General features: G+C 39.7%; 2 protein-coding genes and 1 non-coding gene across 3 annotated transcripts; all 3 read right to left on the bottom strand.

Annotated features, from left to right (window-relative positions):
- Positions 1 to 30718: 30718 nt before the first annotated feature.
- Positions 30719 to 33482, bottom strand: LOC149006075 (U11/U12 small nuclear ribonucleoprotein 25 kDa protein-like). Its single transcript, XM_089136037.1, has 4 exons — positions 33263 to 33482; positions 33061 to 33166; positions 30949 to 31048; positions 30719 to 30829 (listed from the first exon to the last, which is right to left on the bottom strand). The coding sequence occupies exons 1-4, from the start codon at positions 33480 to 33482 to the stop codon at positions 30719 to 30721; spliced, it is 537 nt and encodes a 178-aa protein (XP_088992163.1).
- A 2162-nt stretch (positions 33483 to 35644) lies between these two features.
- Positions 35645 to 35716, bottom strand: TRNAW-CCA (transfer RNA tryptophan (anticodon CCA)). Its single transcript has one exon. It is a non-coding gene; the product is annotated as a tRNA-Trp (tRNA).
- Positions 35717 to 42285: 6569 nt separating this feature from the next.
- LOC149006073 (polygalacturonase QRT3-like) lies at positions 42286 to 44514 on the bottom strand. Its single transcript, XM_089168800.1, has 3 exons — positions 44281 to 44514; positions 43781 to 44017; positions 42286 to 43603 (listed from the first exon to the last, which is right to left on the bottom strand). Exons 1-3 carry the CDS (start codon positions 44503 to 44505, stop codon positions 42524 to 42526), a joined length of 1542 nt encoding a protein of 513 aa, XP_089024926.1. The 5' UTR covers positions 44506 to 44514; the 3' UTR covers positions 42286 to 42523.
- Between the last annotated feature and the right edge of the window lie 27575 nt (positions 44515 to 72089).

Below are 72089 nucleotides of genomic sequence, written 5' to 3'. Positions count from 1 at the left end.
CATATATCCCGAGGCCCCCCCCCCCGCTGGACGAACGTACACCCCCACTCGGGATAGAGAAGTCTTCTTAAGGAAAGTCCTCTTAGGAGAATTCTGAGAATCCCTTCTGGAGAAAACGCATACCCACTCGGGACTTGTGTCTTCTGCATGCTCGGGAGGAATAGTGTTCTCCCTTGAGAAGCACAGAAAACCCCCTCGGGACATGATTATTCTGAAGACTTGGGAGGAATAGTGTTCTCCCTTGAGAAGCACAGAAAACCCCCTTAGGCAGGCTCATCTCTTCGTTGGAGAAGGGTCCCGAGTGCCTCACTCGGGAAGAATATATATCCAACTCAAGCATTTCTCAGAAGACTCTCTTGACCAAGTCAAGAAGAGTTAGTTACGCATAAACACTCAGCATATCTATTCCAAAAATTGGGGAGGTGAGTCAGCATAACGGCACTATCAGATGCGACAAAGAAGGAGCCGTTATTCCACTACTCCACTCACTCCTCAACTATCGATCTGAAACTTAAGGAATCGCCGCCTCCAGGTAACCTCTATATAAACCCACCTCCTACATGGAGAAAGGTACGAGAACTTTCATCTGAGTAATTACTCATTACGTTCTTGAGAACTCTTTCAAGAACTCTTATTGTTGCCTAGGCTGACTTGAGCGTCGGAGGCGGTTCCCCGGCCAAAACTAGGCCGGACCGTTCTTGCTTTCTTTGTGTGTGTAGGCATCCCAGTTATTCCAACTTGGCTGGAGAGCTCTTAAGGTGGTCATCTCTATATCCGGCTCTCGAAGAAGTTCTAGACGCAACAAATTGGCGCCGTCTCTGGGAAACGTCACAGAAAGTCATGACAAGACGTACCACACCTCAAGTGACAAGTTCTCAAATTCTCACTCGAGCGAGAGAAAGGGAGATAGAAAACGGACGTGTTGAAGAACAAACTCTCCCTTCTCTAGATCGACAAATTCTTGTTCCAGAGGAAGGTCAAGAAGGAGTTCCAGAAATTCCTCCATTAACTATTCCAACTCCATTTGGAGAGGGAGGTTCAAGTCAATCTCCTATTCCAGCAACAATAGCCAATTTGCAGAATATGCAAAGAGAAGTCCAACAACAAATGTTGGAACTCCAAGGAGTAGTTCGTGGCTTAGTCCATCAAGTCGGGGTACCATCCGGACCCCCCAGAAATTCCCAAGAAGGACGAAGGCGTGAAGCCGTCCGACAGACTCGGGATAGGCAACGTTCGGTGAATGAAGAAAGGAGAAATCCCAGAATACCAAGGCGACCAGCCGAACGAGTTGGAGAAAGATCTCAAGGAGTGCATATTGAAGAGCCACGTCCCCGAGAGGATCGGTCGAGGGGAAGTGTGTTCCACCGTTTGGCTGGGCTTAGGCAAACTCAAGATTTACCGAGAAAAGGGCGCAGAAATGAAGGAGTTCGGGAACAAGAAGGCGAAAGCCACAGAAGAGGCTATTCTAGATCTAATGACCCGAGAGGGTCGGTTAGTCAGTATGGATCTTCTCATAGACCAACTTCCCAATATTCTGATCTCAGAAGTGTTCGGTCTCCGCAAGAACGTCAAGAGGCACATGGTCTCGGGAGAAGATTAGATGCCATGGAGAGACGGCTTGATGATCAGGACCTTGATGACGACTATGACGTGGTTGACAGAGAACCCTTCTCAGAAGAAGTCATGAGAGCCCCTCTTCCACCGAACTTTATCATGCCGACATTTACTCCCTATGAAGGTAAGTCCAATCCTCGAGAACATATTAGTTATTTTAAATCTGTCATGGCTGTTATTGGCCGAGAAGATGAGTTATTATGCCGAACTTTCCCGGCATCTCTCAAAGGCCCGGCGATAAAATGGTTTTCTAGCCTACCGCCAAGATCCATCCAAAACTTTCGAGAACTCGGGAGAAAATTTATTGCCCAATTCTGAAGTTGCATCGGGAGTAAGAAGACAGCAGATAGCCTTTTTGCCATTAGGCAGAAACCGAATGAGTCCGTTCGGGACTATCTTCTCAGATTCGATAAAGTGGCTATTAAGGTAGAAGAGTTGGATGACACAGTAGCGTACAATGCGCTATGGAGTGGAATAACCCAAAGACGTTTGCTCGAGGTATTGCTCCAAGATAAGCCGAGGACTTATGGAGCACTTCTTAAGAAATGCCAAAAGCAAGCAATGGTCGCAGAAGTTATTGAAGCTCAAGAAGAGTCCACAAGAGGCGTAAAGGACAAGAAGAATTATGGAGAAAGATGTCAGAATTCAAATGCTCGGGCAAAAGATGATAAAAAAGGAGGTTGGAAAGAAAGACTCGCCAATGGGGACTTTACACCTCTTAATACTAAGAGGTCAGAAATTCTATTACAGATCAGGGATAAAGAAAACTTGAAATGGCTGGGTAAGATAAGAGCCCGACCCGAAGATAGGAATATGACGAAATATTGTTGTTTCCACAAGGACTACGGCCACCATACGGATGAGTGCAGAAATCTCAAGGTCGAGATCGAGAAGCTCATCCAAGAAGGGCATCTTGAAAAATATCTTCAGAAGAGCCGACAAGACCGAGAGAAGTCCCCACCTAGATCAACAAAAGACTCAGATCCAAAAGTCCCGAGAGGGCAGATAAGAATCCCGAGAAGAAACCCGACACTCGGGAATTTTCCCCCATTTACATTGTTTTGGGAAATCCGATGGAAGAATCCATTAAGAAGGCAAAGCAAAAGGCACGGTTCGTTGGATCGATGCAGTTGCCAAGAAAACGAAGAAATGACTTATGCCCAGATCTAATAACCTTCACCGACGAAGATCTCAAGGGCGTCACTTCTCCTCATGACGATGCTATAGTCATCAAAGTGAAATTGGCAAATCGAGAAGTTCACCGAGTTCTTGTGGACACGGGATCTTCTGCCGACTTACTATCTTATGAAGCATTTAAGAAATTGAAGTTTGAAGACGAGATGATGACTCCATGCGGGACTCACTTATATGGGTTCGCCGGGTCGTCCGCTATATCCGAAGGGACCATCCAATTGGATCTAAGGATCGGGACCTCCCCTCGGGATGCAGTCGTCCAAGCAACATTCATGGTGGTTCGGGACCTTTCAGCTTACAACGTCTTACTCGGGAGGCCAACTCTTAACGCCTTAGGGACGGTGGTTTCTCCAACACATATGAAGTTGAAGTTTTCAACCACAGCAAGAGTCAGGGAGTGCTTTTCTGATCAGCGACTCTCCAAACAATGTTATGTGAATTATCTTAAGAAAGTCAGAAGAACCGAGAGATCAGGCAATACAATAAGTATTGAAATTCGGGATGACCGGGATGAAGAAGCTATGCAGAGAGCCGAACCTGTTGAAAAACTCGAGCGAATTCATCTTCATCAGAATCTTCCCGAGAGAGGGACTATGATCGGTTCAGAACAACCTACAAAATTCAAGGAAGAATTGACCGAGTTTCTCCAGAACAACCTAGATGTATTCGCATGGTCGGCCGAAGACATGCCCGGAATAGATCGAAGAGTTGCAGAACACAACTTATGGATCAGGGATGATGCAATTCCAATGATCCAAAAAAGAAGGAATTTTTCGCTCGAGAAACATGCTGCCATCAGAACCGAAGTGGAGAAGCTAGAGCAATCAGAGTTTATTAAACCCATAGAATGCCCAACTTGGTTGGCGAATGTAGTCATGGTGAAGAAAGCCAACGGCAAATGGAGAATGTGTACGGATTACACAGATTTGAATAAGGCATGCCCTAAGGATTGCTATTCATTTCCTCAGATCGACCTCTTGATCAACGCTACAGCAGGACATGAAGTATTGAGCTTCATGAAAGCGTTCGAGAAGTTGAAGGAGAAGCTCGGGACTCCACCTCTCTTAGCCCGACCTTCAACGGGAGAACAATTATTCACATACCTAGCCATTTCTCCAAAGCGCGGTCTTAGTAAAAGAAGAAGGTACTTCACAAAATCCTATCTATTTCATAAGTCATGTTTTAGTAGATGTCGAGACACGATATCCGGATGTGGACAAACAAGCCTTAGTACTTGTAATCGCATCTCAGAAACTTAGACCATACTTCCAAGCTCATCCAATTGTAGTCTTGACCAACTTCCCATTGAAGAAGATACTACAGAAACCAGACTTAGCCGGAAGAATGGTCACATGGGCTATTGAGTTAAGCGAATATCAAATTGAGTACAGAACTCGTCCAGCCATAAAGGGACAAGTTCTGGCCGACTTTATTCTTGAGAATAGCATGCCTAGTTCGGGAGTAGAAAATTCACCCAGTCCAGAGTTATGGACTTTGCATGTTGACGGCTCGAGCAACTCTTCGGGGAGTGGAGCAAGGCTAATGCTAATCAGCCCGGATGGATTCACTATTCATTATGCTTAAGATTCAACTTCAAAGCCTCTAATAATGAGGCCGAGTATGAAGCCCTACTAGCAGGACCAAGACTTGCCCAAGCCTTAAGAGTCCGAGAATTGGAAGTCCGAAGTGACTCTCAATTGATCGTGAATCAAGTTCGTGGCGTGTACGAGGCGAAGGAAACAAGAATGGAAAATTACTTAGCCAAAATTGATGATTGTCGCCATTATTTCGATCATCTTGAGATAAAGCAAATTTCGAGAAAGGAAAATGAAGTAGCAGATGAGTTATCCAAGTTGGCTTTATCCAAATATTCGACCTTAGGCTCAGCCATTTATATTGAACAGTTAGAAATTCCTAGCATTCGGGAGGCCGAGGCAATGGATGTTGAAGAAGAGCCTAGTTGGATGAGCCCGATTATATCATATTTGAAGAATGATATCCTCCCAGAAGACGTCAAGGAGGCTAAGGCAGTTAAAAATAAAGCAGCGAAGTTCACCATTATTGAAGAACAGCTTTATAAAAGATCACTCACACAGCCTCTTCTAAAGTGTGTTGGCCCTTCTCAAGCCCAATATGCCTTAGCCGAGGTACACGAAGGAATATGTGGAGCACATATGGGAGGTCGGGCTTTGGCCCATAAAATAATACGCCAAGGCCTTTATTGGCCGAATATTCAAAAAGATGCCGTGGACTATGTCAGAAAATGCAAGCAATGTCAACTTCATGCATCTGTTCCGAAGACTCCGGCTGTCCCTCTTACATCTATCTCCAGTCCGATTCCCTTCGCCATGTGGGGAATGGATCTGGTGGGAAAGCTCCCTAAGGCCGCCAACAATAGAGAATATTTGGTCGTGGCAATCGACTATTTCACTAAGTGGGTGGAAGCCGAACCTCTCTCATCCATTACTGAGAAACAAATGGAGAAGTTCTTTCAAGAAAGGATCATCTACAGGTTTGGAATCCCAAAGATCCTTATGACTGACAATGGAAAGCAATTTGTCGGAGCTGGCTTCAAGAATTTTTGTGAAAGATATCACATCGAACATAGGACTTCATCCGTGGCGTATCCACAGAGCAATGGGCAAGTTGAGATAACCAATCGGACACTTTTGGATGGAATAAAGAAGCGTCTGGAGACAAGTCGGGCCAAATGGGTCGAAGAAATACCAAGCGTCCTTTGGTCATATTGCACCATGGCCAGAACTCCTACCGGAGAAACACCTTTTCGGCTAGCCTACGGTATAGAAGCACTTGTCCCGGTGGAGGTATTGGCAGAATCAAGGAGATATATAGACTTCAATGAAGAAGCAAACGAAGAAGGCTTGAAGAGCAATCTTGATCTAATTGACGAAGTGCGGAGCATGTCAGAATACCAAAATCACAGATATCAGAACCCAGTAGCTAGATACTTCAATGCTCGGGTAAAAAATAGAAGACATCGTGCAGGTGACTTAGTGCTCCGCAAAGTTGCGGCATCAGACCCTAGAAACCAAGGCAAGCTCTCACCCATATGGGAAGGGCCATATCTCGTCGAACAAGAAACAAACCCAGGGACCTACAAGCTAAAAAGCTTGGCCACGGGCGAGACAATTGATCGAACTTGGAATTCCATGAATCTTCGAAAATTCTATCAGTAGAGTTAGTCCAGATATGTAGCATTTGCAACCAAGTCAAAAGACCATTTGATTCTCAATAAAGTCTATGTCTCCATTTTTGACATCCTTTTTCTTGAAAAGAAAGTTATAGCGAAGAAGACGCGAGCATTTCTTCACGAGAACCCAAAAGCGTTCTTACGAAGAGCCCAGGAGAATTCTTGATAAGCTTAAGAACCCATGAGCGCTCTTCAAGTCAACGAAGAACCCAAGATAGTTCAAAGGCGTTACACTCGGGACCTCACTCAGGTAGCCATCCGGGAGTATTTCCCCACCTTTTATGAAAGTCCAATGCAGACTCTCATAAGATGGAATTTTTCTAAGGCGTTACACTCGGGACCTCACTCGGGTAGCCATTCCGGAGAATTTCCTCACCTCTTGTGAAAGTCCAATGCAGACTCTCATGAGATGGAATTTTTTCTAAGGCGTTACACTCGGGACCTCACTCGGGTAGCCATTCGGGAGAATTTCCCCACCTCTTGTGAAAGTCCAATGCAGACTCTCATGAGATGGAATTTTTTCTAAGGCGTTACACTCGGGACCTCACTCGGGTAGCCATTCGGGAGTATTTCCCCCCTCTTATGAAAGTCCAATGCAGACTCTCATGAGATGGAATTTTTTCTAAGGCGTTACACTCGGGACCTCACTCGGGTAGCCATTCGGGAGTATTTCCCCACCTCTTATGAAAGTCCAAAGCAAACTCTCATACGATGGAATTATTCAAAGGCGTTACACTCGGGACCTCACTCGGGTAGCCATTCGGGAGAATTTCTGTGACATCCAGCCCAAACCTAGCCCGGGATACCCTATTTGTTTTGGGATAAAGAAAGACTTGTTTAATGTTAGACCTTGAAGTTGGACCTTGATTTCAATGTTGTTATCCTTGAAAGCCTTAGGAGGCCATATCCGGCCTTATCCTTACCCTGACCCGGCCCGGAATTTGTATTGTTTGTTGATCCAATGACCCGAAGTGGTGGGAAAAGTCCTTGTATACCCTTTTTGTTGATGATTTGGTGTCGGAGCCCAAGCCCATGGACATTGACGATGATGCCCCTCACTTGAGAGCGTTGTCAGTGTTAGTTTTGAATCTGCGCACTGAAGAGGGGTGAATTAGTTGGTAGACCTAATGAACACCTGTGCACAATCCAAAAGTATTTCCCGAAACTAGACTTCTTGATGGACTTGTAGGAGAAAACCCCACCCAATTTGACCCCATATAGCCTTCCAAATCCTTGTCCGAAGTTGCTGAACTATGTCTGGAAAATCCTGCTTGCGCATCGAAGAAGGTGAGCTTATTTGGTAGACCTAATGAACTCCCATGCTTGATCCAAAGGTATTTCTGGAAACTAGACTTCTTTATTGACTTGTAGGAGAAAACCTCACTCAATTTGACCTTGTATAGCCTTCCGAATCCCTATTCGAAGTTGCTGAACTATTCCTGAGAATTCTGTTGAAACTGCTGTTGGTCGATACTATTGGTCGATACTATCAACCAAAGGTATCGACCAAAACAAGCCCAGAATCGTGAAAAATATGCTGTTTGGATATTCCTTTGTCCTTTTAAGTGAAACCTCGAACCTAAATCATTATTTCACTCATTTCAACATCTGAGAACGTGGGAAAGCTCCTCTAAGCCTCCTCCTTGGCTTGGGTGATGATCTTCTACAAGAATCATTGTTTCTCTTCTCTAATCTCTTCTCCAAGGTATGTAATCTTTCACTCTCTCTCTAATCTACTTCTACCTCATCTTGTTCTTGCTACTGAGTTCGTGGAGAAGGTGCTGCAACCTTGCAACCACCTCTTCTACAAGCTCTCTTGGGTTGATTAAACCTCTCTTCATTCTTTCCATGCTATGATTCTCATACATGATGTTCTTGCTTTCTTATTTTGATTTTCCTCTTCTTTACAACATGAATTCATCTCTTAATCTGTTTTTCTCTTTCAATTAGGTCTGATTATATGTTAGTAATTGTCTATATTCTACTGCTCATCATTCTATTGATTAAATTCCTAAGTTCTCTTGCAATTGTAATGGTTTTCATTGAAGAACATGGGTCTTGCAAGTTTGAACCTAGGACCTCAAATTGGGGGTTTTCAATCCGACCATTGGATCATGTTAATTCTTTCCACGTAGTCTCCTGCTACTGTTCTTAAGCATCCCTCCAAGTTTCATATCGATCCGAGACCCGGAAGACCCATTTTGAGCCAAAACCCAAAAATCCCATTTTTTCGTCCAAGACTCTGTTGGTCGATACTATTGGTCGATACCATCAACCCAATGTATCAACCAACAAGGTTGTTGTCGAGAAACTTTTGCCCGATTTTGATCCGTTCGATCTCCGATTGTTTTGATTTCTTCTCTAATCCTTCATATATGTTTGTTTAGGGTTTTAAGACTATAATTGGACCATTCTCTTGTGACTTCGGATCATCTTCTTCACAATTTGAGGTAAGGATGGTTATTGCCATATAACATAGACTGTATGACTTTTACACTGTTGTTGGTAACTTAGTAGACTTAACTTATTAATTGATTTTAGACATCATATGACTACTGTAGTTACCTTATGACAGTAACACCATGCTTAATTCCTTGATTTATCATGTTTACTTATTCTTGTCATTTATTTATATACTGTATTATGAGATGTTATGACATGTTTTCAATATGATAATGTATTGTTGATATGTAATGGATGGAAATAAGCATGTGATTGCTTAGGTATGATTTGGGATTGGGGAGTGCCCTCACTGGTACTTCTGTCCTTGGACATCGGAGGGAATAGTATGGGATGTTCTCCGAAGATGCCCATCGACGCTTTCCTGGATCATTGGATGACATACATAGGACTTGTCTAGATGTATGGCTAGGATGCCCCTGTCATATCAGACCGGAATCGGAAGGGCATTGAGACCGAACGACCCGTGGTAGTAGTGTGGATTTGTGGGCGCTCAAGACCGGTAACCACTCCGTGAGAGGACATAAATTGCATTGCGGATACCCGGAAGGGGCCATTTATTGGTAGGGTTGCAAATGGCTAGACTTGGGCTCACGGGCACTCAAGACCGGTGAAATGATCCGTGAGGGGACGTGAGAGCTTCCCGTTTACCATTTGTGGATGACCAATAGGGTTGATGAGTCCGGTGAGTAATATCCGTGACTCTAGTGTGAAGGATACCGGAAAGGATCCCGAGAGGGGAGGAATGGACGTATCTGGAACTGACATGATATGACTAAGTAGATGACTTGCATTGGACTAGGCTTTACTTTGACATGCGCCAATACTTAGACCAAATGGTGATGTGAGAGAGTGGTGACCGAAACCCCCAACCATGGATTTGTCCGAGAGGGATGCAGGACCCAACTTCCCCGGTGATGAGTGATCGAGACTACCTAAAGAAGTATGGTGCTATGACTTAAAGCTTGTCTACCATAGAGACCAACATACTTAGAGTTAGAATCATATTTGCATCTTATGTCTCATATCATCTGCATCAGTTCATGATTGATATCATATGGCTTATGTATTATGGAATAACTTTCCTTGCTGAGTTCTTTTGAACTCACTCCTTTTTGCAACATATTTTGTTAGACTTTTCTGCAGGTACTCCTACTGTTGGACCGTGACGGTCAACACTTTGAGGACTAAGTTGGTGACTCATACCACTTTGGCTACGGTGACTACATCGGTGAAGGCTATCAGTTCAAGACTCATATTTGTCAGGAGTAGATCCGGCCTGGCTTATTTTCTTATGATTATGTTATTGAGGAGACATTGTATAAGTTAGAAGAAACTGTAACTTAGTTGCTTACCTTTTTATTTTCCTTCTTTGGAGATTTGGTTGTAACCTTTATCTTATTTCGATCTACCTTCCGCACAGTTGTCTTTTGATTTGGTACTTGTTATTCCGCACTCTGATGTTCGTTGTGATCCTTCTGTGATCGTTTCTTAACTTTTATTATTAGATTACTTGAATACCATAAATTGTTCTTGCTTTTGATTATATTATTGTGATAAGTGGATATGATCGTTCCTAAACTGGATCTGTTGGGCTGTGGATCACTCCCGAGTAACCCAGATAGGGTACCCCCTGGGTGGATTTAGGGCGGGATGTGACAATTTCCCCACCTCTTGTGAAAGTCCAATGCAGACTCTCATGAGATGGAATTTTTTCTAAGGCGTTACACTCGGGTAGCCATTCGGGAGTATTTCCCCACCTCTTATGAAAGTCCAATGCAGACTCTCATAAGATGGAATTATTCAAAGGCGTTACACTCGGGACCTCGCTCGGGTAGCCACTCGAGAGTATTTTCCCACCTCTTATGAAAGTCCAATGCAGACTCTCATAAGATGGAATTATTCAAAGGCGTTACACTCGGGACCTCACTTGGGTAGCCATTTGGGAGTATTTCCCCACCTCTTATGAAAGTCCAATGCAGACTCTCATGAGATGGAAATATTCAATGGCGTTACACTCGGGACTTCACTCGGGTAGCCACTCGAGAGAATTTCTCCATCACTTATGAATTTCTCCGACACATGAGATACATTTCTCTCCAAGACCTTCATTCGGGACCATATTCGGGACCATCTGGAATAAAGGCTCGGGAGAAATCAAAACATCATCAACCCTAAGGCATTACGCTAGGGGAGTGACTCGGGAAGACACTCGGGTAGCCATTTGGGAGAATTTCCCCACCTCTTATGAGAACTCAAGAAAGGCTCTCATGAGATGGAATTTCTCAAAGGCGTCACACTCGGGACCTCACTCGGGTAGCCACTCGGGACAATTTCTCCACTTCACATGAAAGTCTAAGAAAGGCTCTCATAAGATGGAATTTCTCCAAGGCGTCACACTCGGGACCTCACTCGGGTAGCCACTCGGGAGAATTTCTCCACTTCACATGAAAGTCGAAAAGCTCTCATAAGATGGAATTTCTCAAAGGCGTCACACTCGGGACCTCACTCGGGTAGTCACTCGGGAGAATTTCTCCACTTCACATGAAAGTCTAAGAAAGGCTCTCATAAGATGGAATTTCTCAAAGGCATCACACTCGTGACCTCACTCGGGTATCACCCTTAATAGAGGCAATGGCATCTCTCGGAGAACCCGGCTGGGGGCTTCTCGACTCAACGAGACTTTAGAGAAATAATGGTGATCATTTAAGACAACGCATTGGAATTTCTTCAAAAGAAAAAATCTTCAAAGAGGTGTGAGAAAAGCATTCCATACACTCGGGAGACCGATCGCACGGAATGGGGGGCTCTGTTGTGGAGAACATATATCCCGAGGACCCCCCCTCTGGACGAACGTACACCCCCACTCGGCATAGAGAAGTCTTCTTAAGGAAAGTCCTCTTAGGAGAATTCTGAGAATCCCTTCTGGAGAAAATGCATACCCACTCGGGACTTGTGTCTTCTGCATGCTCGGGAGGAATAGTGTTCTCCCTTGAGAAGCACAGAAAACCCCCTCGGGACATGATTATTCTGAAGACTCAGGAGGAATAGTGTTCTCCCTTGAGAAGCACAGAAAACCCCCTTAGGCAGGCTCATCTCTTAGTTGGAGAAGGGTTCCGAGTGCCTCACTCGAGAAGAATATATATCCAACTCAAGCATTTCTCAGAAGACTCTCTTGACCAAGTCAAGAAGAGTTAGTTATGCATAAACACTCAGCATATCTATTCCGAGAATTGGGGAGGTGAGTCAGCATAACGGCACTATCAGGTGCGACAAAGAAGGAGCCGCTATTCCACTACTCCACTCACTCCTCAACTATCGATCTGAAACTTAAGGAATCGCCGCCTCCAGGTAACCTCTATATAAACCCACCTCCTACATGGAGAAAGGTACGAGAACTTTCATCTGAGTAATTACTCATTACGTTCTTGAGAACTCTCTCAAGAACTCTTATTGTTGCCTAGGCTGACTTGAGTGTCGGAGGCGGTTCCCCGGCCAAAACTAGGCCGGACCGTTCTTGCTTTCTTTGTGTGTGCAGGCATCCCAGTTATTCCAACTTGGCTGGAGAGCTCTTAAGATGGTCATCTCTATATCCGGCTCTCGAAGAAGTTCTAGACGCAACAGCTATATTTGAAAGATTACTTTTATAGGGGAAAGTGCCTTTTTGCTGTCCACATTAGATGATACAATGAGTTGGGTTGTGTCTGTTTGTGGTTATTTAGTTGACATTGTGGATTCGTTAATTGCTGCATAAATACAATTGTTTTATATTCATACAATTGTATGCTATATGTGAAAGATTACTTTTATAGGGGAAAGTGCCTTTTTGCTGTCCACATTAGATGATACCATGAGTTGGGTTGTGCCTGTTTGTGGTTATTTAGTTGAAATTGTGGATTTGTTAACTGCTGCATACATACAATTGTTTTATATTCATATAATTGTATGCTATATTTGAAAGATTACTTTTATAGGGGAAAGTGCCTTTTTGCTGTCCACATTAGATGATACAATGAGTTGGGTTGTGCCTATTTGTGGTTATTTAGTTGACATTGTGGATTCGTTAACTGCTGCATACATACAATTGTTTTATATTCATACAATTGTATGCTATATTTAAAAGATTACTTTTATAGAGGAAAGTGCCTTTTTGCTTTCCACATTAGATGATACAATGAGTTGGGTTGTGCCTGTTTGTGGTTATTTAGTTGACATTGTGGATTCGTTAACTGCCGCATACATACAAGATCAGTATGGTCATATCGAGAAGACTATAGGTGGTCAATGTGTTTGTTTTCTATATTCTCTGGACCTTTTACATCTACTTGTATGGGATATCTCGATAATCATTGTGCTCAGTTCCTAGCTATAATGTTATATGTTATTTCTCAGAAATAACTTAATCGCGGTCTTAAAAGCTTTGGCTATATTCTTGGCCATCTTCAGTTCATTATTGTGGTGTTGTTTAGTTTTAACCTTCTGTCCTTCATCTTTAATTTTCTATTCCCAACAAAAAAATATCAAAATTGGTTGTCTTTTGAAATCTTAGTTTCTTAAACTAATGGGTAGCTTACTATTGCTTATGAATGAGATACTAATTCCTATGTCTTTTGGTTCTATGAATTTGGTCAAGAAGCTCAAGTGCTTTTCTATCTATAATTCGGTTACGAAGTTCAAATACATTTCATGTACACAGGAGGCTAGAGCATTGTTAGGAAAGGTCGAGTATAAAAAAGGAAACATACAAGCTGCTCTTTAATTTTCCATGCCCTTTTTTTGATATGCTTGTTAGGCTGATACTTTAATTTTTCTGATCTGCTTTTTTGAACATATCTTGTAAAATTTTCCATACCTTTTTTCTAGTATTTTCTGTCTTTACACATGAATGTTTGTAGTTATTGTTGTAAATGACTTCTTTTTATAGAATGCATCTTTTATTTATCCATCTGGTGCATCTGATGGATCATCATATAATAGTTTTTTTATCTAATATGGATGGATTATAGCTTTATCTGGTTTAGCTATAATGGATTCAAGCGTTATGGAGTTTTAGCTAAAGCTTGCCATATATATGCAGTGAAGACACTATATATTAGCAAGGGCTTAGATACAGGGGATGCTTGTTCATAGACTTCATTTCATTAAGTCAGTAATTTTGACAAATACTGATGCTTGACTGATGTTTTCCTTTGCAACATAGTCTTAAGAACCTTCTTTTTCCTTTAATTTTACATTTATTTCTTGAAACCATCTATGGATAATCCCCCTATCAATCGTCATCTCAACTGATCCATCTTTTATACTTATGTGTTTCTAAAATAGATATTGGAAGACACAAATAAATGTAAGATTAGAACCTAAATAGGTCTAATCCCAGTCAGCATGAAATAAACATCTCCAGGAACAAGAAAGCGGTTGGTGTGATCTCAAAAATGGTAACCTTTGAAATTCACATGGTTTATATATATATATAAAGAAAGAAAGCACATGGCTTTGTTCTTGAGTTAAACTTCAACTATAGTGGAGTGAATGTATGAAGATGGTGTATGGTTTTATGTGTTTTAATCTGATGAGCTTTGTTCTTGAGTTAAACTTCAACTATAGTGGAGTGAATGTATGAAGATGGTGTACGGTTTTATGTGTTTTAATCCTGTGAAACCCGGCCCTAACCTTAACCCGGATACTCTTTGATTGTAGGTCCGAAGACCCGAAGTAGAAGTGAAAGTCAACTATGGGCCATATTGGTAGATGATATAGTGTTCGACTCCGAACCTATGGAGATTGAAGATGATGCCCCATACTTGAAGTCAGTGTTGGATATAGAGAAGAGACTGCACCTTGATGAAGAGAAGATTAGTTGATGACCTTAGAGTTTGGTGGGATATGATTTAAAGCCATTTTTCCATGCTAGGTATGTTATAGAATATGTGTTTAAAGTTTCGTTTGATTCCGAGTAGTGGAAGACCCTCAAATCCCTATTTTTGGCTTTCTTGGTCGGCTGGGTCGAGTGCTTGGGTCGAGTGCTCAATGCTACCCAGCCAATCGACCCAGTGTTGCTGAACTCGAATAGAATCTTCTGTTTTGAGAATCTTGCTATATATACCCCATGACTTCGTGATTTTAGTATCCCTAGCCTCCATAACACCTAGAAAACGAAGGGAAACCATCTCCAAGCCTCCAAGAGTGAAGAAGAAGACCTAATCTTGCAATCTTGCAAACTCTCTCTCTCTCTTGTTTTTCAATTAAAGGTTAGTAATCTATCTTTTATGTTAATGATTTATTCTTTCTATGATCACTCTCATCTCTGAACTGAGATTATGATGAAGATGCTGCAACCATGTAGTCATATCTTTACAATCTCTTTTCATTCTCTTGTACTATGATCATCTCATTCATTCTTAACATGATTCTTATGATTTCTTCTTAAACTATGATAATAATTCCTATTTTGATTCATTCTAGCATTATAGATGCTTCTCTATGATTATTCATACCTCTGATCTACTGTGTTCTTGTACTAGAATGAGATCTAATCATCTCTAGTTCATCTCTTTCATTCATAGCATGTTTCCAATGAAAACTATGATTTTTACCAAAATAGAAACTATGGTTCTAAATTAGGAAGTAATGTTTTAATGGTGGTTCGATGTCTAAATTATGCTTTCTAGGCTTAGACTACTGTGTTAGACAATCCCTCCAAGTCTCATCGCATTCCGGTTTGTGTAGCATAGGTTTCGGATCAAGATTCCCTTATTATTTTCGGATTTGCCCTTGGGCAGACTGCCTGGGTCGACTGGCCAATGCTACCCAGCCAATCAACCCGCAACAACAGAATCTGTTTTCTTCGTCCGATTTGATTCGAATCATGCTTATTCTTTTAGGACTACTTCCTAATGATTGTGTGATGCTATTTTAGGGTTTATTTGCTAACTTTGGATTCATCCTCTTGTTCGTCCGGAATATTCTCGGATCTATTTAAGGTAAGGAAAGTTGTTACCATATTAACATAGATTTGCATAGATTTAGTTTCTAATTTGGGAACAACTTAGATTTGCTACTGTTATGTTAGTTTCTATTATGATATGAATGCTGCAAGTACATTAGGATCTTATTTCTTTATTTACTTTATGTACTTGATTATGTATGAATACTTACTCATGTATGTTTCCTTATTTATTTAATCTTGTCTTATTATACTCTTTCATATGATGTGATATTTGTCGTGGATGATATGACTGAATTATGATTGTGATTGCTTAGGTATGATTTGGGATTGGGGAATGTCCTTTTGACATTTCTGTCCTTGGACCTCATTGGGAGTAGTATGGGATATTTCCAATGTTGCCCTTTGACGCTTTCCCGGATTATTGGTTGTCATACCTAGGACTTGTCTAGCAGTGTTTGGCTAGGTTATACCCCTGTTATATCAGACCCGAATCGGAAGGGTATTGAGACCGAACGACCCGTGGTAGCAATGGGGATTTATGGGCGCTCAAGACCGGTAACCAACCCGTGAGGGGACATAAATCACATTGTGGGGGCCATTTATGGGTAGAGTTGCATATGGATAGACTTGGGCTCATGGGCGTTAAAAACCGGTAACCAACCCATGAGAAGACATGAGAGCTTCCCGTTTACTATATGTGGATGACCTATAGGGTTGATGAGTCCGTAGTCTGGGACTATGCTGACTCTAGTGTGAAGGATACCGGAAAGGATCGTTGGGGGCGAGGAATGGACGTATCTGGATCTGAGTTGATATGACCAAGTAGAAGACTTGCATTGGGCTAGGCTTTACCCTGACATGCGCCAATACTTAGACCAATGGTAATGTGAGAGAGTGGTGACCTAAACCCCAGCCATGGAATGTCCTGAGGGATGCCTTAACCAACTACCACTGGCAGAGCCCAAGATGCCTAGATAGCTGAGGGAGAGTGAATGACCTTCCCAAAGAAGTATGGTGCTATGACTTAAAGCATGTCTGCCTATAGAGACCAGCATACATAGAGTTAGACTCATACATACATTGTTGCCTCATATCATATCACTTATGCTTTGTTTGTATACTATGTTATTTATGCTATTATGGAATAACTTGCCTTGCTGAGTTTCTTTGAAACTCACTCCTTTTTGTACAAAGGATATATCCTTTGTTAGACTATTCTACAGGTTTTGATGGCTATGAAGCGCAATATGAGGAAGCGCAAGATGAAGAAGCGTACCATACGCAAAGTGCTGGCGACTACGAAGATTATTGGGAGGATCCCTCGCGTGGTCTCTCTTGTTACCAGGATTAGCCCTACTATGGAGTGGGAGCGTTTGAGCATCATCGATGAAGTCTATGTCTATGAGGACATCCTTTATAAAGTAGAAAAGACTCTAGTTTAGATTATATCTTTCTTTCTTGTCTTTAGAATCAGTTGTAATCCCATTTGATTTTCGAACTACATTCCGCTGTTCTCGTGGAGTGAGATTCCGCCTCACTCTACTTTTGATTTATATATCTATTGGTATCTTTTCCGCACTCTATTGAATATCTCGTTACTTTACCTTGATTTATTTGAATAATATTGTTAACATTGATTTAGTCTTGTTCTTGATTATATTGTTGTGAATGTGGGAGGTTGATTTCTCTAACTATTGGATCTTGTGGACTATGGATCACACACTCGGGTATGCCAGATAGGGTACCGGTTGGATGGATGTGACAAATCCGCATCGTATTCTTCTTTATAATTGTAAACTATCAATTAATATTCAATAAGGATTGATTTAGGATTCCTTTTAAGTTTATTAATGTCTTTAAATTTTAGTTTGTGCATGAATATCGACTATACTTCACATGAATTTTTCAGACATTACCTATTGAGCTGTTGGTCTGTTTGAAGAATGTGGTTTACCCAGAAAGGAGGAAAAGTGAAATTTTGACGTGATGAAGTCTCTGGTGAGACAAAATCAATTGAAGCAAACGTTCCAACAATTGGGTCAGTGAAGTCATCAACAAACTCAAACCAAAGTCCATAATCTTCAAAGGTGAATTGTGGATTTCATTCAGGAACAGTCATTTATCAGGCTTCAAGTCATGGTGAATAATATTGTGCTGGTGTAGTGGACTTAAGCCATCAGCAATTTGCTGAACCACAGCTTCTATATATGATGCTCTAGACATCCAATTATTCAATTTGTCATATCAACCTTTCATATGACAAATACAGTCTGATGAAACAAATAATTGAAACATGACATTCATATTGAAACATTTTTTATTCCCTTAAAATTTGTATAAAACAATGATAGACCATACACATTATTGTAATTCTTCATTTGAAAATTTCAGTGTGCATAACAGTGATTGGTTGGTCAATTATGGGATAGTATTTTTATTTTTATTTGGGGTTTCCAATACAAAAATACTTCACATAAAGAGTTGGTATGTACAATTGTTATTCTAATTTACCAAAAAATTATGAAGATATGAAGGTTTTGTATGTATGAATGCGATAATGTTTATGCAAACTTGGTAAAATTGAATGGTTCCGTTTCGAACCTATTTTAAACGGAATGATTCCTTTTCATCAGACTGATCAGATAGTTGAAACGGAATGGTTCCGTTATGAAGGTACTTGAAACGGAATGATTCTGTTTCATCAAACTGACTAGTTTCGACTATCAAGTATATTGCTACTTCTATTGTCTGTTTCTCAAGTCTGGTGTGTCTTACTAGAAGTTGGTGGATTTCAAGTTGCCACAATACATTCAGTACTTTACCAAATCATTTTATAGCTGTGTAGTAGAGGAAATTTGTCTCAGTAAACAAACGTTGGTATGATTTATTTATTCTTTTTGAAACACGTATTTGCTTTTGAAATTATTTATTTTGAGTAGGTTGGATCTTGTTTCTTTTATTTTTGGAAGTTTAATTAGGTTGACGGGATGGAGCTCTAAGACAGATGCTGCTTGATCTCGTAGAAGATTTGGACAAAATACGGGATATGTGTATAATGGGAATAACCGGGATGACCATATTTTAGTGACAGCATGAGCCCACAAGCCTGTTGATCAGGTTGAACTTGTATGAGAGTCTGGTCAGTAGGTTTGAATCTTTCCTTCACATGACTTCAAAATATTCTATATTTTGTACCGTTTGTGAAAATTCCCATTCGTCAGTACTTTAGGTCATCAGTATCGTTCAATTCATATAAACTTCGGAAATATTAATCAATAGAAATTGGATTGAATTCAATCAGAACCGTTCATTCTGTACTTTTGACTGTAAAAGTTTCAACTGCTTTCATGCGCTTAATCTTAGTCATCAAGTTTTACTTCCCACGTGGAAAAATTTTTATCCTTCAACCTTTCGTATTATTTCCAAAAATCATGCATTTTTGAAAATTGTATTGTAATTCGGATTCCCAGGTTGTCATCAATTTAGACGCTGATCTCAATATGTTTTAAAACAACAAACAAACCATAATGCCTCTTGTGGTCAGCCGCCCAAATGTTTCGTAATTATCAAATTCTGGAGGTCAGCCGCCCGAAATCAAATCACCTCATTAATGCACCTATCCAGCTTCCTTGACGTTATCTTCTTCTCCGTCGTTTGATCAATAAATATTATTTGCTTCCCATCGCAAGATTGTAATGCAATCCTTAATCGTTTTTATCTGATCCACGTGTCTTGTCACAATGTTTTCAAATCCACCGATAAACCCCAAGCATCGATTATCGAACAGTTATAGCCGTCGATCTAAAGCATCGTATATTTCCCTCCACTTTTCAAGAGTCTTTTCATTATGTCACATCATCTTCGTATTTATTTACTCCCTGTCATCCACTTTCGTGCCATACCCTACTTATTTTTTCTTCATACTCAAACTGCATTCCTCTGCAACTCCTTTTATCATCATTCATGTGTTTTGTTTTCATTTCCTGAACCTTTGTTGCTGCTCTTTCTTCTTCATGGATCCCTCTATCAATTCTTCAAGACCGAGCACCTCCGAACAAGTGAATGCTGATAGCCCTGCTCCATATGCTGTGGAAGAAGAAATAACTCCTTATGTTCCGTTGGACACCACCAAAGAAAAGTTGGACCCCAGACATGCTGGACCAGAATGGTATCCAACTACGGTCAAAGAATCTCACCTGTCGTCTTACCGTCAAGATTTCCATTTTCCTTCTAATGCCAAGTTATGGGTTCTTGAACATTTTGTGCGTCCATATAATGCTAGCCCCGGCGTTATTGCCATTTACCTCCATCACCTTGATTCTGGATTTAGAGTTCCTCTGATTCCAATTGTCCAGTCTTTACTTGACTACTACCGCGTCTGCCCTTCTCAACTTACTCCCAACAGTTGGAAGTTGGTTTACTGTTTCTTTGCCTTCATCCGTCAAATGGGCCGCACCCCTTCTATCAAACTTTTTAGAAATTTTCACAGTCTCAAAGTTTCCCGTGAGCGTGGTTATCTCCATTTTGCTCAAAGAAATTGTATTGCTGATGAGTTGGGTAAGAAAACCAAAATACTCACCGACCACTCTATTCCTCATGACAACAAGAAATGGAGAGAAAGGTATTTTTTTTTGTGTTATCCCCATTCCCAATTACCGCTCTCGATGGTGTTTCCATACAAAGGAATCCCTTCGTCCTCTGAACCAGTGTCCTACGCTGAGTGCATATGATCAGGAAACATGGAGCCTGATCCCGTCTGGAAAATCCATTGATGCAACAGAACTGAAGACTGATGCTGGATTGGCAACTCACAACCTCTTACTAGGTACATAAGATAGGTTTTTTCTTTTTCTTCTTTTTTTTTTTTTTTTTAATACTATAAATTTTGTTTTTTTGTTTACCTCTGTTTCTTTTACAGGGACTGATGTTTATCAAATCCCTAACATTTACGAACTCCGAAAGGTTGCTTCAGAAGAACAGAAGCTTGATTCCAAACCTGAGAAGTCAAGTAAGAAAAGAAAACATTCTACTGTTCGTCATTCCCCCAAGAGAAAGGTTGTTAAGAAGACTGCTAAGAGAAAATGTCCATCTGGTCAGCAAAAGGTAGACCAGGTACAAGAAGAAATTGTTGAAGAAAATGCTAATGAAGAAATGCCCAATATTGAGTTTGTCAAAGTGATTGACAGTAAAAACCCTGTTGTTCGAACAAGAACCTCAAGAACCTTCAGAAGCCTAAGATGTAATCGGAACTCAGTAGGTCCCTCTTCAGGCCACAAGGTATCAGCTTCCAAAAAAAGAAAGAAAGAAAAATCGGGGTTTCCCCTTCTGCTGGAACTCCTGACAATGTAGCTGAAGATACTAGTGAGCCCATTTATTGTTCTAGGAATGAAGTATTCACCCCTCCCATGTCACCCATGCTACCTCATGATGTTTCTGTTCTCCCAAACAATATGGTTGAGAATGAATATCAAGGAAAGGAAATCCCTGATTATTCTTATGAAAATCTGAAGAATATGGCTGAAGAAATTCTTGCTAATGTTGCAGGTGATATTATTGAACAAATAGCTAATCAGGTGTTTGATGATAGCACTTCTGTTCCCGATCCTCCCCTTGAATTTGTTTATGAAGAGAATATCCATAAGGATATTCCTGAAAATGAAAATGTTGTTGCTGATGATTATCCTGTTTTAGTTTTTGCTCCCCCTATACATGATCCTGCTTTGCATGCCCCTGTTTTTGACAATGTTGTGCCAGACATAAACATTGCTGTTGATATTGGTGAAGAGAATGCACAGATTCCTCCGCCAAATGAAGATTTTGTTCATGCTGCTCCCCCTGAATTTGATATGCCAGCTGATCCTCCTATTGGATCTGAGGACGAAGAGAACATTGCGGCTGAAGTTGTTGACATGCAAGTAGATTCTAATGATGCCGCTGTAGATGTTAATCCTGATAATGTGCTTGAAGTTGTGAATCCACACCCAATTGGCCCTGGCCAATTAGAAGATGCCCAAAGTGTTGCTGACTCTGGTGACCATTTTCAGCCTGTTTGGGGTTTGAAAGAAAATCATACTGCCAATTGGAATTGGCAAGTTGCCCGTGAATGGGGGACCAAGGGTAGAATTCCCCGTGACAAAAGAGAGATTGCTGCCATGTCTGATGATGGGCTTTACACACATACCTGGGGGTAAAAACTAAACCTTTATCGTTTTTGTTAAGATAAATTTCATTTCATTATCCATTGTTTTGCTAAGTCTTTATCACTTTTTCTGCAGAGATGCGTTGGTGCTGCTTTCAATGCTTTTGTTGAGGTCTTGGAAAGATAGAAAAATATGTCTTTGGAAAATGACAATTTGATCAAACGTATTTTTGAATTGAATTATAAGGTACAACAACTCAAGAATTGTTTGAAATCTTTAGAAAGGAAATTAGAGGTTGCTCAGTTCACGAGAAAAGGATATATGTTCTGAGATAGATATTTTGCAAGATGATTTTCAAATTTGTTCTCATCTATGCACTGTTTTGCAGAAAGAAGTTTCAGGTTTAAAGGATTCGTTAATGAAATATAAGGAAGACTTCTTGTAGATTGAGATGCTGAAGAATAATGCATTGGAGAGGGCCAGACTTGCCACTCATGAAAGAGATGAAATTCAAGGTAAGTTGGCAAGGGCAATTGCGTGGTCCCAAGGTTTTGAAAGAGAAACAAAAGATTTGAAAATCAAATTAGAAGAAGTGGAGAAATTGAATTTGAACTTTGAAAGAAGAAATGAATTGCTGCAACAAGCATTTGATTCTCTTTCGAAGGAGAAAGAAGAACTGGAATTCCAGAAAGAGAAGTTGAGCTTGGCTTTGAGTGAGATGTCCTTGGAGAAGGACAATATGAGGACTTCTTACAATGAAGTATCTATGGAAATAGATAAATTAGCTATTGCCTGGAAAGAAAGTGTAAAAGAGAAGACTTCCATGGTTGTGAAGTTTCATGAAGAGAAAAAAGAAGCAGAAGTGCAATTTGAACTTGAGAAGAAAAGAATGCAGGATGAACATGAACTTCTCCTAAGTTCTGTTACCTATGCAGTTGAAGAAGCAGGAGACAACCCAAGTTTCCTAAGGTTCTGCAAGACTGTAGTGAAAGTCTGTTCTGATCAGATTTTTTTGAGATACTCAGGATTTGTCCAAACATTGATTTTAAATCGCTTCCTCCTAAGTGTGTTCGCTCTCGTAAGTTCTTTCATCTCAATAATTTGAAGCATCCTGACTCTGAGGATTCTGGAGATGATAATGGAGAAAGTGAAGAAGAGTATAAAGATAATGATTCTGAAGAGGAAGAAACCGAATGTTCAAGTAAGGATGGTGATTGTAGCGATGAATCACCATCCAAGAAAGATGATATCCATACTCCTGCAGACCCAAATATTTGATGTTTAACTTTGAATAGAATACTTGAAAGTCCTTTCTTATATTTTTTGGTTTAGAAAATGTCAGTTTCAGTATTTTTCTGATATATTAATATATCTTGCCCCTTTGTTCCTTTTTCTTTATCAATTAATCTATTGTCTTTTGTAATATAACATCCTTTTTTGTCTTTTAATGGTTGGTTGAGTAGCATCCACCATGATTAGGCCTTCTTCTTAGCTGTTGGGCGACCCAGAGACTGCTTTATAGAATGTACTTAAACCGATAATCTTAGATTTAGACCAAAGTGAACCACCTTGAACCAAGGTTGGGGTATTTTATTGACAACACGAGCCACTTATCTGAGAGTCTGGTCAGGAGGTTTGAATAAATGATTAGCTAATTCTAGAATGTTGTGCACGTCATGATCTTGTAGATTTCGTCTTTTTTGTTAAGATAATATTTTCTCCACATATCAGACTTTTTAATATTCACTCCACATCGCAGAAATTTAATTGATCAACGCCCTGTAATTTCCAAAATAAATTAAATTTTAAATACTGCAACCTCAGACTTAATCGTTTTAATTAAGTCAATTTCCCAAAAAAAAAATTTAAATCATTATAATTAAGTCGAACGTTGATGGTGATCCATCCCTTATTTATGAATATAAAACAGTAATTTTATCGGGAGTCGCTTCATCATTGCTTCGTAACCCTAACCATAGATTACTGTGCTCAGCCCACAAATCTCTGTAAGATCAGTCAAAATCCAAATCTGTCAGACCTTTTTGTTCTCTCTCTTCAATTTTACTTTTTGTCTTCTTTGACGTTTTCCTCCTTTGCGCCGTTTGATCATAAATTAAAATTTTTCCCAACCTGCGGTTATCATATCTCCCTTCTTTCGTTTGATATCATCCACGTGTCCAGAGGCAATGCTCTTAAATCAACTGATTGACTCCACGCGTCGAGTACGAATAGATATAGACACTGATTTGAAACATCGTATACTTCCCTCCAATTTTTCAAGAAACCTCCTTCCTCCTTCGCCTTACGTCGTCCTTCTATTTATTCATCCACTGTTATTTGCTCTCGCTCATTTGTAAACAATTTGTATTCATCCGCCATTTTCATTGCTCTTACTGCTCTTACTTACATTCTTCGAATCTTTACTCTTCTCTTTTCTCATTTGACATGGATTCTGCAAGTAATCCTTCAACACCCAGTAATTCCGACCGATGTATAGCAAGTTCAAATCCTGATCAAACAGAGCAAACCCTAACTATTTTATCATCTGATCAAATACCCTTAGACTGGAAACCCGCTCTTTATGCTCATTATGAAGATATCGTTCCTTACACACCTGTAAATATGTCTATAGAGGAGAAAGATCCAAGATATGCTGGTCCGGAGTGGTATCCAAGTAAGCTTAAAAAATGGCACCTGTCTTCATACTTGGAAGATTATCACTTTCCCCTCGATGCTAAGGTATGGGTTCTTGGATCCTCTGAACGTCCATATGATGCAGAACCTAGAGTTATTGCTGTTTACCTTGACCATCTTGAGTCTGGTTTTAGAGTTCCTTTGGTTCCCATAGTTCAGTCACTACTTGACTACTACTATGTCTGTCCTTGTCAACTTACTCCAAACAGTTGGAGATTGGTTTACAGTTTTTTTACTTTTATTCGTAGAATGGGGCGTCTCCCTTCTGTAGAACTCTTCATAAATTATCATACTCTGAAAGTTTCTCGTGAGCGTGGTTACATCCACTTTGTGAGAAGAACATGTATTGCGAATGAGTTGGGTACAGAAACCCGAATTTTTATTGATTCCTCCATCCCTCGTGACAACAAACAATGGCGAGAAAAGTATTTTTTCTGTGCCATTCCCACTCCAAACTATCGTTCCCGATGGTGTTTGCACTCTCTGAGTTCTCTTCTTCCCTTGAATAAGCGTCCTGAACTTAATGAGTATGACCAGGAGACTTGGGATTTAATTCCCACTGGAGAACCAGTCGATGCGGCCGATCTAAGAACTGATGCAGGTCTTGCCAGCCATGGTCTTCTACCTGGTATACAATGAAATTGTTTGCAAAATTTTGTTTAATTTATTTTTTTAATATAAAAATAATATTTGTTTTGCACGTTTACATTTGTTTTTTTTATTAGGAACCGATGTATACCAAGTTCCCAATGTTTCTGAACTCCGAAAGGCTGTTTCAGAAGAAAACAAATCTGCAAAGAAACATCAATTCAAGTCAAGGAAGTTAGGGAAGAAAAGAAAGCAGGATGTTAAGAAAACTTCAAAGAAGAAAACCAAAAGCCCCAAAAAAGATGTTGCTGAAGAGAAAATTCCATCTGATCCGCAGGTGCCGGATCAAATAGAAAGAAATGAAGATGCTGATAATTCTGATATGTGTTTGTCAAAGTTGTCCCTATTGAAGCTCCGACTCAAATAGCGAGGACCTTGAGAAGTCGACTTCGCTCCATGGGTCCTTCTTCTGCTGAAGAATTACATACTGCCAAAAAAAGGCAAGAGAAAAAGATCCTCTGTTTCTCCCCCAATTGAAGTATCCCCTGAGATAGTACCCATTGAGAAAGAAATTTCTGTTGAAAAAGTTGTTGAAGAAGCCATTGATCTTGAAAATTCTTCTGGGAATGAGGCATTTACTGCCCCCATGTCACCTCATCTTCCCCATGATAATACTGCTGCCCCCTCACAAAATACAGTTGAAGCCGAAAATCAAGGTGAGGACTTTTCTAGTTACTTTATTTGTGAAATCCAGCCCAAACCTAGCCCGGGCACCCTATTTATTTTGGGTGAAGAAAGATTTGTTTAATATTAGACCTTGATGTTAGACCGTGATTTCTATGTTTTTATCTTTGAAAGCCTTAGGAGGTTATGTCCGAACTTTTCCTTAGTGTAGATCCATGTCCCGAAATGATGGAAGTTGTCCTTGTGGGCCCTCTTTATGGAAGACATGGTGTTTGACCTGAATTGGGGGAAATAGAGACTTGTGGACCCTTTTGATTAATGATTTGGTGTCGGAGCCCAAGCCCTTGGACATTGTCAATGATGCCCCTCACTTGAGAGCATTGTCAGTGTTAGTTTTGAATCTGCAGCCTGAAGAAGGTGAGCTTATTTGGTGGACCTAATGAACTACCATGCCCAATCCGAAGGTATTTTCCGAAACTAGACTTCTTGATGGACTTGTAGAAGAAAACCCCACTCAATTTGACCCCATATAACCCTCCAAATCCCTGTCTGAAGTTGCTGAACTATGTTTGGCCAATCTTGCCTGTGCATCGATGAAGATTGAATTATTTGAAGTACCTAACAAGCTCCAATTCTTGATCCTAAGGTATTTCTGGAAACTATACTTCTTGATTGACTTGTAAGAGAAAACCCCACTCGATTTGACCTTGTATAGCCTCTCGAATCCACTCCTGAAGTTGCTGTCATGTCTTGGTCGACTGCTTGGTCGACTGACAGTCAACCAGCCAGTTGACCAAGAGTGATGGAATTCTAATATTCACTAAATCACTTCCCATTTTCCCCCTACCTTTTTGGAACTCGTGAATGAGGACCTAAACTAAGCTTTGGCACTTCAGAGAACGAGGTTGGACACTCTCTTGGGCTTTTATTGGTGTTTTTGAAGATCTTTGACTCCAATCATTTGTGTTGCACCTTAATCATCAACTCAAGGTATGATTTCTTCTATGCTTCTTCTAATCTATTCATTTTTCTATCAATTGATGATCTTGAAACCATGGCTGAAGTGCTGCAACCTTGCAAACACTTAACCATGAGTTTCCCCCTTTCAATTCCTTGATCCTCCCCCACTCATGCTATGTTATGATTCAAATGAGATTAATTGCACTCCATCACTTTGATTCTATTCAATTTAACCTATTTTGATTCAAATCTGATGTGTAGATGCATGTTAAGCTTAGACTATAATGAAATTAAGATTCTAACTTGATTCTTAACACTCATTTGATTGATTCCCATCATCCTTTACAACTTCTATCAATTCCAATTTAATTCTTGTTAAGTATCATATAGAACCTAAGATTTCGATTTAGGCATTTTTTTTATTGAACCGTTGGATCATCATGAAAATTAGTGTGTAGTATCCTCTTACTGTTATAAACATGCTCTCCAAATTTTGTGACGATCGGAGCACCGGAAGGGCAGTTTCGGATCAAGTTTCCATTGCTGTCCTGTGGTTAACAAGTCTTGGTCGACTGACGACAGTCGACCAAGCCAATCAACCAAGAGATGGTAACACCCCTGTACTCGATCGAATTGATCCGTTTGACCTCCGATTCAATTGCTTTATTCTCTGATGTTACTTGTGTGTTGTCTAGGGTACAAACACTGACTTTTGGGCTATTCTAAGTGATCTTTGGGATTAGTTTCGACTCGATTAAGGTAAGGATGGTTATCGCCATAAATACATAGGCTATGTGCTTAAGCCTTGATTTTCATAACTTAGTGAACATGGTCTCTTTACTGCTTTTGAATATCATAGGACTGTTATAGATGCTTTAGAATAGTAGTATTGTGATTTCATATATTCTTGTTATAATGATTGATTATTATTGTCACTTACACTTATGATGAATCATTTCAATATTATGACTGAACTTCTATTATGATGTATCAAATGTATGTGAGATGTTGGACTTGAGTATGTGGTTGCTTAGGTATAACTTGGGATTGGGGAGTGTTCTATTGACGCTTCTATCCTTGGGCATCGGAGGGAATAGTATGGGATGTTCTCCGAAGGTGCCCATCGACACTTTCCCAAGTTATTGGATGACATACATAGGATTGTCTAGTTGTTTGGATAGGAATGTCCCTATCGTATCAAACCCGAATCGGAAGGGCATTGAGACCGAACGACCCGTGGTAGGGTATGGTTTGATGGGCACTCAAGACCGGTAACCACCCCATGAGAGGACATAAACCATACTGCGGATAGCCGAAATGGGCCATTTATTGGTAGGGTTGCAAATGGATAGACCTGGGCTCACGGGCGCTCAAGACCGGTAACCAACCCGTGAGAGGACGTGAGAGCTTCCCGTTTACTATTTGTGGATGACCAATAGGGTTGATGAGTCCGTAATCCGGGATTACGCTGACTCTAGTGTGAAGGATATCGGAAAGGATCGCCGGGGGCGAGGAATGGACGTATCTGGATCTGACATGATATGACTGAGTAGATGACTTGCATTGGGCTAGGCTTTACCTTGACATGTGCCAATACTTAGACCAAATGGTGATGTGAGAGAGCGGTGACCGAAACCCCAACCAAGGTTGTCCGAAAGGTTTCAAGACCCAATTTCCACCGGCTTGAGTGATTGAGACCTACCCAAAGAAGTATGGTGCTATGACTTAAATCATGTCTACCTTAGAGACCAACATTCATAGAGTTAGAACCATACTTGCATCATGTGTTTCATATCATATTGCATCATGTTATGGCTTGTATCATATGGCTCATGTTTTATGGTATGACTACCTTGCTGAGTTCTTTTCAACTCACTCCTTTTTGCAATATATTTTATTAGACTTTTCTGCAGGTTCTACTACTGTTGACTGTGACAGTCAACACTCTGAAGACCAAGTTGGTGACGTGTACCACACTGGTGGCGGTGAATACGTTGATAAAGATTAGTAGTCCAAGACTGATTTTTGTCATGAGCAGATGTGGCCTGGCTTAGTTTCTTTTAATTTTGTTATTTAGGAAACATTGTATAAGCTAGAAGAAACTGTAATTTAGTTGTTTACCTTTCCTTTCCTTTCTTTTAAGAACTGGTTGTAACCTGCACCTTATCTCGATCTATTTTCCGTTGTTATTGTAGAATGGGTTTCCGCCTCATTTCACATTTTGATTAATTATTTTATTAGTATCTTTCCGCACTCTGATGCTCTTTGTGATTCTTCTAAGATTCTTCATTGACTTTTATTATTAAGTTATTTGAAAATTTTGATTTGTTCCTTTGATTAAATTATTGTGCTAAATGGATATGATCGTTCCTAAACTTGATCTTTTGGGCTGTGGATCACTCCACCGGATAATCCAGATAGGGTACCCTTAGGGTGGATGTGACATTATTGATCAGCTGAAGAAAATGGCTCACGAAATTGGTACACATGTTGCAGGTAATATCATTGATCAAATGGCTGATCAATTGTTTGGTGAGAATAGTTCTGTTCCGCCTCATGAAGATGAAGATGAACATGAACAAAATATCCCGATGGATGTTCTCGACAATGATACAGTACTTGGTGATCATCTAGCGGTTCCAAATTTAATTTTTCCTATCCCTATTATTGAAAATGTTATTCTAGATATCAATGTTGTGCCCGATGTTGTTGAAGAGATTGTCCCAAATGTCCCTGATAACGATGTGTTAAATGCTGCTCCCCCTGTTTTAGTTATGCCAGTTGATCCTCCCAATGGTCATCAGGAGCAGGTAAATTTTGCCGCTCAAGTTGTTGACATACAAGTTCCTTCTAGTGATGCCGTTGTTGATGTTAACCCCCATGAAGTAATTGAACCCGCCAATCCTCATCCGATTGGTACTGGGCGGTTAGATGATGCCCAGACTGATGCTGATTCAGGGGATCACTTTAACCTAGTTTGGAATTTGAAGGAAAATCACACTTCTAACTGGAACTGAGAAGTAGCACGTGAATGGGGAACAAAAGGCAAAATTCCTCGAGATAAAAGGGAGACATCCAGCATGACTGATCCTGTTCTGTACTCACATGCCTGGGGGTAAGGAATGAATTTCCATTTATGTTATTCAAGTTGATTGATTGAATTTTGGTTTTTATTTCTTCTTCTATTTTCTAGTTTTTGTTAACTCTTCATCACTTTGATTGCAGATGTTTTGGTGCTACCTTTAATGCCTTTTCTAAAGTGTCGGAAAGAGAGAAGGTTCTTTCTTTGGAAAATGACAGTCTCAAAAAGCGGCATTTTGAATTGATTGGTGAGGTAGAAGAACTGAGAAAAAGCTTGAAATCATCATAAAGAAAATTAGAGGCTGCTCATTTCAGAGAAATGGAACTATGTTCCGATATAGATGGTTTACATAGGGATTTTGAAATCTGTTCTGATCTATGCACTAATATGTAGGAAGAAGTGTCAAATTTAAGGGCCTCAGTTCTAAATCATAAGGATGAACTTCTTCAGATTGAAATGTTGAAGAACGATGGACTGGAAAGGGCCAGACTTGCTACGCTTGAGAGGGATGAACTGAGAGAAAAATTAGCAAGGGCCATTAGTTCAACTCAAGAGTTTGAGAAAGAAAGAAATGAGATTCTGGAAAAATTCCAGAAGATTGATAAGTTGAAGTCTGAATTGGAGCAACAACATGAATGTCTGCAGAAAGCCTTTGATTTAGTTTCAAAGGAAAAATCAGATTTAGAGTGTCAGAAAAACCAATTGGGATTGACCCTCTGTGAGACTTCTATGGAGAAGGATAATCTCAGATTCTCTTTAGATTTGGTTTCTAAAGAGAAGGAAAATTTGAATTTGATTTTGGATGAGACTGTTAAGGACAAGACTGTTATGCTTGAAGAAATTCAGTCAGAGAGGAAAAAATTTGAATTAGAAAAGAAAAGAATTGAAGATGAACATGAAGTTGTTCTGAGTACCGTTACATCAGCAATTGAAGAAGCTGGAGATAATCCAGCCTTTCTTGGACTCTGCAAAAATATGGTGAAGGTTTGTTTGGATCAGATCTTCTCTGAAATTCTTAAAATTTGTCCTACTGTTGACTTCAAGATGCTTCCTTCGGGGATTCTCCCCTCCCGGAAGTTCTTTGACCTTAGAAATTTTGTTCTTTCTTGCAGTTATATATTCAATTATTCATCTAAAAAAAAAATCTAGGTAAGCTCTCCAAAATGCATTGGAGGAAGCCGTTGCATGGAATCAAACACTTCCCACCTCCTGCTCCTATCAGCTATTAAAAAAGGCAAACTTGGTGCCAAAGGATTCTGTATAAGTAGAGTCAGGGGACAATTTTCATACATAGCCTCAAATAGACTTCATCAGCAATTTTTGCTTTGAGACCCCCGGGCCGGCATCGGACCTAAACCTTGATGATGGCAATTACCTGAGAGCCGTTATGTATGCCAAAATCCTGGAGTAGAGCATTATCGTCAATGAGCTTCTCATTATTGTAGGAAAGACAAAAGTTCGCCCAAATATGCCTCCTGAAAAGCACAAACAATAAAAACCTAGATATGCCTGTTAAACAAATAAATGTTACACATCCATCTAATTTATATGTAACTAGAAAACCACAAGAATGAAGCTGATCTATGAGGTTTATTTTTTTCCCTGTTTAAAGAAAAGCTGTGAAACTGCCACAAGGATGTAGGAGCTATGCATGTATATACTTTTTTCGGGGGTAAAATATAGATGTATACACGCGGCATACAACATACACCTAAAAGAAAATCCCAAGATCCTAATCCTACATGAGTATGTTAAGATCCTCAAAGAACTCTGGAATAACTGGATAGAATCCACTGAACAAGAACTTCTCCTATGGTTCATTCACCTGCGTATCAGCTCTTGGCAGCATTCTGAATCACCACACACTCACACAACATTTGAATTGCATAAACAAGATTTTACGATGTAATTCAAGAGGACTAATGCATTCAATTCAACCAATCAAGACCCCATTACAATGATCTTCCCCAAACCAAAAGACAGCCATCAACATGCCCCAACTGAGGCTCTTCCCCTCTTTGCAAGCAAGCTTGCCCCAAAAGACACTATTCAATCTCCCCCCCCCCCCCCCCCTTTCTTTCCTCTCTACCCCCATTACCTAATGTAGCCCAAAGCAAATCCTAACAAACAAACAAACCCCCTTTCCACATAGGACAACATGGGAGTGGTTGCTCCCGAATAGGATTTCACCACCTGTCCCTATAGCTGATCCCATCCCCCACATGTTTGGATGGGTTTGATCCCCTACAACCCCTCTACTCTATCCCTATAGTGTACGCCCCCTCCAATGCACTAGTATCCTAACACAGTATGTTGAACCCTTGCCACTAATATCTAAAGAGATTCATTCAATAGGTTCCATATAAGTTGTCCCCTAAAGAATCAGTATGAGATGCTAGCAAATGGCCTAAGGTGTTATCTTGCACAGGATTCTCCATTTTCTCCAAATGGAAACAGGACATATTATGGAGAAATAAACTCCAAAATAGCTTAGATAACAGGTACATGTATCTATCATCAGGAAAGTGTCTTGTGTCCCCATGTCCCTCTCTTATCTCTCTTTTAGAGCTTATCTCTGGCGAGTACCTTGTCTTTGAAAAAGAAAGAAGTGCGGAAGCTTCCTCCTTTAGAGGGATCATAGTTTCTCCTCTAAACATAATCATTGATATAAATAATTTAACCAAGACAATCCTCAAAATATTGATGATCGTACAACTTGCATCTTGAATAGCAAAATAGCCTTAAGGTCACAATCCATTCAATTCGGAGAAATAATGAACAGAAACAAGAAGTGACATTTTTTTACCTCAAAACCCTAAAAATCTAATAGTTCACCAATCACAGTGAAAGATGTTTGTCGCCTGTGCAACTCCCTGCTTGCCCACCTCCCTTCCAACCAGGCTCAAGCAGGACTGGTTCCCACCCCAAAAGAAGGTGCTTGGGCAGGAGTGGGGTGGTCAATTTGCCCCTTTCTGTTTGGTGATAGGGGAGATTTAGGCACTTACGGAGTTGGAGAGGATCTGGATCCCCATAAAAGGCATTAAGGTCATGGTAGGGGACCATGACTCAGGAAGCAGAGGGTCCAGGATCTCAACTCTTCTTTCACCCTTGAGGTCATCCACATGAGGTCCAAAAGTTCTCATTGGCATCAGTCCTTCCTCCTTCGTCCATAAATGGGCCCAAGGTTTGACTAGTCCACCCAAATAATCCACCATAGTTTCCTTTCTACTCAAAAAAAAAATAAATAAATAAATAATAGGGTCATGGGAAATAGACATTCAAGTTACCATGGTATAGACTATGGAGCACAAAAATAGAAGATATTTCATAACCATTCTACTTAACAGGATACAATGAGAAGCTCATCTATTGTATTAGCCATCCTCCTTTTTTCTAGAAAAAGCCAACGAGACCAAATCACATGAATTTTTCACCATGGAATGATAAACTAACAGTGAGATTTTATGGAAAGGCTAAGTAAATGTACCATGAAATGTGACGGTGTCCCAACTGAGACTGCTCCATATCATTTGTCTTCCTTTTGATTGCCAATTTCAAATCTTTAACAGTTGCTGAATTCAACACTGCAACATCTTCCCTGACGAAGAGTAAGTCAGCCCCCAGCATAACCAAACAATTCCACGAGTAAAAATATCAACAATAGCGATAGTATTTGGGAGAATAAGTACCAAATGTAGTATTATCCATTTTAACAATGAAAATTCTCATAGCACTGCCTAATTCCAAGCTCAACAAGGTGTCAACATCAGCAAGTGTGGGTTTCTTAGGAACATCAGCCAGTGTCGGGTCATTAAGCAGGGCTGAAAGCGTTGACTGTAACCGTGCCTTCTTCACATTGCTGCTGTTGTATCCTACTACTGGTTCCTCTGCCTTCACATTTGGCTCCATCTCTTCCTTTGAATCGTTATTCCTTTCCACTGATTGGTTACCTAAGTTCATCTTTCTTATGCAGCAAAATCAAACAATTGTGTTACAAGAAACTCCAAAACTTCAACATATAGAAATATGTCCTATTACGGAGTCTTCTCACAAGTACCTCATATTTTGCTTATAAATGATATTTTCCTGAATATAGAACTTAAGAATTTATCTTCAGGCTTACCATCCTCACACTCCTTCAGATAAAATCTGAGACCAATTATTTGTTCGATGAGCAGCAGGCAGTCCTCATTATGATCTTTTCTAATTAGACACTAACAGATTTATCATCCAAAATACATGGTTGAGGCACGGAAGATGTAACATAATCAAACTCAAACTCAAACTCAAACATTTCCAGGTTAATTTATACCTGACATTTCTTAAAGAAAAGCATGACAAAACATGCGTAAATAAGAACATCCATCAGAACTAACTCTGAGAACTAGAATCTTACATAAAAACTGGACAAACTCAACCCCCTGTTACGGCCATGGTATGCAGGTGTGGTTAATAAGAAGTAAAAATTCTAAGAGTATGTGAGGATTGAAATTTCATTTTAAGAAGTAGGGAATAATAGGGAATACCCAAGTCTACAAATGTAATAAGGGAAGTTATTCTAAAGGCAATGAAGAATGCTATCTCCCAACTCCCATTTCCTCCTTCAGTGTTTTCATATTCTTCACAATTCCCTATCTTCTGATTTCTGTTCTCAACCCTCTAATCTTCTTCTCCAAGAGCTAAATTGGGGTTCGCAAATTAGCATTTGTTTACCATTACAATTTAAGAAAACATTTAAATGTGCTTCATATACCATGCTAAATCAATTAGCTTCGATTAGATCTTCATTTCCAAACATACAACGCGTTTACAGATTTTATATCGTCCCAATTAAAGAGAGAACAACTCCAAAATCCCGAAGGTGTTAAATGGTTGAATTAGAAAGCGACAACCAGCAATTGATGGATGACTAGAGAACTCAAGAATTGCCAGAAAACCTCAAAGATCCAAACACAAAAAAACATCAAGTAGCAATATTTAAGAAGAGGGAAGGGCATGGAGGAGGTGGAGGTGGGGAAGGATAGGGTACACAAAAGTAACACAAACTGAGGACGGAAATAAGTAGAAGACATTAAAATTAAATTTTTTGGTTAATCTCCAAGCGATCAGTAACATTTTTGAGTTTTAAACCCTAGGTTCAGAGAGAGGACCAGTAGAAGGTACCCAAAAAGAACCCCCGATGATAATTTTGTAACAGAGAGAGAGTGGAGAAATAGAACCTAATTGCAGTATTTGGGTTGTTCATGTTCATTGAGGTTCTGAGACAGAAGAGTATCGTACCTGTGTCTCTCTGTTAGGTAAAAGATTTTTTTTTTTTTTTAAATAAGCGAAAGAAACCATAATTACACAATGACCCATCCTAGTACAATTACATACCAGGGCATTCCAACCATCTCCTATTCTCCTACACATTTCTTCAATCAATATCCTCCATTTTATCAATACCACCAACCCTGCAGGAGCTCTGCAACCATCAATCCCTCCATTTTATGTGGATTTCCTCTCGTTTTTTTGAGAACCTGAACAGTACACAGATATCAACTTATGTATTTATCAGCTTTCATTGTTAGCCTTGTTGTATCAGAAAAGAATCTTTATAAAAAATATATATATAAACAAATAAATAAATCAGACTTAGAAGATCACATATCATCCTATGTACCCATGTTCAAATTGACCACAAATGTAAAGTAGGGATCTTCTAGTTCATTCGATGATGTTGTTCACTCTCTTTTTCAGACTGATGTGATCGGACTGCATCAGTCACATAGTTGATCATCTTCAAAAAGGATTCTTTTCTATTTTTCTGAACTCACCGAACAGTATCATTGTGAATTTAAACTCTGATTCTTTTCTCTCCTTTCCCAAAAACTCTTCTCTTCAGGGTTTTGTTTCTCTTTACAGTTCGAGCGGCAAATCAGAGGAATACGATTAATGAGACGATTCCGACGATCTTTCCAAAACTTTCAGGAGGGAAAAAAATTGGGGATTCTGAGCCTGACGTGAATAAGCACAATAAAAAATCCAGAATTTCAATAAAGCAAAAATTAAAAAATATATTTGTTGAAATTTGAACCCGACGTGAATCGAACACGCAACCTTCTGATCTGGAGTCAGACGCGCTACCATTGCGCCACGGATCCACATATGAGAAACTTCTAAGCTCTTACATTAAATCACAAAAGACAGAATTTCGCATTGAACTCGTAGAAATTGTTTCAGTCATCCAAATGACCATCAAACGAAATTTCAGACGCTCAGATCCGAAATTTCCATCTTAACCGTTGATTATTAGTGGTCGAAATAAAAATCTTGGTAGGGCCCACAAACCCTTTTTTTTGGGTAAATAGGCTTACCAGGGTTTAGATGCCTATCTGAATTAGACTTGGCTTTTCTAAATTGATTGGTCCTATACAAACTCGTTAAGGTGGCGTTTGGTTCCGCAATTCTGCAGAATCAGACTCCAGGGAATCATGACTCCAACAAAAAAAAGCGTTTGGTTAAAAATTGAATCGGTTTCTTCGTGAGTCATGAATCTCCAACAATCCACGTTTTTGCCTAAAAATCTGAATCAGTTGGAAACCACCTATTGAGGTGGTTTCCAAATCGAGTCAGCCAATTCTGGGCTCGATATAAAAGGGAAAAAATGAACTTGACTCGCCCAAACTCACTTTCATCGAAACCTAAACTCGACACTCGACAGAAGGCAAAGCTCTCCACTCCCGTTGCTGAAGTCGAAGATCCATTCTCCTGCTGCTAAGAAGTTCGAATCACTCCCAACTCGTGACTTCTGCACTCCTCATTTCTGCACTCCTCACTCCTGTTGCTGAGAACTCGAAGCACTTCCGCTGCTGAGGAGGCAAGCAACTCGAAGCACTTCTCTTGCTGAGAAGGCGAGCCATTTCTTGATCTGAAGAAGGCGATGAACACCACCAACCTTGCGACGAAGGATCCCTATCACAGATTTATTGAATCGTGGTGTTTTCAGCAGATCTGGAAGAAGAACCCTAGCTTCTCTGCTCTGCAACTCCAGCGTTCCCAAATCTTGGTGTTTTCGGCAGATCTGGAAGAAGAAGCTAGAGCTTCTCTGTTGCTGAGAAGGCTTCTACTGAGAAGGCTGCTGCTGTTGCTGAGAAGGCTTTTGCTCAGAAGGCTGAAGACAAGGATGAACTTTTACAAAATGCCATTAATGCAATGACAGAGCTTGACTTGGAGACTCGGCTGCGTGCAAAAGACCTCTTTGGAAATCACATCCGGCTTAGGAATGCACTACTTTCAGAGAAAGAGGAGGATAGGGCAACCGTCATCAAGTACTTCTTAGATAAATATGGCTGATGTTTAGTGTTGTTGAATCACCCAAACAATCATAATGTTTTGATAACATGACTTTTAAGATTTAATTTAGGGTATTAAAATTTTAAGAAGTTGAACTATACTATTGTAAGCCAAGTTTGATGGGTTTAATCAATCCTCCAATGGGGAGAATCTATGTTTTTATCATCCTTTACAACATTGTTGGTGAGTATACTACGTTTTCGATTTGAATCTACAGAGAAATTCTTCATTTCTGCTTCTTTTTCTTCTTCTTCTTTTTCTGGTGTGTATAGGTAGGTAAAGCAGTTTGTTTTTGAATTTAGTACTCACTGTGGCTGCTCCAGTTTTAAGATTTCTGTTGAATTCTTGTGTAGATTTTGTAACAGTATGAGCAGTGGCACTTCTCTTTTGACAGCTTTTCAGTGGATTTTTTCAATGTGATTTAGTTGGAAGAAAAGAAAAAAAAGAACAGGCAATACCAGATGTTACTTCCAGGTCTGGACTTGCTTCTTGTACATTTCTATTGTCTAGCTCTTAATGGAGATATCAGTTGCCTAATGTTAACAGCTGAGAACTAGATGGTTCATTGCGAATGACAACCTATTACTTGAGATTTGCTCATCATCCTTGATGAGTTATAGTCTGCCATCATGCCATTCTAGACTCTTCAGATGGAAGGCCATATATTTGAACATGAACTACACCAAGATCTTGAGTGTCATTTATGAGGTTATCGAGTGTTTTTAGTTGCATTCTGAACTACACCAAGATCTTGCAAATCCAAGTTGATAGGGGAGCTATTGATGAAATACCAAATGGGACAACGATGCAGGTTTTGTCTAAAAATGTTTTGGCTAGACTTAGTTCTCAAGACTGATAACCGATCCATTGAATGGAACGCTGCAGGGAGGTTAGAATTCATTAAGTATGGGCCATAGCTTTCAAACTTGCAATATTGCATAATTATATCACGAAACTGTTGGAAGTAGACATCTGATGCCATGGCCTTTAGATGATAGAGGGATACTCAAGCACTTATCCTGAAGTAAAATCAAAGTTTATAAAAATTGTTGTTGTTTGTCACATTCATGGTGCCAAGGGGGTTCATGTTGGGTTTCCTGTGTGACAACTGAAAAGGAAAATGAATATTGCCTATGGATATCAGGTTAGTTGCATCCTCGATTTCTCCTTGTGTGCTTTTGCCCAGGTAGGGGGACAATGGTTATGGTTCTGCCAATTTAGTTGAAGTTTTCATGAATTAATTAAAACTGTTTAATTCAGCTGAACCTTGTTATGCTGTTTAGTTTGTTGCAACTTTATGCTGGGTGGTTTGATTATATACAACCTCTGCAATTTTATTTGAGACCTCTGTGTGGACTCAAGAGTGAATAGATCTTGGTTTGCCATAAGTAAGTAATCCATACTTCACTTTCACCTGTGCTTTATTATGAGAAGAGATAATGATGTAGCTGTTGGATGCTGCGGTTTCATCCCTCTCTCCCTCCGTTAGCAGATGACTACTGAATATCCATATCCTGGGGAAGTGCTTCATTATAGTCTGCCATCATGCCATTCTAGACTCTTCAGATGGAAGGCCATATATTTGAACATGGAGGCCATAAGATCTGATTTTCTATCTAGAGAAAAAAATAGATTGTCAACCAAAAAACCTATGTCAGTCTTTCACATTGTTTCACAGATAGAAACAGAGAATTGTCTTAGCCAAAATATATATCAGGGTTGCTGATATTGTTTACCACTATTCTAATTTCTAAGACAATGTAGGCTCTTATCATATAATATTATTGGGCACTAATAATAATGCCATGTCTTCACTAATCCCCATTCCAGATTTTGAATTAAAAAGGACAGCCCAGTGCAGAAGGTTTCGGCGCAAGCGAGGCCCAGGTGTGTGATTCAAACTTTCATCTCCAGAATAACTTTCATTTCCATTAGTTAGACTATTACTATCATATGTTGCTGGTTTTTCACTTTCCTTATTCTTCCTTCATTAGTGTTTTCTGGGACTGAAACGGTGCAGTAGTTTCCTTTTAATTATGGGCTATCTAATCTTAGCTCTACTACTTATAATCTTACAAAAATAGGCTGTAATTCCTTGAAGACTTCATTATCATGTACTGAAATTAAGAGTTGCCGCTGCATAAATTATCCTGATGTGGATGATTCTTAATTTCCAAATAATCTGGTTACCCTGATTGTTACATGCATCTCAATCAACGCCGGACTGCACGTTGAAGATTTTATATGCTTCTATTTGCTATTATAATATTCATGGTTAGTAATAGTTTTCTTTGGAGGAGCAATATTTAGAATCAAGTTAAAACTCTAGATATGTGCTTTATATTGGCTCTGTTTTCCCTTTTTTTTTAATCTTTTTCTTGGGGGGGGGGGTGTGAGACCTTTCAAGTGGAATTTCTGCAAACCCTTTTGGATTTCTTACTTAAAGGTGCAAGTTTTCTTTTGAATTTTTTATTTTTGCTTGTAATTCTGCAGGTTTTACATGGATAGAATTGTGTCCACTTACTGGGTAGGAAGCATCAAGTATGGTTTTGAACCCCGTAAAAGTAGACAGTTGCATCACAATATTTTAAGCCCATTAGCTACCCGCTCACCGGCACACAATATTCCATCCCTTTTCCTGGTGAAACGACTCCGTGTCCACCGTGGCTTGAGGTTTTGAGAACACCAATAGTTGGAGACTACAAGTATGGTTGGCAGGCTCATAAGAATTGGCAACCTCTACCTTGTTCAAAGCCTGAGGATTGTTCAACAGAAACGATTCCCAAGCAGAAACGGAGGTCTTGCATTGCCATTGCCGATGCTGTTAGAGGTGATCTTCTCCGGTGATTATGATGTGGTTTCGAGGCATGGATAACGTCGAATGGTCGTTGCAATTAGCTCTCTCTATTTTACATATTTTCTCTAAAAGCCTGAGTAAATTAGTTTGTCAATTGAGCTACTCCTTCCAATTCTCGGCTTGTTTGAAATTTTCTAGCATCTCATATCCTTCGTCCCCGAAATCAGTACTTAATGTTTGGCTTGATGAGTGCTTGGGAAAAAGTAGGATGGTTTGATTCGGTACTTAGGCCATTTCATTACGGGTATTAGGGAGTTACGTTTTGGTTCCTCCTTTTCTCTCTCTATTTACTCTATTATATTTAGCCTTTTGTTTCTTGAATGTTGTTCACTGCTTATAAATGATTCCAAAGAACCTCACTATTTGTTTTGTTCTTTTGTAATAGCAGCATCGAGCTGGGAATTTTTATAGGTTTATCAAATTCTTATAAATTATGCCAGTCCCCATCTTCTTTTCATTTGGTATCACTGATTATATAGATAGGATACACATCTAGAATTATTTATTGTTGTCATTTAAACTAGTGGGAGTCTCTTTATATCTATAGAGGAGCATTCTGATTTAAAGTATTCTTTATTTGATATATACCAACTGAATTTGTTTTACAGGTGAAGTGATGGGAGGTTACTATTGTGAAGATCAAACTTCAACTGGAATGGAACAACAGCCTCCATTGTGCTATTGTAGGCAAGGAAGGATGATCCTAATGACTTCAAGAACTAGGAAAAATCCAGGTCGAAGATTTTATAAGTGCCCAAGTGGTAGTAACCATCCAAATTCCTTTATTTGGCTAGATAATATGTTTGAGATTCATACAATGGAGGAGGGTTCTACAGCTTCAACATCATATGACATCATCAACAACAAGAATTTGGGTGTTGCATGCCGAGCACCTACTGAGCACGTGCACATTGAAATTCTGTCAAACCGAATCACAATGTTGTATCATGGATTCTTGTTCTTATGTGTGTGGGTTTTTTTTCTTTCTTCTTATGTATTTTTGTTTGCAACAAATAGGTAAAAACATTTGTCTTTTCAACATATATTGTTAAGGGTACATTAATATTGAGTTATGAATGGTGCCTTCTAGAAAGAAATCAGATTGGATTTCTATTGGTTTTGTGGATGGTTCAAAATATTATTCTTTTTCACAACTTTAGCAGGTGAGAAACAGGTTGGATGAATCATAGTATATATAGGTACTTCAATTGGGGATACTCATTGCCTCTCTCTCTGGTATGTAACAGGTTGGAAGATCATTGGCAAAATGATAAAATTTGGCTTTCTGATTTTTGGATAAACAGAGATTTATGTGGTTGGCAAAACAACATAAACTATTATTTGTTAAACAACAAATCTGAAAGAGTCACTATCTTCAGATAGTAGCATAAATAAAATTTAATAAGCGATCAATTCTAACATGTGGTAGATGTGAATGGTCCTTACCAACAATGCATATAAAATTATTTGTTTCCAACAAAAACAAAGAGATCCTACTGCTTGACATTCCCAGTCCGAGTATGAAAAATAATTAAGAGTTTCATCATAAATATAGCTAACAATAATTGGGAGTTTCTCTTTATTTTTCTACAACATTTCTCCTGCCAAAAATCCCAATGTAAATGTGGCTACCAACACCCCCAATGAAAGTGAAGGTAAGAGAGAAAAGAATAGCCCCAATGAAATCAGGGAAGTCTCAACTACATGGTGCCAATGATATGTATACTAGCCCTCTAATAGGCCTCATCTGAGGTCATACTTGGCACTAGACACAAATAATGTACAAACTCACTTATGCCTATAAAGTTGGTTATTTGGCTATCCAGGTTGGGTTCAGTCACTGTTGATCCTATGGATTTTTGGGACCGATTGATTCTAGAAGGAGGCGTTTGGTTCTCCATTCATCCCCATTTTGAATTTTTGTCAAGATGAGCTGCATGGTATACATGGATGGTATGCAGTTGCTATAATTTTTTGCCTTGAATCTGTAAGTTCATTTATCTCCTATGGCAATGCAGGACCCAAAAGAAGGGAACTGGTGGATGCAATTTGGGAGTGACTATGTGTTAGGCTACTGGCCTTCCTTCCTCTTCTTCATGGTTGATTTATTGAATTTTGTAAATAATTGTTATGCTCAGTCATTAATCAAATCAAATAACAAAGCAGATTCACTTTCAGAATCAGGGTAACCAAACAGTTTTTCAGATAGATTCACTTTCAGAATTAGGGTAACCAAACAGTTTTTCAGACAGATTCACTTTCAGAATCAGGGTAACCAAATGGTTTTTCAGACAGATTCACTTTCCAGAATCAGGGTAACCAAACAGTTTTTTTTTACGAATATGATTCTACAGAACCTGATTCCTACAGACTCATGACTCCCACAGAAGCGGATTCTAGGGAATTGCGGAACCAAACGCCACCTAAGCTACGCTGAAGTGAACACATCCAACTTCTCCAAGCAACACAGCAAAAGCAAATTGTTAACAACCTCATTCTGCATAAGTAAAGAAAGTCTGATCAAACAATGACTGAAGAATGCTCCAATAAAATCTCAGCATGTAGAGCATGTTTGCCCATTTAGACACTACTTATGCATATCTTCTATTCACATCATAATATATACCCACTACAACAGTATTATTCTCTTACATGCACTGCTTAATCAACTTTGTCTGTGAATTCCTTCAACGAAAATTTAGGAATCCATGATTAGCTACTAATTGCTGCAAGTTCTAAGCATCCCCTCTTTTGTACCCTATTTCTTCTTCAACAAAGCAGGTCCTCCAGTACATACTGGACTTTGATCAACCATAACATAGATACTGGCAGTTACTGGCACATCTGATTCGATCACAACATGGTTCCCAGACACATTCCTCAAAGCATGCTTAGGGAAGGAACCACTTGTGCTTAGTGTATATAATATAGTCTTTATGAGGTTAGGAAATAGTAGAACATGATTGAAGTCGATGTCCCATGAGCTTCCATTCCCCTGTTTCAATCCTCTTGCAACAGTTGCCCTTAATGTCATTCCATTTACATTGTTCCGGTCGATCACAACTTGATCAATGGTTGTGAAAGGAGCATTTGATTGATCTAACTGGACAATGCCCACACCGGTGCCGCCTCCGGCGAACATGTTGTCAACAACATTTACACCTCTCACCACACCCTTTATGGACTTGAAAAGAACAAAAGCATCTCCAAGGAAGAATGAGTTTGAGATATGCAATTGCACTGGATCCTCTGCAACAATACCAGTGTAATCCATATAAGAATTTACAATTCGGGTTTGTGTCAAACCAGGTAGCTTTAGATAAATGCCAGTTCCACCAAAACCAGTAGCCTTGTTGTAGCAATGTATCCCAGAGAGAGTATTAGCCTGACCAGATACTAATATTCCAGTGGCAGCAGAAAAGATCACAACATCCATGACAGCATTGTCATTTCCCATTAGGCTGATTGCAGTGCCAGAGTAGTTCTTCTCACCAGGGTCACCACCGGCGGTTATATGTTGGCCGAGGAATGAATTTCTAATGTAAGTTTCATGACCACCTTTAACCAAGACACCATTGGATGCAAAATGAGTGATGTAGCAGTTATCTATTGAAATTCTAAGTGAATTGATGACTGAAATGCCACCTCCTCTGTAGTTGGAATCTAATAAGAGATCTCTGAGGGTTATATATTCAAAACTGTAGGTTGATGGCGAAGGCTTCTCATCCAGTGAATTGTATTTTCCCTGTTGCTGTTCAGCAGCTGAAGATGTAGATAGCTCTATCAAATACCGATCAGCCGGAAAATCATCAGACGCTTGCAATGACCCCCCATGAATCTATTCATCAGCCCAAATCATTAAAATACTAGTGGAAATAAGAACATAGGTTCATCAACATTAAAAGGGTTCTGAAATCTCTTTCAAAAGAAACTAACACAAATGAGACATCATATTAATTATATTAACAGGTAAAAAAGAAAACCAAACGCCCACAGAGAAAGAGAGACAGCCTACCAAGAGGTTTCCACCACCAGTAGATGGCAGTTGCAGAGGTCTACTTATCGTGTAAGAGCCCCCATCAAGGAACACCTCCGCACCACCAAGGTCACTGATCCCATGCGACAATACTCTCTTACTTGGAGCTTGAAAAGCATCAGATATTGCCCTTAGGATTGCATCTGTACTATCTGATTTTCCACTAGGATCTGCACCGTAGTCAGTTACACGATAAACTCGTGATTTTGATGACATCTGCAACTCCATCAATGGGATTGATTCAGGAGAAAAAAATGAAAAGAAGAAGAAGAAGAAAGAAAAAGAAAAACCAAGAAGATCGAAATTTTTTCTTGGTAATCCAGTAGAAGCATGGACCATCCAAAATCACCATTGAAATAGATTTGCAGAAGACAAGAACAATTACCAAAGAACATAAACCCACAAAGCTGAAGTAAAGGAAAATGGAATAATACGAAAGGAACACAAGCAAGGTAAAGAGAGAGAAAGAAAAAAATTACCGCAGGGGAATAGCTTGGTGAAGGCGAAACGGAAGTCACTGAAATAGAAAGCAAATCACGGCGGTAAAGTGAAGCTTTGAGCCCTTGCATTTGTTTAATCTTGTCAGAGTAAGGTTTCTGTGCCACTGGAAGGCTACCCATCTTTGCATTCTCACTATAAGCATTCAATACAGTCAAACTGGAAAACCATACTACAGTGAAGGTTACCACAGCTTTCCTTGCCATTGTTGCTCTCCAGCGGTTCTTGTGTAGCTGGAAAAACGAAGAAGAAGAAGAAGAAGAAGAAGAAGAAGAAGAGGAAGAAGAGAGAAAAGTAATACAGATGGGTCTACCACTCTACCAGGTGTCTTAAAGAGAAACAGAAGCTATTTGCGGTACTTTCATATTTGGATTTTCCCTCCACTGTAACCAATTGCATTATCTTTCTTCTCAAAGTCTGGAGTGAGGAACGAGGCAGCTGCCGACCTACCTACGCTACTTTTTAAGGGCCCAACCGCCCAAGCACGTTTGACATTGTTACCCAAAAAACAGGTTTTACATTATTTAAAGTTTTGGTGCAATTACGCCCTACACAAGGAGTACCAAAAATAAAATCAAAGGGAGACGTTTTCCAGAAGAGAACTGCTAGTCCAAATGGCCTCTGTACAACCACATGGTCAATAATGAGTAACTGTGTCCAACTGAGGATTTTCTACAAACACCTTTCCAGTGAGAAATCGGGTTCCACTACTCTTACAGAGCCTAGTTTATTTCTATTCGTCTTCCCGATTACATTTAAAGGACCTGAGTCACAGCCGAATTAAGGTGTACGCAGAATGATATTAATGAATGAAGGTGGGTCTTTTTCCCTTTCAAGATTCGAAGTGGTTTTACCACAAAAAAAAAAGATTCGAAGTGGTCATTTTGCTTTGTGTTCCTGGCAAGTGGTAGGGATTTTTTTCCAGAGAAGGAATCGAGCTCCTTATTTGGCTACATAACATACAAGGATCTACCCTATGCTTCTAATTATGAGTGTCTTCTTTATCTTACATGTATAGGTGGATATATCGTTTCATACAAAAGAAGAGACTAAGAAACAGAAGGAGATGCACACATATGATACACCATCCGAATGTAGGGCTGCAACAGGGTCGGGTTGACGGGTTTTTTCCAATTCTAAATGTTACAATTTAAGCTCATTTGCACCCTGAACCTAGTTCAGGGTAGGGGTGCAAATTTGGCCCTAAGCCCGCCCTAAGCCCGAATAGAGCTTGGGCTAAAGATTTTGGCCCTAAGGGCGGATTAGGGCCAAGGGTGGGCCTAAGATTACTCTTTGGCCCGCCCAACCCATCCCGGCCCGTCCCTGATTTTGGCCATAATCTTGACCCTAATTTTAGCCCTAATTCTAGTCCTGATCTTGACCCTGATTCTAGCCTTGATCTTGACCCTGATTCCAGCCTTGATCTTGACCCTGATTTTGGCCTGATTTTGACCCTGATCTTGACCCTAATTCTGACCCTGATCTTTGCCCTAATCCTGGCCTTGATATTGGCCTTAATCTTGGCCTTGATCTAGGCCCATGATTTTGGCCCTGATTTTGTCTCTCATTTGAATATGGACCCTTTACCCATATGAAAATGAATTAATTCTAACTCACATGGGTGAATACTTGACATATGTCAAATTTTAAAAATATGATTATATTTTGTAAGAAATTAATAAAAATAATTTATATCTTCATTATCAATGTAGTATGTATACATCTGATTTTTGTTTGATCCCAACCTTAATTTTGGCTCTAATCTTAATGTTAATTTGACCTTGATTTTTACCTTAATCTTCATATATTAACATTGATATAACTATGAGTCTCAACTTTGACCTTCAGTTATTTTGATGATATTAGACTATGAGTTCACTTTTTATATTATTTTTAAAAGAATTTTTATTTTTCAAAATAAATCATTTTGAGTTCCAAAAAATCATTGATTTTTTTTAGTAAGACAAGATAATATATTATAAATAATAAAAGCTAGTATGCCAACGTAGAGCTATTCTAGTGGTGAAACCAACACCTCTTAGTGAAGATGTCGTGGGTTTGACTCTTGCTGAGGCATATTAATACTGCTGGCTTAATAAGCCCATTTGTACCCCAAAAAAAAAGAAGCTAGTATGTAGAGAATTAATATCTAACGAATTTACACCCCAACTTCTCATCATGAATATTGACATTTTTCTTTTACCTCCTCCAATGTGATATTTAAGGGGGGGGGGGGGAAATAAGTTTATTAAGACACTTAGCTATGTTTGTAACTAAAATATCATTTTCTTTAACTATAAAAAAATATCAATACTAAATTATCGTTAATTTACTTGTTAACAAAATTTTGAATATGGATTTTTTTGTTGAATAAGGATATCAATGGAAGAAGTTTTCAATTTTCATCACCAAAGTAATGGGAGAGGTTTTCCATCACCAAATCAATGAATTTATTTTTATGAATGATGGAGTATGAATTTATTTATGTTTAAAGCAACACCATCAACTTATTGATTATTTTATCATTTTGTATAAGCTTGAATCATTTTATATTTCTATAAATTTTATTTTTAGTTTATTTGTGATATTTTATTTATTTATTATTTTTGTATATGAATTTACATTTGATATTTTAGGTCCAAGGATAAGACCAATTAAGGTTAGAGCCAAGATAGGGTCAATCAGGGCCGGGGACAAGGCTAATCAGTGTCACGGCCGGGGACAGGGCCAATCAGGGTCAGGGCTAATCAGGGCCAATCAGGACCAACCCGTCCTGACCAGGCCCAATTAGGGCGGGAATGGGCTTGGCTTAGTCCTGTAGGGCTTAGGGTCAGGGACAATAATCATTGGCCCTGAACTAGGGTCAGGGTGAGAATATGCTCAGATTAGAATAGGGTTGGACTTGGATTGCAAAAGCCCGACCCAGCCCGGCTTAGTTGCAGTCTTAGTTCAAGGCCAAGGATTATTGTCCTTAGCCCTAAGCCCTATAGGGCCAAACGAAACTCATTCCCACCCTCATAACAACATGGTCAGAATTTGATGCATGTGTACCATATGTGTTTGAACTGTTCCAAGGTGCTACGATATTAACATTTGAAATTGTTAGGTTTTTTTTATTAAAATCTATATTATCTATATATTAAGTTTCAAAATTAGTTTTTGCATTTCTTTTATTTAATTGTTTTGTTTGTGTGTGGGACCCTTGAGGTAAGGGTGGTAATGAGGCACCATGAGGTAAGGGTGGTAATGAGGCACCATGAGTAAAGGAGGCCCTTCATGACTTTGGTTATGAGGCTTTTCATGACATTGGTCATGGGTCTTAAAGGTCTTGGTCATGGTGATGAGGTGGGCTAACTTGAATGGTGGAATTACTCAAATTCTAACTCTTGACCTTTATTTCTCATTTCAACTTCATGACCATTCATGGCCATTACCATGAGTGGGGGTTAAAGTCTTTGAATGGGTTAAAGCCTATTCATTCCAAAGAAGTGAATATGAGAGTTACTTCCCCAAGTAGTGGGGAGGTTAGGTCAAGGGGGTTTATTCACATTAATGGAGGAGGGACAAACCATTGATTCTCCATTAGTGGAGAATTGATTCTCCCCTTGTGAGGAGGTGTGGTTTGGGCCTATATAAACACAACCCTTCCTTGCATATTGTGTGCTATTGTGACGCTCATCACTCACATTATTTGTTTTACAAAGTTCATTTCTTTCTTGAGTTGTCTAAGTGTTGTGCTCTAGCTTTTGGCTCCTTGAAGGGACTAGAAGAACTACCTCATCTTCTAGTTGGAGGTTGCTTTATCTTGGAGGTGGTGGTGCTAAGAACCCTTGGTAGTAGGGTGCATCAATTACCTTAAAGATAGCATCAAGGTGTAACTCAACCTCATCGATCAGTGGTTCGTTCGGTTGCTACTTCAAGCTCTTCAGATTTGCTAAAGATCTTCATCTCTCAATTGTACTGCAATTTCACTTTTGTATGTTTGAAGAATTTGTAATACAATTATTCCAACAGAAACCTAAACCAAATAAGAGTATTGGAACACCAAATACATTCTTGGGCTGTCTATGAACTTCAAACAATTAACCCAAAGGGTTCAGAAAGTAGTCTTAAAGTCTAGGTTTTTGGCAAATAAGAGTTTAATGGTTTGGAATGTTCTTATTGTCAAATTGGGAGCTAGCATGTATTTTTCAAACTAATAAACTGACATTATTTTTTTTGTTATTACATAGTCTATGCAAAAGATCAAGAACTCCAACGCACTGCACCAGTACACTGCTTCATCCATTAATACAAAGGGGGACAAGAAGCCCAGCAAATCAGATCATTTTGACTACTCTTTTTCTTCACTAAATGGAAGTTGTGTCACTGCTTTATCACACTGCTTTGTTCTTCTTTCTTTAGTAGGGAATGGGCAGCACTCATAGGAGTCGATAAACTTGGGCTTGGAGTTAAAATAACCCAAAGGGTTCAGAAAGTAGTCTTTGAGTCTAGGCTTTTGGCAAGAGTTTAATGATTATGGTATTCTATTTTTAACATTTTAATCTTTGAATTCTTTCCGGTGACTGATCGAAAGGCATTCTTTGTCAATTTCCTGTGCAGAAAAGCTATGAGCTGCCCAATGTAAGTCCTAAAACTGTTCTGCTCCCAAGTCCTAACATACACAACTGTCTTATTTTAATTGTCCTTGTGCCCTAACTTTCTAGCCTCCTGTTGCAGCAGACAATGTTAGTTGATCGTGATAGTAAACTTGGCCCTCTCTCTTTACCAATCAATTCGACCTTTATTCGTTAGAAATTTGGAAAAATGCAAAACTAGAAAGTTGTAGATATTTTCGATATGGTTCCATAGAATCTTGAATCACCGCAATCCGAGCTCATACAAGAGAGATATGCCCAATATACTGAAGGTGGGTCTATTTACACGATTTCCATATTTATTACCAATTTTGTTCCTTAGACCTCCACCTGTTTCAAATTTGGCTAAGAGATGCTCTCTTGGGCATCATTGTTTCGTTTTATTCTGTAAACCCAATTATTTCCAACCAAATTCGTGTGGGGCTAATAAGGGTAGACTCCATGTACCATTATATAAAAGAGAATCAAATTCGTCGCTCATAGCAAGCCTCCATTTGGGGTCCTTACTAGCAGTGATATATGAGGTGGGTTCGGTTTCAGGATTATCAGCAAGAGAGGTGGCTAGGAGGTTCAGTTTAAGATGGGTTTGGGATGACCCGTTTTGTATCGGGTTTGCACATGGTAAGGTTGAGATTAAGTTAGTTGGGATGGTGCAGGTGGGTTATCGGCTAGTGTTTCGGGTGTGGTGAGAGGTTGAGATAAAGTTTCAAAATTTTCAAAATTTGAATTTGAATTTTGACTGGGAAAGGAGAGTTCAAATTTTGTATTTGAATTAGAAGTTCAAGTGGAGTGGGAAAGTTCAAAATTTGAATTTGAATTGGAATTTTGACTGGAATGGGAGATTACACGATTTGAATTTGAAAATAGACTATCTATTGTAACTATGGTGGAAATGGAGTGAGAGCAGGAAGGGTGATTGGAAGGTTGAGTTGCAAAGGGAAACTTGGTTTCATCAAAAACTACATGGCTAGAGATGTAGGATCGGCCAAAAGTTGGATCATAACATACATACCCCTTGTGTGAGTTGTTGTATCCAAAAAAAATACATTGCCTAGAGTGATATTGCAGCTTTCCTTTTAATCGAGGATAGAGTTAGTTACATACAGTGAGAAGAAGGGGAACCTAACCCCACTCTCCAATATATCAGTATAAAAAGAAAATTCATTGGGAGGATCGTAGTTAACCCTTTCGTCATGATTGAGAACCCGAAGACAATAATGTGGAGGAATTGAATATTTCTCACAAAAGCCTTCAAGTTTGAAGGGCAAACGTGAGAGAAAAAGAAGCTAGGACCTCCCGAGGGCCTAAGGCACTAAGGTAAACTACCAGCGCCACTTATAGACTTATCCCAACGCAGTCGAGAAACAGAGGTGATGGTACAATGCCAGCCTCCCGCTTGTTTCTCAATGGTCTTCGCCTGGTAGAATGGTCTAAAAGATCCAACCAACGGTCAAGTAACCTAATATTTCTATCCCCAGATAACTCAACAGAGGTGGAATGGCTAGCTAGATTAATGACGGATAGACTCCTCACCCTCGACCATTCAGTCAATAGAATCCCCCAATTTGTAAAGACAATAGAGATAAGTGCAAAATGGTATGAAACAAGGATTAAGAAAGGAATGCTAGCCAAAGAAGAAACCCAAAATGAAATGCCCAGACAAAGAAGGAGAACAGAGAAAATAAAAATAAAAGAAAATAAGAGAATGAACTTTGGAGAAAAGGAAAGCTATAGTCCAAAGACAGGAAATACTTACTTTTTAACTTCGAAGGAATTCACAAAACATGAACAACTTCAAGGTTGAAGATGAGGAACTCAGAATGTACACACTAGCATAAACTCTGGATTTTGTACAAAATGGCTAAGTACAGGTTTGCAGACTACACAATCGAGTTTAAATACTTGCCAAAAATCCTCCATCAATGGTTTGGTCTAGTATGATCGATAAACCAAGTTGTGTGACGATTGGAGGGACGAGGAATCATGATGACGCTTGTTCCCAACAGCCACGTGGCAGGTATTGCATGATTCATGCTGACCAGACGCAACTTGAGAGAATGAAACAATCAAATCAATTAATACAACTTTTGGACGGGCCTTGGGAGTAGATGAATGCATGGAAAGAAATTCGCCAGTTTCGCCCCCTGGCGAAACAAAACCAGGGGGCGAAACGATATTTCGCGATATTTCGAAAAAAATTATTTTTTTAATTTTTTGTGTGTGATTTTTATACTATTTCTTGCACTTTTTAGGCGATTCCTCTCGCGATTGTATCACAATCTTACCAATTTTATCACAATGATTCAAGACTCAAAAGTTAATATGTTAAATGTAATTCGGAAGAAAATCTACATAGAATAACTTATAAATAGAAAAACTTTTTATAGCAAAATCATCAAGATTAATGAGCAATCTTACCAACTATATTCTAGTGATCTAGTCCTCAAAAGTCAACATGCCAAATGTGGTTAGGAAAGAATATATACATGAAATAATTTATGGAAACAATTTAATTATGAAGATATTTTGTAATAGAATCGTCGGTTAATCTTTCCAACTATGTCCGAATGATTTAGGCCTTAGTAGGTAACACATTAAATGTGGCTAGGCAGGAGATTTAAATGGAAATATTTATTAAGAAATAATTTAAATTATCAAAGTCAACATGCCAAATGTGATTAGGGAAGAGTGTATACATGAAATAATTTATGGAAACAATTTAAATTATTAATGAATCTTATAAAAGAATCTTCAGAGTGATTTGATAATCGTTCCAATTATGTCCTAATGATGTAGGCCTCATAAGGTAACATATTAAATGTGACTAGGTAAGAGAATTTAAATGGAATAATTTTTAGGAAATAATTCAAATTTACCACATATTTGCATCAGATTAGGATAGGTATCAAATTTACCAAAATTATTGGGTAAAAATACTCAAAAAAATTAGGGGCGGAATTTCTATAGGGGTGGCGAAATATCGCCGAGATATCGGCGATATTTCGCCGGTTCGCTAGGTAGCGAACCGGGTGAAATTACCAAAATTTCTTTCCCTGGATGAATGGTTTGATCTATTCTCGATAGTGTTTGCGTTTATACGGTGATCGAGAAACACATACCAAATGGTCAAAAGAATCCGACCGCTTGGTCTGTGGGGCTCGTGATAAGTAAAGATAATGATAACAAGTCAACCTTGGGTGATAAGTAAAGCTAATGATAACAAGCCAACCTGGTAGAATAAGGGTCAGTAAGCTAGTTGGTTTGGGTTGAAGATTGTCGGATTCATACCGAACGGAACTAGGGCAAAAGAATAACCCAAAGATTACTTGGGCTCAAAGGAACCTAACTATTGAGGAAAGAAACGTGATCCCACCAAGTTCGGGATAGGCAATCGTGCCTAAATATGAATCAACAACTAACTTGGATTAGGGGAATTAAACCTTACAATTTAACGGCTATGGATGAGACTCATTAGCCGATCTAACGGTCGAGAATAGAGGGTAAGATCTATATAAATTAAGGACAACAACTAGAAGAAGGTAATTGAACCATTTCCCTCCATTCTATCTTTCAATTAAACTCTGCAACCAGCCAGAGTCCTTCGGTGGTGCAAGTATTGATTTAACCATCGGAGGCGGCTTCCTGACCAGTGAGTCAGCTTGCGTTTGACATTTGTTTTGCAGGCTTCCAGTGGTTGGACAATTCTCAAACGTATCACCTCCATAATGATAATATGGTTATTTAAAACTACACTCTTGCGGATCATGGCCTCTCACAATAGATGATTTTATAATTCAAACCCTAACTAGGGAGGGTATGAGATTATTTAAAGGGATGCAATCAATTTTTTTATAAGAGTTTCATGTTAAGGTTGCATGTCATACATCAAAGCAAAATTGACATGACTGCATATATAATCATATTACCTCCATAATGATAATATGGTCATTTAAAAACTGAAATCTTGCGGACCATGGCCTCACACAAGAGATAATTTTAGGGATAATTACTGTAGTCCCCTTATACTATAATTTAATTATTATTTTATCCCCTATATTTTTTGAATTACTAATCTAACCTTAAACTTCACCTGTAATTATTGTCGCCTCCTACAGTTAAACTCCATCAGTTAAATGACGATGTTTCAATTTTTATTTATTTAAAAATTACAAAATAACCCTAAGGTTTTATTCTACTTATTTATACTAGACTATATACCTTAGGAATTAAGGGGGGAAAAAACCCTAAATTGATAGCTCCTTATTTTCTTTTTTATATTTACTTTTCAATTTGGTGTTGCTTTTAAGTTTTTGTTATTCATTTCAATTTGATGTTATCAATTTTAAGAAGTTCCAATTTCCATTATATTTTCATTTATTTACTATCTAATTTGACGTTATCAATTTTATGAAGTTTCTTTTCATAGCAGGTAATCTTTTTTTCGATATCAAAATAATAAGAATACAATTTTAAAATTGATACTTGATATGTTTTTTTTTTTTTAAATGAGGATAGTGTTGTAGTTTGACTTTAATTTTAGAAGGGTAAAATAGTCACTAAACATTCAACTATAGCGGTTTCTTAATGCCGTTAGAATTGAGGGGGACAACAATAATTTCTTAAAAAGTAAGGTCTTTTTAATAATTAAACTATAATACAGAAGGACAATAGTAATTATCCCATGATTTTATAATTTATATCCTAACTAAAGAGAGTATAAAATTATTTAATTCTAAGAGTTTCACCGTTAAAGAAAAACCTCTTAGGGCCTGTTTGGTTACATGAATCCAGAGATTTGAAATCTCTGGATTCATGAATTTGAGAACTGTACCCGTTTGGTTGTAAAAATCTGTAGATTCATGAAATCTAGAGATTCACCTTTTTATACTAAAAACGTGAATCTGTAGATTTATGGGCAAGGGATGAAATCCAGAGATTTCAAAAAAGCTATACATTTGCAAAATTCACAAAAATCACGTCGATCAAATAGTTTTTTAGGATGAATCCACAGATTTCATTCCACAACCAAACATCTAATTTTATAAATTATAACTCCATAGATTTGAAATCTATAGGTTTGAAATTTCTAGATATTTGAAATCTTCAAACTCGTGTAACCAAACAGGCCCTAATATGCAACTTGTGTTTGCAATTACTTTTAGAATCTGATCCTGTGTGGAATCTATACCTACACTATTAGGTCAATCGATTGGCTTTAAATAATCTCTTCTTTGAAATTTGAAAGCATATAACGAAGGGAAGGAAAAGAAACGATCTAGCAGAAAAGTGAGAAACGCTCTAAATCTGATACACGCCTCTCTCTTCTCCTTTTTTTTTTTTTTTTTTCATTCTTTCAAGTCTTCCGTAGAGATATATAATATTCTAGTTTCTATTTCTTCTTGATAGTTCCTGTTTCTTGATGCAGTTTTTTCTAACATCCGCTATGCATAGCATCTGTAAATTGTGAATATTTTCTGAAGTTGTTCTGATTTGTGTATTCTTAATAGAAAAAGAGAAAGTTTATTCAGGTTTGCAGCATGACTTCCTCCAATAAGCGGTTGAAGATGGATACCACTAATGATCATGGCGTTAAGAATATCATGGATCAACTTCCTGAGGATATCACGGTGACAATTGCAAACAAATTAAAGGAGAACTTTCTTGGCTTTAGTGTGGTTTGCAAGTCCTGGCATCTAACAGCAATGACTTCTAAGAAAATATTGCCATTGCACCAGTCAGTTGCCATGGTTAATGTTTTATCCATCTTTTGGTAATATTCCTAGGTTTTTCATGCTGAATCGCAAAATATTGAAGCTAAAATTTTCTAAAATCATCTATGGCTCTCAATGTGTTGGTTCTAACTGAGGATGGCTGATAATGGTGCATAAGGAGGGACCAATTTTTCTTCTGAATCCATTAACCCAAGTTATAATTCCACTTCCGCAGCTGAATACCCTTCCCATTAGGTCTTATGATTTTTTTGATCCTCTTATTCGGGAAATCAGTAAAAAAAACTTCATTAATAAGGCTATATTGTTATCTGCTCCTGCTGCAAATAATTCTAATTTGGATAATAAGAATTTCGTGTCTTCAGTAGCAGCTAACAAGGATAATTGTGTGGTAATTACTATTTATTGTAACACTGCATTAGCCTTCTATACTCCATTGGACAAACGGTGGACTGCTTTGGGATTAGATTATAGAGACGTTATTCTTTATAATGGGAAATTGTATGCCATTACTGATCGATGTGATCTTAGACTTGTGGAGTTGGCTCCTTGTCCTAGAACAACGAGCTGTAACATTTATCCTCCAACTACATTGGATATCACCCGTGGTCCAAGATTCGAGCGACACCTTGATCAAAAACATAGGTGAGAGACATATTATTTGGTAGAAAGTTTTGGTGACTTGTTGTTGGTTGCGAGAAGTTGTCAAGATAAGGATAGACAATATTATGGAAGTCTTACATTCAAGATATTCAAATTAGATTTAAAAAATCTGAGATGGATCCAGGTGGAGGACTTGGGTGATCGTATGTTATTTATTGGTAAGAGTACTTTATCATCTGCGTTAACACGTGACTATCCTCAATTTAGAGAAAACTGTATATATTTCACATATAATGAAGAATTCGGTTAGTTAGGACCGAAGGTAGATCAAACAAATCAGGGTACTGGTGTCTTTTACTTAAAAGATAACCACATTGAACCTTTTTTACCAAGTGTTCTGAAAGCTTCTCTATATCCAGCTGTCTGGTTCACACCAAGTTCTTGTTAGAGGGGTAGAGGAGGAAGAGGAGGGGTTTAGTCCTGCTATTGAGATCAATACATGGAGTATCTAATTTATGTAATCAAGTGGTTTTTCTATTTGGTAAGTTTTTTATGCTTAGGTTGTTATTTTGTTAACTTATTCTATTTATGGAGTATCAAGTGGCTTTGTAAGTTATGTCTTCAGTTCTATGGTTGAATTGGGTGGTTGCCTTGTATGGCAGTGAATTTGCTTATATACTTTTTCTTCTCAAAAGAAATTCATTCATATACTTAACCAAACTAGATCATTATCAAGGTGCAAATCTACATTAATTGAAAAAAAAGAATAAAATTAATATTATGTCCTTATCCATAGTCTACAGTAATCCAATCAAATTATCTTTTTAGGTATGAGAGGAGAGAGTAAATCTTTAGCCATCTTCAATTCGCAAACAAAATCATGGCATATTAGAAGCGGCAAAAGAACTAACAAAGAAGGAATAAGGCGGTGTTTGCCCTTTCTCTTCTTCTTCCCTCTCGGGTTTTGCTACAGTGCTGCATAATAAATGACCAGCACTGGGCTGCATATGGCCTAGATGTAGTCACGTCACCAATTAAAATCTTAACCGTTGAATTCAGCATGTGCCATTTAAGATTACTTAAGTGAAGCCAAACCGTTCCTTTAAACCGTTGAACGGTTCGGTTCAATAATTCGAACCCAATCCAATGCTAACTCCACTGGACGGATCCCATCTCTAAAATTGAGTTTTCATCCCATCTCTAAAATTGAGTTTTCAAAATATCAAACCGGAAATTATTTTTCTTTGTGAACCCAAGTGTAAAGATTTCAGTAATGTGCTTAAACGTTTCCATGGATCCTTGTTATCCTACGATGTCTTCCATGTTGTTCCAAGTAAAGGGTTACGAGGCTTCCAAGGTGGCTATTCCATACTTTCGAATCAATCCAAGTCCCTATCTATGGTGTTTTCTGGTGATCATTACATTGCGATCAAAATATGTGATTTGGTCATCAATTGGGTTGTTGTTTTTGTGTATGCACCACCACAATATCATCTACGAACTCCAGTTTGGAAGGGCTTGATGTCTCAACTATCCTCTCTTTCTGATCCGTTTATTCTGTGTGGTGACCTTAATGAGTTACTTTATCCTTCGGATAAAGTTGGGGGTACTTTTAAGCCATCTCCAAGCCTTACTCATCTGGAAGAAATAATTTCCAATTTCAATCTGAATGAGGTACTGGGGGAAGGATCAAAATTTACATGGTCAAACCACAAAAAACCCCCACATCTTACCCTTGAAGTCCTCGACAGGGTCTTCACTAACCCAAATTTTCTAAGTCATTTCCCAAATCTAAAACTTTCTATTCTACCTACAGCTGGTTCTGACCATTCTCCGTTACTTATCAACACCTGCTTCTTCCTGCCCTCGGGCAAGAAACTCTTTCATTTTCAAGCTGCATGGTTAGGTCACCCGGAATTCCAAAGTGATTTGAGAGAATCTTGGAACAAGTTGGGATGTGAGGGTCTCGGTCAAAAGCTAGCTACAACCTCAAATTTTCTTAGGGGATGGAACGCTAAGAAATTTGGCAATATCCAGTCGTTAGGTGAAAGATTGGAACTGGAATTGGCTGCTATAGAACAATGCTCTTGGCCTGATTGGGATCTTTATCACCAAAAAATTAGTTGGTTACATAGAATCTATGAAGCTCAAGAAACCTTTTGGTTTCAAAAATCTAGAGTTCAATTCATTTCTGATGGGGACAGAAATACCAAGTTCTATCATAATGCTGCAAAAATTCATGTGAAAAGTAGGAAAATTGAGTTTATCAAACAAGGGGAGGGTTATGTCTCTAATCCTGCCAGTATTGCTAATTGTTTTGCAAGTTTTATGCAGGACCTGTATAAATCCAGTAACCCATCCATTCCCCCAATTGTTGATATGATTTTTCCTATTGAAGGCTCTATTACTGTCAATAATAGTTTCACTTCCTGCCCGAATTTGGATGATATCCGAAAATTTGTTTTCTCCCTTGGAGCGTTGAAGGCCCCTGGGTTTGATGGTTTCCAGGCATGTTTTTTTCAACAGTCTTAGGAATTGATTAAATGGGATGTGTTGCGTTTTGTCTCTGAATTTTTTAATTATGCTGCCCTCCCCCCTGGAATCAACCATACTCTGTTGTGCTTTATTCCAAAGAAAGATAAGGCTGTTGAGGTCAGTGACTATAGACCCATTAGTCTGTGTAATGTGTCCTACAAGATAATTGCGAAGCTATTGGCTTCTAGGTTAAAGCCTGTGTTGCATAATATTATTTCTCCTTGCCAAGCTGCTTTTGTGCCAGGTAGACAAATAACTGATAATATTATGCTTGCACATGAGATTTTCCACTTCATGAAAAAGTCAAAAGCAAAAAATGGATTTGTTGCACTTAAGTTGGATATGTCAAAAGCTTATGATAGGGTGGAATGGAGTGTCATTTTGAAAGTTTTAAAATGTCTGGGATTTAATGATAAATTTTGTGATCTGATTTCCTTTCTTATCTCTTCCACTTCCTTTTCCATAAAATTGAATGGAGCCCCCTATAATTTTTTTAAGGGGAGTAGAGGGCTAAGACAAGGTTGTCCGTTAAGTCCTTATCTTTTTCTGATCATTATGGAAATCCTCTCCCGGCTCCTTGGAGTCTTTAGAGCGGAGGATGCTTTCCGAGGAATTAAAATAGCACGGCATGCTCCAGAACTTTCACATCTTTTCTTTGCTGATGACACTTTCATCTTTTGTCGTGCTACTATAGAAGATCTGTGCGATCAAAACTATCCTAGATACTTTTGGAAATATTACTGGACAGGTAATCAATTTGGACAAAAGTGAAGCTTTCTTCAGCAAAAATACATGCCCTATGATAAAGGAGCAGATCCTCAATTATCTAGGCATCAAGGAGATGGATAATACCTCATCTTACCTGGGAAGTCCTCTATTTTCCGGGAAAGCTAGATCGGACAGATTATGCTCAGTTTTGAATAAGATGAAGCTTAAGCTGGCAGGATGGAAAGCACAATCTCTTTCCTTTGCGGGGAGAGCGGTTCTACTTCAATCTGTACTGCAAGGAGTGCCTATTTATCATATGCAGTATGTTTTGTTTCCAAAAAAGGTGTGTAGATCAATGGACTCCATATGCCAAAGGTTTTGGTTAGGAAACTCGGGACAAGGTAAGAATCTTTCCCTCATTAATTGGGACAAATGCTGTCGTCCAAAATCTCTGGGAGGATTAGGTTTCAAAAAAATGGAACTCATAAATAAGGCTCTACTTATTAAATTAGGTTGGAGACTCTTAACCGAGGAAAATTCTATTTGGGTAAAATGTTTCAAGGCAAAATATTTTCATAATACCTCTCTGTGTGATCCAAAAGTGTGGAAAAAGAAAGGATCTCTAGTTTGGAATAGTATCTGCGCTATTCTTCCCATTCTTAGAGATCTAGTGATTAGCAAGGTGGGGAATGGGGAAAAAACTTTTTTTTGGTTTGATCCGTGGGTTAAAAATAAATCATATCATGTGGTGGGTGATTTTAACATGCTGTTTGCGCATTACAAGGTTAATCTGGCAGAAGTGATAGGTTCCAGAGATGCATTTAATTCTGAAATTTCTTACTTTTGATTCACAAACCTCTTCTGCTATAAACTCTATTATGCTTTCACCTGAACAGGATGTTTGGAAGCCAAAAAATTCATTTGCACAGGAAGTGACCACAAAATTTGCATATAAACACTTGATGTCTAAGCAAAATCCATCTTTATCTGATTGTGTATATAAAAATTGGTGGTCTTTTCTATGGAAACTTAAGATCCATCCCAGATTTATTAACTTTTTCTGGCGACTTGTGAATGCAGGTATTCCGGTCAATGCGGTACTGGCCAGATGGAACCCAAATACAGATCCTTGTATACTTTGTGGTTGCAGTATTGAATCAGCTTGGCATCTTTTTTTCACCTGCGAATGGTCGAGGAGGATCTGGACGGCGGGACCATTAGGACTTAGAACAGAAATGTTACCTTTTGCAGAGATCTCTGATTTCTGCCTAGATCTGTTTTATAATTCAAACCTTGATAAGACGATGTTAAGGTGGTTATTTTCCATTATAAGCATTACATGCTATAGGTGTGGCGATTTCGTAATGCGATAAAATTCAGAAAAGCCACAGTGGACCCCAGGAATGTGTTGGCCTATATTAATAAATGATGTACTAACCTTAAGTTAAAACCACCAGGGACTATAGATGCTAGTCCGAATCCACCAGTAGACTGGAATGGAAATGACAAAGGAATGCAATTCTTAAATCTACAATCAATAATACCAGAAAATCTCACAATGCTTTTTTGTGCAGGGACGACCAAAGACGGAAACAATGAAACAGGATGCTGCTGGGGTGTAATTCACTGCGGAAGAATCGTCTACTGTTGGGGTGGAAAATACAAGGAATACAACTTGGTGTCTACTATAGCCAAAGGACTAGTTCTGGGATTGAAACGGGCAGAAATTCACAATTTGCGGATTGAAGGCATTATAACAAATGAGGATCAGTGGGATCAGATTAAAGAGCTCATACCAAAACCAACAAAACCATGGCCCTTTGAAGCAATCCAAGATCTAATGTTCTTATTGCCAATCATAGAGGAGCTAAGAATGTGCACAAATAATTACCAAGAGATTTTTAAGAGTGCTAGTTTGATAGCAGAAATAGCATTAAGAGAGGAAGAACCATGGGAAGGGCAAATAATGTAATTCTTGATTTATATCTGTGTTTTTTTATCAAAAAAAAAAAAAAAAAAAAAAAAATCAAAACGGATAGGGAATCATTTTGGGTTAGCAATTGAGGGAATTTCTATTAGTTATGGTGAAATCTGACCCTTAGGTTTTTAGCTATTAATAATCTTAATTTAAATTTTAATTTACATTATAGTCTAGAATAATTCTCTTCCTTATTATTTGTTCAAATAAAATTCGTATAATTAATTTGATATTTAATCTATAGTCTTCGAGGGAACGATCGACAGCGTACACTTGCGTTATTATTTTTCACAACAAGTTTTTGGAAAAACCAAACTCCGGGAATCCAGCCTCTCTCTCTCACTTTTCTTCTTCTTTGTTGTGTTTAGTTTGGGAGATTTCTTTCTAAGTTTGGACTTTGGAGTGGTTTTTGCTTAATTGGTGGTGTGGGTGGAGGTGGAGGTTGGAGAATAACCTGGAGGTTCTGAGAAGGGTAGCTCTTCTTTCCTTCTCACCGTTTACAGGTTTACTCCTACGTTTCTTCTACTCGTAAAACCGTTTCTTGCCTTTCTGGATGTGCTTCCTCTTCCGACCTTCTCTGTCACGTCCTCCCAGCCGGTACCCTATCTGGCATACCCGAGAGTGTGATCCACAGCCCGAAGATCAGGTATCGAGTAATCAACCTCCCACATAAACAATAACATAATCATGAACAATCATAATAAAAGTGCGGAAGATAAACCATAGATCCAATAAGGAAAGAATGAATCATAAATAAATCAGAATACTAGATATAATCAGAGTGTCAGACAGATAAGTAAAGTGAGGCAAAAATCCCACTCTACAACCAGCGGAAAAGTAGCTCTAAAAGATAATAAACTAGACAAAATCTAATCCCAGTAGCAAGTACAATGGGTAACTAAATTGTTCTCCACTTTATAGACAACATCCTTATAAGTGTAAATCTCATAAATGGCACAAGGACGCTTCCACTCAATGGTCGGACTAAGCATCGTACGGAGCATAACCACTCGCGGGATCTTCAGTGTAATTGTGGTAACCGCAATCACCTTCCCCGGAGATATGCCTCTTCGCCTTGCGCTTCTTCATAGGGACCTTCATAATACTCGGGACTGCAGGATAGTCTAACAAACATTGTACAATAAAGGAATGAGTTTCAAAGAAACTCGATGAAGGCGCTTAAATCCATAATATCATAAATGGCAAGATTTCAGAACAAACATAAATGCAATATGATATGAGACAAGCAATGAATGAATGAATCTAACTCTATGTATGCTGGTCTCTATTGGCAAGTACATGCTTTAAGTCATAGCACCGTACTTCTTTAGGAAGGTCTCAATCACTCATCATCAGTTGGTAATGGGTCCGGCATCCCTCGGGACATTCCATGGCTGGGGGTTAAGTCACCACTCTCTCACATCACCATTGGTCTAAGTACCGGCGCATGTCGTGGTAAAACCTAGCCAAATGCAAGTCTTCTACTTAGTTACATCAAGTCGATCCAGATACGTCCATTCCTCGTCCCCGACGATCCTTTCCGGTATCCTTCACACTAGAGTCCTCATAGTCCCTGACTACGGACTCATCAACCCTATTGATCATCCACATATGGTAAACGGGAAGCTCTCACGTCCTCTCACGGGTTGGTTACCGGTCTTAAGCGCCCGTGAGCCCAAGTCTAACCATATGCAACCCTACCAATAAATGGCCCCCACAATGTGATTCCTGTCCTCTCACGGGTTGGTTACCGGTCTTGAGCGCCCATGAATCCCCATTGCTACCACGGGTTGTTCGGTCTCAATACCCCTCCGATTAGGGTCCCGACATAACAGGACATCCTAGCCAAACACTACTAGACAATCCTAGATATGTCATCCAACAGTTTAGGAAGGTGTCCAGAGGGCATCTCCGGAAACATCCCATAATATTCCCGTAGTAGTCCAAGGACAGAAGTGTCAAAAGGACACCTCTCCTTTCCAAACCATACTTAAGCGTACACATGCATCAATTCATATAATCACATATATGGTAACTTCATATATGGAAAGAAATCAATAATTACAATCACTTGTATATAATTGGTAAGTAAATCATACATGAATCAATTTAAGCAATGCTACCGTAATCAAGGTTATGCAACAGTAGTATATCATTGTAAGAATCTAATTTAGGAAACATATCAATGATATTCAAATATAGAAACTAGATTCATGCTATCTATGTAATTAAGGAAATAACCATCCTTACCTTTTATAACTCGCAAAGGAATCCTAAGGAATCAAGTAAGATCTTGGCAAACTTGAGAAGAAGGTCCTAAACAAGTGTATACAACATATTAGGAAAGATCCCTAACAGAAAAGATACCAAAACATCCAACACAGACCAATTCTGAGTTGCTGTACTCATTGGTCGAGTGGATTGGTCGATCGGTCCAATCGACCAATCATCGACCAATGCGATACGATAGGCCTAAAAAAAAAAACAGAGTTTTAAGATATGAAATCCGAATTTGGTGGTTCAAAAGGGTACTAATCAAGGGGTAAACTACATCAGTAGTATTCTAACATATAGGGGACCTCAAAACATTAATCCAAACAAGACATCAAGATCCAAATTAGGAAACAAAAAGTTACCATAATTAGATCAACCATGGATCTTGATGAATTCGAAATAGAAATCAAAGACAAGAACAATAGGAGGATGGATCATTGCTTCAGGTAAAGGTATCATGAAAACATACTTAGATCTTCAAGGAAATAGGCTTAAAAGCATAAATCTAAATAAGGAAACAAAACCTACCATATATGTAACTACCATGATTCATGAAGAACACATAGTATGGTAGAAGAGAACAACTAGAGATTGATAGATCATGGATCATGAAAAGAAAACACAGCAATTAACTACTAACATGATCAATATAGAAGATCCAAGGAGATCAGAATTCAAATCAGAAGTTTAACAAAGATTAGATCATGGTTTGATCATGATTCCTTCAAAAGCTTGCAATGATCATGGTTAATATCGTTGTTCTAGCCTCTAATCCTTAGGATGATCATGAGAGACAAGTCCAGAGATGTTTGCAACAGAGAATGCAGCATCTCCTCTACTGTCTCAACTCAAAAAGGAAAGAAAATAAGAGATAGAGGAGAAGAAGAGAGTGTAGACATACCTTTTGATGCAAAAGGAAGAGTTTCGACGAAGATCCGTCAAGAAAATCACCAAGGATGCAAGGGAGATGACTTGCAGAGGTCTTTGGTTCGTTCCAAAGAGTTTGGAGGCAGCAAATACAAAGTAGACTCGAGATTGGACTTAAATAGAGCAAGAAAAACCTAATTGCCAAAGACAGCACTCATTGGTCGAGTGGATTGGTCGACTGGTCCAATCGACCAATCAGTCGACCAATGCTGACAGCAAATCCAAAACAGGGAATTGAAGACCCAGATCAAATCCAATCCTAAAGGGGTTTTGCACACATGTCAAGTGACTTACCTAATAGGTAGAAATGCCTTCAAACCAAGATAGAGAGCACTCCAAGTCCATCAACTAATCCGATCTTCATCAAGATTCAGTTTCCATAAATAGAACTTCATCATCAACTTTCATGGATTCAAAGCCAGACACCAAGTCCTCTACTGGGATGGCCCAAAGCTGACTTCTTACTTTACTTCGGGTCATCGGACCTACAATTAACAAGGTTTCCGGGTCAAGGTTAGGGCTGCGTTTTACATTCTCAACTTCACCAAATCTCAGGTAAATTTTTCTGTGCAATTTCGTTTTTTTCTGCTCTGGTTTATCTGAAATTCATGGCCTATTTTGCCTCCGGTGTTGAAATTTCGAGTAGCTTACATACTTGGAGACAATCCGGTAGATTACATACTTTGAGACTCTTAGTGCTCTCTGTTTTACTAATAATCACTTCAGCTTTCGTTCCTTTCTAGTTTTCTTGCCCCCAACCTACTCAATTTTTTGTTTCAGGGATTAGACATGGCCTCACTCCACATTTCGTCTTCATCGCCATTAGCATTCAGGGAGGAGCGACATACATTTGGACCTATTCTAGTTCCATCACACAAGTTTGTATTCTTTTTTCTCTAATACTGTACTTATGCGTTGGCCTTTACTGTTCTTAGCAGTAATTCATCAGATGATTTTGATCTTACAGGCACAACTTATGGTCATCCCCGTCCCTTCAAATGTATTTTCATTCTATTTTCGGAACTAAGTATCTAGGTTTCAAGTAATGAAATGGTTGGGATCATGTGTGATTTGTACAAGAAACTTTTTTGGATTCAATCTGTTTGACATTGGCGAATTTCAGGTTGTGGGGTGCTCAAACTCAGAGGTCATTGCAGAATTTTGATATTGGTGGTGAGCGAGAACAAATGCCCGAACCAATTATTCGTGCTTTTGGAATTCTTAAGAAGTGTGCAGCCAAGGTTTTGATTTCCTCCCTCCTTTTTCTAAGACAACTTATTCTTTATTAAATATATTTTGCTGATGTATCATATATAGTTTTGTGTTTTCAATCCTTTATTCAGATTTATATTTTCTTGTTTGAAAATTTGAAGCAGCTGCAAATTGTAGTGATGCGTCCAAAATCTGCTCAGCCCTTGGATCTCCACGTGATGGCCTGCAAAACGAAAGCGTCAGATGTGGCCCGACCGTTGGGGTCGGGAGTCCACCTCCGAAGGCTAAGTCAGTTGATGAACTTAATCACAAACGGCTCTGCTAGAAGCACAGAGCTAATGAATGAAGAAACGGGAAAGGTGATCTAGATAGCGGGACGCCGATAGTTTGGATCTATCAGCATGTATCCGAACTCGAGTCTCGTATAGTATTCTTTTTGATCGATTGATCCGTCCCTCACCTTGTATGGTAGTGAGGTTTATATAGAGTGTACCTTCGAATCTCCTTCGTTGGATGCACTCGAGCCTTCTTCGGGTAGTCGTTGGATCTTATCAATAAGATCCGTTGAGCGATAGACTTCTACTAGTTTGGGCTAGTAGAGGACTCCTGAGATAACCGTTAGGTTATGCGATAGTTATCCCTTTGATGATGATTATCCGCAGCCGTCGGTTTGAGTCTCGTCATCATCGTGGTGATTACCCTAATCCATAAGTAAGATTAGGGCACGCTTGCAGCCGAATAATCTTTCTTCTTTAGCAAGCCATCTTCTGGATCCGATTCGCTCGGGAGCGATTCGGTTTTCTCCGTCTCGACCGGGGTCGAGGGTCGGACCAGGTATGAACCCGGTCAGATCATAAACTCTCCATATCACGAGCCCCCTGCACTGCGTTCGGTCGATCCCGAGGGCTTGGTTTTTAACCGGGTTCGTCGTCAGGTGATGATCTCTGCGTGCTTCATTAAATGTCATATCACATTTAATGCGGTGGTCACTTTTCCTAGAGCGTTGTGAGTGTAAGGCCACGTATCTTCGTTGCAGTTGATCTGTCGTGGCTCACGTCATCCAAGCGACGGTTTCCGAACGCCTATTCCGGATTCGTGAGTTCAAACTTTCAAAACGTCTTTGAATCTTGATCGTCGATTTTGAATCAACCTCGATCGTTCAGATTCCCGAACACTCGTGCGGGAGATTTAAAAGTGGTTTGTTGTCTTCGTAGGTTTCATTTTTCCTGTCTGGAATTTGAACCTTTGTCGTCTGGTTCGCGCCTTCCCCGCTCTCAAGCTTCCGTCTCACCGAATCAGTAAGTTTACTCGGTCTTTTCTTTTTGTAGTTTATCGAAACGAGTAATGGCGGACGATAGGGCTTCTTTAGTACCCCATGTTGGTGATAGCAGTGATGCTCCTGCTTCTCCTGCTCCCGAACAGTCGGATAGTGATAACAAAACCCTAACCATCCTCTGGCAGGAGTTCGCTGAAATTTCTCAAAAAGGTTTTGAAAGAAAAACCGAAACTTCTCCTGTCCTTGTCGAGTCTGGATCTTCCAAGATCGTTGATTCTTCTAGGCAACCTCAAACCTCCGGGTCCAATGGTGGGCCCGGCTCTGTTCCTTCCATTTATAATGGAGAAACCCTTCTTTCCGCCGTCCAAGATTTTGACCTTCCTTCCTCATATCAAAGTTAGGGCTCCCCACCCCGATGAGAGGGTTGATTCATCCCTTTCGGGTGAATTTTCTCCCGTACATAGATGCACCGGAAAGCGGGGTTCGCTTTCCCTTTTTTAATCCTTTATTTTCCGCAGCTTTGAATCACTGGAACATTTGTCCCGAATGCTCCTCCCCAATAGCCGGCGTCTCATCGTCGGCTTCTTGGGTTTGTGTTTTGAGCTTGGCATCACGCCATCTCTTTCTCTTTTTGTACATTTTCATGTTCTTTCTATCTCCCCATCCTCCCGGATGGGTCTTTCTTTCCAAACGCAATAAGGCTGAACTTGATTGGAGGGGCAGCATCCTTGTCAAAGGAACTTGCCCTTCTAACCACAAAGATGGCGCGAATGATATTTTTTCCGTGCTAGCGCCTCCATCAGATCTTAACTTCCCGACCACCTGGAGGAGGTTTACTTCTTCGTCCAAAAGTAACCGGGGCCTTCCCTTATCCAAAGAAGACGAGGCGGCCATCGGGAAGATCAAATCCATTCCGTGGTATCAAGAGATACATGGATATGAAATGGAGTATAACTCCATCCTTCAAGATCGGGGCTTGGCTCATTGTGAGCTTCTAACCATCATCCTTTGATTTGACCGAAGTGATATGTCTTGAATTCTCGATTCTTGTCCTTCTTCTTTGCAAGGCCTCCCGAACGAACCCCGAAAGCCTGCGGGTGAAGGCCGCTAGGGCCGCTGTGACAGCCCGAGCAACGATCGCCCGGGGTCTTGACTGCAGATCAAGAGGCTTCTCTTCCCTCTCCCGACCCCTCTTACAGGGGTATCGTGAATATCGTGCCCGTAGCTGATGCTTCGGGTAAAGGGAAGAAACCAATGGTGGAGAGGGCTACCGTCTCCTCCTCCGTTCGAACCAAGAGGAGGCATGACACAATTGATGCTCCCTCCAATAAAAAATCCAAAGCTTCGACGGATGGTGAGGAAGTCTTCTTCCCCCAAAGGGACCCCCGAAGATGACCGACAGGGTCACTCGGGATCCCGAGAAAGCTGCGCAGAGTGGAGCTCTCTCGGCCTTGCTCCTTCCGATCGCCAGGAGTTTGAAGCCCCCGGATGACACCTCCCTTGTTAGTCAATCTACAAGGTAACGGTCTTCTTGCTTACTTATGTTTTCATAATTTCTTATGACTTCTTCTCGATATCTTCCGTCTTCCCGGGAATGCCTGTGTTGAGCTTTTATCAACACATGGAAGCATTGAGCCGTGTTGGTCGCACCAGCCTCCTTGCCGCAAACTTGTGAAGAGAAATTGGCCAAGGCCAATTCTAAAATAGACCAGCTGACTGCAGCTACTGTGGAGCTGCAGAAAAAGCATGAGGAAGAAGTGATCTCCCTCAAGGAAACTCTTGAAGCTTCGAGAATTCGTGTCTCTGCTGCCGAGCGCGAGGCCAGGAAGCAAAAGGCAGCTGCCACGTTGTTTGGTGACAGCCTTGAAATCAAAAGTAGGGAGCTCGAAGAACATCCGAAGTTGGCAATCCCTAGCAAGCCCGAGCATATAAAGCCGGACCTTCGGAAGGAGTGCATTCGGAAATACTTGAACAGCGTACCTTTCTCCGAATTGCTAGGTTTCTACAACATTCAGGCTTATCGCATGGGGTAGAACGACGTTTGGGAGCAGATCCTTGGAACGATCCCTGACTTCGACACTGCTCCTTTTCGTGAGGTATGCCACCCAGAGGTCTTCGGGAAAGTTGGTATGGATCTCCCAGACTGGGCTCAGGGAGTAGATGATCCTTTTCCAGCTGACCCTCAATATGAGGCATACCTAGATGACGAGCCGGCACTTCCAGAGGAGAAATCACAAGCCGAGTCTCAAGTTGTTGCTGTAGAGGATTCAGCCGATGCCACTCTTGAGGAAGGCTCTTCTCATGGTCCTGAGAAAAGTCATCCCGACCAGGGTCCCTCGGGCAACAATGAAGAAAAGGCTTAGGGAGTTGTTCCTTTGTAAAGATGTACCCTCAATTTAATGAATAGACATTTCTTTATTCATGTTGGCCTCTAAGTTTCCCCGTCTCTTGCCGAAGTATTGCCTTGAATATCAAAGTATTAATGATAAAACTTATCACTTAACTCTTCATTCCTCACCGAATAATGATCTTGTAGAAATATTGTGAAGATGCGTTTCGGGAAGATGCGTTAATCTTCCCCACTACTTCATTTATTGTAAAGTCCGCACGTTTCCCTCTCGCGAAGTTCAAACGTTTTCCTCGCTTTTGTGTACCATTCATCTGTTTCCAATGAATCGAAAATACATCCATTATTTCAATGGCAAGTGCGACGATTGGAGGTTTCTCTGCATCAGGTGCTTGCTTCCACATGTTTCCATGTGGCATCCCTTCGACCGTTGATCTTGCTTTTTGCGGATTTCGAAGTGTCGTTTCGATCTGGGTAGTCGGTTGTCCTTAGCCTTCAACCGTCGTCTTATACCTGAGGCTATTTAAAGCCTTCGTGGGTATTCTCCATATATCCTGACTTCTGCAAGATAGATTTGCTAAAGTGCCAAAGCAACCTTTTGTCCTTCGGCCCGCTTCGCATTCCTCGTACTCCAAATGCACTCTATCCATTTCTCGAACAAGTGAGTTTTTTGCTTTCCATCTCTTTTCCCTCTTCCCCCCGAAGTAAACGTACGATAGGTTATACTTGGGGTTTAGTATGTTGGTCTGTCGTAAGCTTTAGAAAACTAGGGTTTCCCCATTGTTGCTGTCGTTTATTTCTGTACTGATACGACTGGTTTTTTTTGTTTTTTTGCTTAGTGGCTCCCAAGATCAACCCGGACTTTATCAGAGCAAAATCTCGTAAGAATAGCGTTCTGTCGGTGGTGATTGGGGCCAGTGCGGTGGTTTTAGCTAGTGAATCCTCCAAGCGTAAGGCGATCGCCGGCGGTGAATCTTCAAGTCGATTCCCGCAGCTTCGTTGATGTCGTCCCTCGCGCCTCCTTTGCCCGGAGTGACCGCTCATCTTTCCCAGAAGATCTTGATCACCCCGCTGCCGATGGTGCCGCCGGCACTCCGGCCGGTGAGCCCAGTTGGTGAGCCTGTCGGTGCACCCCCAAAGAAGACTCTTCGGGCATCCGAGGCAACTATGTTGGCGTCTGATGAAGGTGTGGTCCCAGCAGGTGCTGCTCCTATTTCTAACTCCAGTGCTTGTTTGGCATCCTCCTCCTCTTCCTTCCGAGTTGGAGGATTTTGCTACTGTGAAGCGCTGTCGGGTGACAAGTGATGAAGCTCAGCCTTTGCTTGGTGTAGTTCATCCTTCTCATCCTTCGCTCGAATTAGTGTCAAACGAGTTTGACAGAGCGTTGGAATGGTGTACTGCCGCTCGAATGACTTCCGAGAGCGCAGCTTCTTTCCAAACTTCCATATGAAGTCTTTACGAAGTCACCGGTGATGTAAGTCTTTCTTCATTATCCTCTCGATTTTGAAAAATTACTTTTCTCGCTCCTCGCTAACTTGAAAGTTGTTTGCAGGAGTCTTGTCGGTAACTTCCACAACCAAGTGGAAGCAAGCATTAGACTCGAGAGGTTGAGCAATGAAGTTTCTAGGCTTCGGGGAATCTCCGAAGCTAAAGATGTTGAAATTGCTCGCCTTCGGAATCTAGCTTGGGAGGTGGCAGGAGAAAAGAATTCGATGATTGGTCGTCTTTGGTCGGATTTGGATGATGCCGGGGAGAAGATCCGGCGACCGGAGCGGACAGTTGGAAAGTCGAGAGCTAAAGGATCTCAAACATTACCCGAAAGGCAAGCCGTCGTTCCTTTGCCCGAATCCCTTCCAACCGATGTTCGCAGAGCTCGCGTCTTCAAGTATTTACACAAGTAAGCCTTTTGTTGATATGCCGAATGCTTATAATTTGCAAGGCTTACCGGGATGGTGAGAACGAAGTATGGGAATCAATATTAAGGAAAGATCCTCATTTTGATACGACTCCCTACAAAGGTCGTTTGCCATCCCGAAGTATTTACCGACCCGGGTATTCCTTCTCCCGACCGGACCAAGGATAAGATAGATCCTCCACCTTCCGATCCAGATATTATGCAATATCTGGAGGATTCTCTTGTTTATTCTCCGCTGGAAGAAGTCAATTATGACGAGCTTGTACCGAATGCGAGTTTGGTCGAGGACCATTCTTCTCCCGGATAAGTCGGGCAAAGAGTATGAAATTGCGGAGGATTTTCCCGAATATCGAAATATTTTTGTAATCCTCATTTCTTCTCTTCTTTTCCTTGACTCCCCACCAATGGTTGACTCATATGTTTGTTCTAGCAAAGTCGCGTCGATCTTGTATAACTTGTTAACAAATACTGTAATGACTTTCTTCTTTGATCGTAGATTGTATCCAGCTCTTGTAATTGTTTTGATACTGGCCTCTTTGGATCTTCTCAAGAAATAAGAAATTACTTTATCTTGAACTTTGCTAGCCACTTGAATCGCCGTTGCATTAGGTCTTAGTTGTCCCGAAACAATGCCTTTACTTAAGGATTTCCGGAGAAATACAATAAGTCTGAGAAGGAACTCACTCAGGTTTTAAACCGATGCCTTATACTTAAGGATTTCCGGAGAAATACAATAAGTCTGAGAAGGAACTCACTCGGGTTTTAAACCGATGCCTTATACTTAAGGATAATTCAAAAATTCAATAAGTCTCGAAGGAACTCACTCTGGTATCAAACCGACGCCTTGCAAAAGGAACTCACTCGGATTTTCATCCGATGCCCCGACTTAAGAAAGTTCGAAAGATTTTCCATAAGTGTTGAAGTGTTGAAGGACCCACACGAATTTTCATCCGATGCCTTGTAGTTGGATCTTGTTCTTGAATGTGGTGTATGATGCCCCCCAATCAAAAGATAGTTTGTTGAAAACCACAAATTGCATTGATTGAGTTGAAAATGATTACATCGCGAACAAAATTGAAATCATCTTCAAGGATAAAACTTTTTGAGATGCCTAGCATTCCACGAACGATCCAATTCTTTCTGGGAATCAATGTTCTTCAGCTTGTAAGCTCCTGAACCGACCGGTTTCACAACCATATAAGGTCCTTCCCAGGAAGGGTCCAACTTTCTTTGGTGACGCGGGTCGGAAGCTAGGGTGTTTCTCAACACCAAATCTCCGGCTAAGTAACGACGATTCTTCACTCGAGTATTATAATGAGACGCTATCCTTCTTTGATAATGTTGAGTTTGTGCTATTGCCTTTGCCCGAACTTCGTCCAACAAATCAAGACCATCAAGCAGTCCTTGTTCATTTGCTTTTTCCTCGAACTCACGATCCCGTAACGTCCCCGCCATTATCTCCACAGATGCCAATGCTTCGGATCCATATGCCAACCTGAATGGAGTTTTTCCTATAGGTGTTCGAACCGTAGTTCTATAAGCCCACAAGACATTATGTAGTTCTTCGACCCAAGAAGCTTTGTCGCCTTGAGTCTTCTCTTTATTCCTTCCAAAGAGCGTTCGGTTAGTAACCTCTACCTGGCCATTGC

The sequence above is a fragment of the Hakea prostrata genome, chromosome 9 (assembly GCF_041222555.1).
Source record: "Hakea prostrata isolate BN-2017 chromosome 9, UWA_Hpros_2, whole genome shotgun sequence".
In the NCBI taxonomy this organism is placed as follows: Eukaryota; Viridiplantae; Streptophyta; class Magnoliopsida; order Proteales; family Proteaceae; genus Hakea; species Hakea prostrata.
This window is presented reverse-complemented; position numbering and strand designations above follow the sequence as displayed.

Excerpts from the sequence above, each read along its gene's own strand:
- LOC149006075 (XM_089136037.1), bottom strand. The coding sequence starts at position 33,482 with ATGGAGCCAAATGTGAAGGCAGAGGAACCAGTAGTAGGATACAACAGC. Across the intron at positions 31,049-33,060 it reads GGACACCGTCACATTTCATG|GAGGCATATTTGGGCGAACT; the intron begins GTACATTTACTT and ends TGTGCTTTTCAG. Across the intron at positions 30,830-30,948 it reads GCATACATAACGGCTCTCAG|AATCCTTTGGCACCAAGTTT; the intron begins GTAATTGCCATC and ends CTACTTATACAG.
- LOC149006073 (XM_089168800.1), bottom strand. The coding sequence starts at position 44,505 with ATGGCAAGGAAAGCTGTGGTAACCTTCACTGTAGTATGGTTTTCCAGT. Across the intron at positions 44,018-44,280 it reads CACCAAGCTATTCCCCTGCG|ATGTCATCAAAATCACGAGT; the intron begins GTAATTTTTTTC and ends ATGGAGTTGCAG. Across the intron at positions 43,604-43,780 it reads CTGGTGGTGGAAACCTCTTG|ATTCATGGGGGGTCATTGCA; the intron begins GTAGGCTGTCTC and ends GCTGATGAATAG.